Source organism: Lolium rigidum, chromosome 6, assembly GCF_022539505.1.
Source record: "Lolium rigidum isolate FL_2022 chromosome 6, APGP_CSIRO_Lrig_0.1, whole genome shotgun sequence".
NCBI classification, from domain to species: Eukaryota; Viridiplantae; Streptophyta; class Magnoliopsida; order Poales; family Poaceae; genus Lolium; species Lolium rigidum.
Window position 1 is genome coordinate 201,488,534 of NC_061513.1, and position 72,089 is coordinate 201,560,622.

The 72,089-nt window shown below is 44.2% G+C and overlaps 1 protein-coding gene and 1 long non-coding RNA gene across 2 annotated transcripts; one reads left to right on the forward strand and one right to left on the reverse strand.

The window, feature by feature from the left end:
- Positions 1-15,856: 15,856 nt before the first annotated feature.
- Positions 15,857-18,338, forward strand: LOC124668472. Its single transcript, XR_006991708.1, has 3 exons — positions 15,857-16,294; positions 17,060-17,188; positions 18,010-18,338. It is a non-coding gene; the product is annotated as an uncharacterized LOC124668472 (long non-coding RNA).
- A 2,325-nt stretch (positions 18,339-20,663) lies between these two features.
- On the reverse strand, positions 20,664-43,079 carry LOC124658987 (2-oxoglutarate and iron-dependent oxygenase domain-containing protein CP2). Its single transcript, XM_047196962.1, has 9 exons — positions 42,627-43,079; positions 40,616-40,663; positions 33,104-33,280; positions 32,870-33,020; positions 32,675-32,761; positions 30,918-31,042; positions 30,483-30,601; positions 20,996-21,107; positions 20,664-20,895 (listed from the first exon to the last, which is right to left on the reverse strand). Exons 1-9 carry the CDS (start codon positions 42,951-42,953, stop codon positions 20,860-20,862), a joined length of 1,182 nt encoding a protein of 393 aa, XP_047052918.1. The 5' UTR covers positions 42,954-43,079; the 3' UTR covers positions 20,664-20,859.
- Between the last annotated feature and the right edge of the window lie 29,010 nt (positions 43,080-72,089).

The window sequence follows — 72,089 nt, forward strand, 5'->3', positions numbered from 1 at the left end:
ATATAAGAAGGGCAAGGACAATGTAGTTGCGGATGCTCTTTCCCGCAAGCTAACCCTTTTACTCAGTCGTTTGGACTTCCATGTTTTGGGTCTTGCTGAAATCAAAGACCTATAGGCCTCCGATACCTTCTTTGGCCCAATTTTTGCAAAGTGTTCTAATGAAAAGGGCATCGATGATTTATATTTGCACCAAGGATTCTTGTTCAAGGGCAACAAACTTTGTATTCCCATGTCTTCACTTCGCCTTTTGCTCGTACAAGAATCGCATGGTGGTGGTCTTATGGGACACTTTGGACGAGAGAAGACGTATGCAATGCTTTCAACTCACTACTATTGGCCAAGAATGTACCGTGACGTGGAACGCCTTTGCCGACGGTGCACAACATGCTTACAAGCTAAGTCCACTTCCAACCCCTATGGCCTTTATACACCGTTGCCTATTCCTTATGCTCCTTGGTCCGATATAAGCATGGACTTTGTACTAGGATTGCCTCGAACTAAATATGGTCATGATTCAATTTTTGTGGTGGTTGGTAGGTTCTCCAAAATGGCTCATTTTATACCTTGCTCCCGTACGGATGATGCTTCACATATTGCCTCCTTGTTTTTTACGGAAATTGTAAGACTCCACGGTGTACCAATGACATAGGCATCCCCAAATGAGCCTGCCGAAGATGGTGCCCGGGGTTTACTGAAGGCCCACGCCTGATGAATATGAAGATTCGGAAGCCCAAGTTAGTACTAAGGAAAGCTAGAGTTGTATTAAGAAATACATACTTGTAATCTTACGGGATGAGTTAGAAACCCTCCCGGACTGTGTAACTTGTGTATTACGAATCCCTCGGCTCCGCCTCCTATATAAGGGGGAGTCGAGGGACAAAGAGAGGATCGATTCATTGTCTCACGCAACCCTAGTTTTTACATCGTCGAGTACTTTTCGGCCGAAACCTTCGAGATCTACTTGCCCTCTACTTCCGACTAAAACCCTAGTCTACAATACGTAGGCATTGATAAGCTAATCCCTTGTCAATTGGTGCCGTATGTGGGAATTAGAGGTGTCAAGGATCTGATCTCGATGGCACGTTCAAGATCGTCGACTTCGTCAACTGCAAGCAATGCGATGGACAAAGGTAAACAGATCGAAACTGGTCTAGTTGATTTTGTTCCTCACCCGCCCTCCCGTTTGGATGCATATGCGTATTTGGAGGAGCCCATGGAGATGACGTTCGGAAAATTCCACTTCCACGTCGAGAAAGAAGGAGCGTATCGTCTCGAAATTCCGATCTCGTCGGGATTATCAGCGGTCGATCCCGATTTTTCGAGTTCAGCATCGTCAATCGAGTCAGGCGACGAGGAGACTTCGTCGCCACGCTTCATCAGCACCAGGGCAAGTGAAAAACTCGCCAAGATCTTCAGCGACATGTCCTTCGAGTCATCTGCGGACTCCGATATAAGCGATGACTCGAGCAACATCGACAGCTTCAACTTCATCGACAGATCCACTACTGTTGGAAAGGTCTTCACCAATCTCAATGATGGTGTCACCAGACCCGACAAAGTTCAGAATCCAAAATATCATCAGATCTATGTAATTGGAGAACCAAGTCGCCCAGGGGAGGAGACGTCAGAAAACTTCGACGATGCGGGAAATCCGTATGTCGATCCTGCAGATCTCACGCGAGGTTTGGGAACAAAATATATCGGACCAAGAACACGAGAGATGGTGCGATTTCCGCAGGCAGTATGGGATCGAGTCGCAAGAGCTATTGATGGTACAGAGCCAATGACCATTACGGCGACACCTGAGGAGCTACAAGCGTATCAATATAGACTTGCACGTACCAGGAGGGAGCTCGAGAAGCAGAAAATCGAGTTGGACAGGAGGCAGGAAGCAGCTTCTGCATAAAGCAGGCGAAGAGCTAACTTGAGTCAACAGTCTGGCACTTCGGGAGATAGCCACAGGGCAGCACGAAATAGAGCAAGATCTCGGCTGTAAAATATACCTGAAGCAGATAGGGAGAATCTGGTTCAAAACCTCGACATGTCCTTTATGTCGATAGACACGAGGGGGAACATTATCCCTAAGACACCAGAAGCTGGCTACATGGCGACGCAAGCTTTCATCCTTGCATCCAAGCCACCTCCCGGAGATCCAAGAGAAGCATTGTACAATATGGCCATGGCAGGAGTTGGAGCCATGGGGACGGCGTTTATAAATTCGCCTCCCGAAAGATCAGTAAGGCAAAATAGTCCACGACCCATTGCAGCAGCAACAGGTCACGAAAGAACAAGTGGAGCAAGAGACACAGCAACACAAGCACGGGTAGACAGAGCACGACAAAATAGAAGGGAACATCGGTATTTCCCAGAGATAGATGACGAGGATATGTGTGGGCTACCGTGCTTTACAAGGAGGGTCCGGAAAACTCGAGTTCCTTCAGGGTTTAAGTTACCCGATAATTTCAAAAAATTCGATGGCCTACAAGATCCAGTGGATTGGCTAGTCGATTACCTCGAGACGGTGAAACTGATAGGTGGAACCAGAGCAACAGCCATGCAGAGCATTCAAGTACACTTGAGTGGAGCCGCAAGATCTTGGATAAAGAAGCTTCCTCCAGGTTCCATCGACAGCTGGGATAGTTTTGAGGATGTATTTGTCAAGAATTTCCGATCTACCTGCAAAAAACCTGCATCACTAGAAGAGTTGAGATCATGTCGACAAAAGCATGATGAATCAATGAGAAAATACATCCAAATATGGAACATCATTTAAAACTCGGCAGAGAATATATCTGACGAGAGAGCAATAGATGCGTTTGTGGCAAGAATTCGACGAGGAGATTTTGTCGAAGACTTGGGGAGAACCAACCCAAGGACAGTGTCAGCATTGATGGAGATAGCAAACAGATGGGCAGATGGAGAAGATGTTGTTCACAATAAGCGACACAGGTCACCGGAGGAGGACCGTAGTCAAAATTTTCAAAATAGACGACGATTTCCTCGGCAATTCTCAAGTTACGATGCTCCTGGCCAAATATCGGCTGGGTTTCGGGGAAGCACTTCCGGAAACAATAGAGATGAATATCAAAGGAGTAACGAGCAGCGAGGCGACAATAGAGATGACTCTCGGAATAACAGACAAAATAGTGGACCAAGGTTTCAGAGACCTTTTGTATCTCCCGAGGATATGATGAACGGGCCATGTCAGATGCATTTCTATCTCGACAATAACGGGAAGAGGCAGTCAGGACATCTGCAGAAGGACTATCAAAATTTTCAAGCAATGTTGAGGTTTGCAGGGCAAGCTAATGCTCAAGCAACTCACAGAAACCCCCAAGGGCGAAGGAGTGAGATCCACCTTCCACCTCCTCCCGCAATTACGGACGAAAATCGGCACCAGCTTAGAATAGCGGCAGCACCACACCCACCTCCATATGTCGATCCTAACTCCAATGGCACGGTCTCGATGATTCAGAAAGCTAGGCCGTCTAATAGGGCTCAGAAAGTAATCTCGCGACAAGTGTTCATGGAAGAGAAGATGCCTCCACCAACGATTGAGTATCTAAATTGGTCGGGACAGGACATTGGCTTCACAATAGCAGATCACCCGTAGCAAGTTCCTCGACCAGGGCAGTCAGCACTTATTTTGCCAGCAGTGATCGCAGGATTCGACGTATCTCGAGTATTCATAGACGGAGGGAGCAGCCTAAACCTTATGTATGCAGATACGCTAAGGAAGATGAACATATCTTTGGCAAACCTAAAACCAACTGACACGCGTTTCCATGGTATCACGCCAGAGAAGCCGAGTTATCCGTTGGGGAAGATCAATCTCGACGTTCAGTTTGGGACCCGAGAAAACTACAGGATAGAAAGGCTGGAGTTTGAAGTTGTGGATTTCCCGTCGCAATATCACGCCTTGTTGGGACGACCAGCATATGCCAGGTTTATGGCGGTACCACACTACACGTACCTGTTGTGGAGGTTACCTGAACCTAAGGGACCAATTACAGTCAAAGGCAGTTTCGCGTTAGCTGATAAATGCGACAAGGATTTTCATCGACCGTCGAAACTTTCGGGATGCAAGCGGAATATATGGCGTCAAGGCTCACAACTGATTATGATGTGTTGCCAGATGTAGGAAGGCCTCTCAGGGAGCCAACCTTTAACACTACAAAAGATTCCAAGGAGGTGCAGATTCACCCGACAGATCCAAAGAAAACGACGTCCATTGCAACAGACATGGACCTCGCATAGGAAAGCGCGCTCGTCGAGTTCCTCCGTGAGCACAGGAAAATCTTCGCATGGTGTCCAGCTGACATGCCGGGAGTACCCGGGGAACTTGCCGAGCACCACCTAAACTTAGATCCAATAGCGAGACCAATCAAACAACCTTTGCGGCGTTTTTCGGAACCAAACCGCAAAGCCATGCCGTCGAGAGATTGATCGACTCGGAGAGGCTGGTTTTATCAAAGAGCTACATACGGAGGCTACGTGGGTAGCTAACCCGATGCTTGGTCCCGAAGAAAAACACGAAAGTCCTTTGCATGTGTGTCGACTTTACGTGTCTCAATAAACACTGTCCAAAGGATCACTTTCCCCTCCCAAGGATCGATCAAATCATCGACTCCATGGCAGGATGTGAACGTCTTTCCTTCCTGGACGCATATTCTGGTTATAACCAGATCAGATTAAAAGAAGATGATGAAGTCAAGACAGCGTTCATAACACCTTATGGCATGTTTTGCTACAGAACAATGCCTTTTTGTCTAAAAAACGCGGGAGCAACATATCAGCGGATGATGCAGAAGTGCTTGGCAACACAGATTGGGAAAAACGTACAAGTATACATTGACGATGTCGTCATAACATCAAAAAAGGGGACAACATTGATCGAGAATTTAAAGGAAACTTTCGACAGCCTTGACAAGTTTTGCCTCAAACTGAACCCAACGAAGTGTTCTTTCGGCATCCCTGCAGGAGAACTTCTCGGGTTCCTAGTCTCAGCAAGGGGAATCGAGGCCAATCCAGAAAAAATTCAAGCTATTGTAACAATGAGGAAGCCAACAAAGTTAAAAGAAATACATCAATTAACTGGGCGAGTCGCAGTTTTAAGCAGATTCGTCGCCATGCTGGGAGAAAAGGCGTTACCATTTTATGGTTTGATTAAGCAAGGAGAGAAGTTTCAGTGGAACGAAGAGGCGGACAAAGCTTTCGAGGATCTCAAACGTACAATCTCGACACCACCAATCTTGGTGGCGCCTAAGGAGAAGGAACCCCTCTTGCTATACATTGCAGCCACACCTCAGGTGGTCAACACAGCACTCGTAGTCGAAAGGGAGGAAGAAAGAAAACTCCATGGAGTACAGAGGCCAGTATATTTCATCAGTGAAGTATTATCGCCTTCAAAAAAACTGTACCCGCAGTACCAGAAGCTAGCATATGGAGTGTTTACAACCGCAAGAAAATTGCAGCACTATTTTTCGGCGCATCCGATAATAGTGGTCAATGAGGCGCCTTTATCCAATATAGTAAATATAGTAAACAATCCAGAAGCTACGGGTCGTGTCTCCCTGTGGGGAATAGAGCTTTCCCCTCGGGACATCACGTATGAAAAAAGAAAAGCAATAAAGTCGCAAATTCTACAAGACTTCATCGTAGAATGGATGGAGTTACAAAATACGGGACCCCCAGATTTATCGAGAACCTGGACTATGAACTTCGACGGGTCCAAGAGATTAGAGGGAGCTGGAGCAGGCGTGATACTAATATCACCTGAAGGCGACAAATTAAAGTATGTCTTACGGATGACGTTTCCAAACGCATCTAATAACGAGGCAGAATACGAAGCTCTCATACACGGAATGAAGATGGCAAATGCTTGTGGTGCAACTCGATTAAAAATCTTCGGCGACTCACAGTTGGTGGCTCAGCAAGTCATGAATCAGTGCGATGTAGTCAATGATAGTATGATAGCATACAAGGAAGTGTATAATGAGCTAGAGAAGTTGTTTGATGGATGCGAGGTAAATCACATCAGCAGGTTGAGCAATGATGAAGCCGATGTTCTTGCAAATATCGGGTCACAATGTCTCGCGATTCCACCAGGCGTGTTTTGGGAGGAAATAGCCGAGAGATCTACAAAGCCGAAGAAACCAAAGAAGAAGGAGAAGGATGAGAAACCCTCGGGGGCTACAAAAGCAGCACTGGAAGAAGAAGAGGAACAGGACCTAGTAATGATGGTGCAAATTCCATGGATGCAGGCGTACATATCATACATCCTAAGGAAAGAAATACCCGACGATCCAGTTGAAGCAAGGCGAGTTATTAGACGTTCTAAAGCCTTTACTGTGGTCAAAGGGGAGTTATACAAGTGAAGTATTTCGGGAGTGTTACAAAGGTGCGTCACACCCAAAGAAGGAAGGATAATTTTGAAGGATGTACACGAAGGAATATGTGGTCATCATGCAAGCAGCCGAGCTATAGCAGCCAAGGTTTTCAGAGCAGGATTTTATTGGTTGACAGCAATCGAAGATGCGAAAGAAATAGTTCGTACTTGCGACGCGTGCCAGAGATTTACCGCAAAACCGCACTCTCCGGCAGCAGAATTGATGTCAATACCGTTGTCTTGGCCCTTTGCTCAGTGGGGTCTCGATATGGTGGGAAAATTACACAAGGCCTCGCCAGGAGGATACGAGTATATGCTCGTCGCTGTCGACAAATTCACCAAGTGGATAGAAGCAAAGCCGATAAATTCACCAGATGGAGCGTCTGCGGTCAAGTTCGTGAAAAGTATCGTCTTCCGGTTTGGAGTACCTCATAGCATAGTCACGGACAATGGCAGTAATTTCACATCCAAGGAATTCAAGGCATATTGTGCAGAGGTAGGCATCAAACTACACTTTGCATCAGTTGCGCACCCGCAGACTAATGGTCAAGTCGAGAAAGCCAACGGTATCATCTGCAATGGTATCAAAAAACGCTTGCTAGCACCATTGGAAAAAGCGCGACATACTTGGCCAGAGGAGCTGCCAAGTGTATTATGGAGTATTCGAACAACACCAAATACGACGACGCGGGAGACTCCTTTTTCCTGGTCCATGGAGCCGAGGCGATCTGTCGCTGATAGAAATAGAGCATGATTCTCCAAGAGTCACGGAATATGACGAAGAAGCTTCCAGAAAAGCATTGGAGGACGATGTCGATGCACTCGACGAAGCTCGAGATGAAGTATTATCACGAGTCACTAAGTACCAGCAAGACCTAAAAAACTACCACAGTCGACGTTTGCAACCAAGATCCTTTCAGGTGGGCGACTTAAATCTTCGGCTTACACAAAAAATCCATGAAAAACTCGAGTCGCCGTGGCTTGGCCCTTACATCATCACAGAAGTACTCGAAGGAGGAGCATACAGGATAAAGGACAAGAAGACAGGGGTTGCCGAGCAAGACCCCTGGAACGTGGCGCAGCTAAGGCGTTTTTACGCTTGAAGTCGAAATATAGTCCTCCTTGTAAACATACAATGTACTGAAACGCCCGCGAGTTTTCAGACGCACTCTTTTCCTTTCAGGGCACCGAGTGGGGCTGAAAGGTTTTTAATGAGGCGGGCTCGCGGTGCTGCAATATAGTAAAAAATATTGGTGATATACATCTTTTTTCATCGACAGGCTCGGGGGGTCGTAACCCGTGGCAACAAAATATATATACACTCTCGCAAAATAGCAAAATTCATCGTGGCATAAAAATAGCTCGAGCACCGGCCAAAAGGCTCGGGGGCTTTGTAATATAGATTATACAATACACACAACCTTATCTTCCAGAAAAATTCGACAAGGAAAAATATACAGGAACTCCCGCAATATAGTAAAATTCAGTTGCTACCTAGTATATCATCTATGTTTATCCTGTCGTTGTTTGCAGCACCAGTTCTATGTTCAGCATAGCTACCCTTCACGAAGAATTCAGCATCCATCCAAAGAAGTTCGTCCATCATCTCTTCTGCTATAGGAGTTACAGTGCCGTTGATTTTATCAATGTTCCTTTTCCGCTTCGCCTGCTTGGCCAGACACTTGGCGACAATGCGAGTCAGATCTAACTTCGGGTAGGAGATCTGTATCATAATCATGGCGAATCTTGCCCCAGCAGATAGTTGAGCCCGCACAAATTCATGAATACGAGGGGCATCTCGAAATTTTTCCATCAAAGCAGGAAGGGTTTCTGGAATTTTGTTGCGTGGAAACATGGTACTATAGACTAAAGACATGGTTCTTGTGCAGAAGTCGAGAAAGTAGCGGACCCGAATCGCGCGATCTTGAAATCTGACGATTTGGCGAGTACGCTCAGGAGTAACCCAGAAATTGGAACCATGCTGAAGGGCAAGCTTGAGAAGCACATTGGTTCGGGCTTCAACACGCTGATCTTCGGCAGCAGTATCCAGAAAAGAACCTGTTTCAGCGGAAGCATCAGCAAGGAATAGAAGATAATAAGAATAAAATACAGTATGACCAAGTTTGCAAAAGCATACCCGTCATATCCAAGCTGGAATCATTCATCAGTTGAAGCATAAAATTTTCTCGAGAAGTAGCTTCAGCAGCTTCAGCAACCGCAGTTTCCTTCAACGCTATGGCTTCCTGAGGTTGTTGAACAGCCAGCTTTTCATTTTCAGATGATCTTCGAGACTGTTCCATTATCACGAGAGCTTGTTTTTTCATCGACTGCAGTTGTTGACGGAGTTCGTCCAAATCTTCATTCTGTGCAGCACTCGATGAACCTCCAATAAACTCGTCAGCGGAGGACTTTTTCGAGCTAGACACAGCAGGCAGAGCAGTCGAGGAAGGAGGCACCACGGTATAATTGTCAAAAATCAACTGGAAAGAAATATTTCGATATCAATAACTTGGAAACATAGCTTTTCATTAATAAGGTCAGATGTTTACATTGCTGTTACAAAAGGAGGGTTCCTAATGACCTAACAGGGCAGTTGTCGCCAAAGCTACTATGGCGACATCATCAATAGAGAAATAAAACAAAAGAGAAGAACTAGGGGCGGGAGTTGGCTTGCATCCAAGGTAGGCGAGGATTTTCTTTGAATTTGGCTTGGCAGCCTTAATTAAAGACTGCCACTTCTTCGTCTCCATCTCCTTCACGTCGCCAACTCTCGCCCAGTCGATATCTTGTTGGCTCTCAGCAACCAAGGCGATAGTGCCTTCAACACCAACTTTCAAACCTTCTTGGCGAAGTTTGATCCCAAGATCTTCTTGAGAATTGAAGCACTCGGCAAGAGCAGTAAAAGTCGTGGGTTCTTCCTTCTTCGTGAAGAAGTAGGGAAAAATCCGCGACAGACCTGTTCTGGCGTCGGCAAGGCCTTCGCGTGCCTCATCTCCATGGATCTCAAGGAGGGAAAGCGCGTCGAGAAGGCGATCACCTTCCGGGTTTTCCAGGTCATAATCTTGCTACGTTTTCCCTAAGTGAGTAAAAAGAAGCTTGTCCAGGAAAAGCGAGCCGAGAAGAATTTGATGACCCGAAGAAATAGCAGCGATATGAGTACTTACTCACAAAACGTCGACTCTACGACTCCAACTGAGTGAGGATTTCTTTTTCACTAACAGACTGCTGGGCTATGTTTTCGCTTAAAGAAGTTTCCGCGTCGTGAAGTCTTTTTCGAAGATCTTCGACAGCGGCAGCATCTGCTTCAGCTTTCTTGCGAGCTGTTTCGCTTTGCTCTAACTTGATAGCAAGAGCATCAGCTCGTTTGTTAGTTTCCGCAAGAGTGTCTGGCAAAACAAATGGCAGTAAAATGTCATGACAAAATAATGAAGGAGTCTATTCAGCAGAAGAGGCGGGAAAAATAGTACCTTCAAGCTTCTTGGCATGATCACGGTACCCGATGAATTGGGTGTCGAGACGGATAAACTCCTTCATCAAAGGCTGCAAAGAAAAATAGATAAAGAAAAATCAATATAGGAAGCGAAAAAGTTCGACAACACCAAGCAAAGGAGAAGCAAAAAACAAGGGAGAGTCGAAAGCATTGAAATATTCGGGACATAAAAGAAGTGAACAACTTACATCATCCATTGAAGGAGTCGTGGAACTACCAATTAGCAATGTAGGCTCCTTGGCCGGCTCAACCCTAGCCCACTTGGGCGAAGCGGCACGGGGGCTTGCAACTGGAGTTAGATGCTCGATGTCTCGCTGAGGAGGCGAGGTTTCATCCCCATCAGGCTGAGCTTCAGAGACAACTAAAGTACGCGACGTACTCGTTCGAGCAGTCGCATCAATAGGTGGATTTTCATCCTCGTCACCACTACAATAAAAAGGCGACAATATAAGAAACAACATAGACAAAATATCGAGAGCAAACAAAAAAGAGCAGCAAGAACTTACGAGCTGACAAGGGCATCTTCGTAAGGATTGAAAGTTGTCCTCTCTTCAGTAGGAACAACTTCTTCGGCAGGAGATGCGCCGGTTTTGGAGGTGCCAGAATCGGCAACTTCGTCCCTCTTTCTCTTGTTCCTTGGAGAAACAGCGGAGGGGAGGGAGTGTGTCGATGCGGTAGCCTCGGATTCAATTTCCTTTTCAGAGGAAGCTGCGGGTTTGTGAGAAATCGCGACTTCGCTCTCAGGATGAGGAGGAACCTGGGTGTCTTCGGTAATGATTGTGCGATCTTCAACTTCTCCATCTTCGGGGAGAGGAGGAAGAGGCGACGCAGTTTTGTGGTTCTGGACAAGATAGAAAAAGTATCGACAGGAAGTTGTATCAATAACAGCAGTCGAAGAAATAGCAGTACAAAACGAGAAAAGAAGAGAGTGAACGAACAAGCAGACGATAAAAATATATTACCTGTGGGAGCGCGTTGGTGGCGCTATATGGTGTCACACGGCAAGATGATGGGACGGTGTCTTTCTTGCTAAGCGACGAGATTTTCCGGACAAGTTTTTCTAAGTCCTTGACCGGTAAATCTATCGACGAGCGATCCACATCCTTGTCGCCGACATACATCCAAAGGGGGTTTTTGCGAGCTTGCAAAGGCTGCACCCTAATCCTAAGGAAATATGCCGTGATTTGGATACCCGACAATTCTTGTCCACGGGTATTTTGAAGCTCGTGGATGCGTGTCATCAGCGCCACTGTCGCCGTTTTTTCTTCGTCGCTAGCCTCTGCATCCCAGGACCGGCGGCGACAGATTTTTTCGTTGCCATCGAAAGGGGGAATGTTGTGTTCCGCCGAGTCGAGGCTTTCCTCGTGGATATACAATCATTTTTTGCGCCACCCTTGAACTGAGTCAGGGAATTTGACGTCAAAATACTCGACGTCAGGGCGGACGCAGATAACAACGCCGCCTATGTTATAGGCAACGTTGGGAGAGCCATTACGGCGAAGGAGGAACATGCGCTTCCATAAAGCCCAGTTAGGCTGGACTCCAAGGAAAGATTCACAAAGAGTGATGAAGATCGAGATGTGGAGGATGGAGTTGGGAGTAAGATGGTGAAGTTGAAATCCGAACACAAAAAGCAACCCACGCAGAAAATCCTGAATGGGGGAAGAAAGGCCGCGGATGAGGTGGTCAATGAAACTGACCCGATACTCGATAGGAGGGGATGGATAGCTCTCCTCGCTGGGGAAGCGCAGCGATTCTTTCTTCTTGCTGATCCCAAGCTTCTTCAGCAAGTTGATATCTTGGGCGGAGATTTTGGATCTCTCCCATTCAGTGCTCCCCAGATCCGTTGTCGCCATCTTCGACTCTGGGTGCTGTGCCTAGTGAGTCGTGCGCGCGGTGGCATTAACAATGGCGTAGGCGAAAAGTGTGAGTGTGGTTGAGCTCAAGAAGTGTTGGGCGCAATGGGGGATTTTTGCAGAGGAGAGCAGAGGTGCGGCGCGAGCGAAAGGGCGAACGGAGGAAGAAGATGACCTTAAATAGAGAATCGGCGAATCGACGCACCGTTGGATGGAAAAATTGTGAGATGGATGCTGTACACGTGGATAAGGGGTAAAAGCGTATTTTCACTGAGAAGGAAAGGAACAGGCGCTACAGTACGTGCGCCAGGAAAAGTGGAGGACGTGTGTCCCCCACTTGCACGACGTGTCAACTTGATAAGGATTTTGGGTCCGCAAGACAGAGAGAGAGCAGTATTCGCATCTTCCCCGATATAGTGATCGTGGCTATCGTCAGTGATGATGTCACCTTGCCAAGAGAAAATCTCGGCTGAGAAGATTAATAAAAATGGCGGCAGCAGAAGATTAATGATTATTTCGAGAATCCTTTGACCAAATACAAGTTTTTGGTCAAATGCTCGGGGGCTACTTTGGAAAAAAGAAAAATTCGAGTATGAAAAAATAGAAATGGCGAGAGCCTCTGACCAAATACAAGCATTTGTTCATAGCCTCGGGGGCTACTCCCATCGGGAGCGCTGGTCGCGCACCCGATAGATATGAAAAGTTCGAGAAAGAATGACAATATAGCGACATAAGGCGTTAAAGTGTTGAGCCTACAACCAAGCACTAGTCCTTGGCTGTAGCCTCGGGGGCTACTCCCATCGGGAACGCTGTTCGCGTGCCCGATGAAATTATAGAAAAAAAAGGAGAAGTGAGCATATTTCGAGTTATACAAATAACTCTGCATATACTCCCATCGGGAAGGCAAGATAAGTCATTCGTTGACTCAATAAAATGTGCTATTCCAACAGCCGAAAAAGCACTCGACAATATATTCTCAGAGCGCCAAAGTTGCGAATAAATCTCTGAATGCCGCAAAATTCTGCGAAGGTAAGACCCCAGATCCGTTCTGAGCGGCGTGGCACCGTCTCGGACGTCGGTTTGCTACTTTTTTCCGTATCAACAGATACAAAGAAAAATCATAACGGACGCGTTAGGTACCCGATAAAATATGACTGGGACTCGACAGATGGTAAGACCTTAAGCGGCACCTGTCGAAGTTAACACCAGTATCCCGAGATCATGTCCAGGGACGTGATCTTGAAGTAGGTTTTTGCGGATTGCCACTAGAGCAGTTAACTAGTACCTGATCCATCAGATGAACTAGCCCCAACTACCATTATCCCTGTACAATATAGAATTGCATATCCAAAGATATGTGATAAATTCGATAAAGTTATTGAACGACTATAAAGTTGGAGATTTTCCCTGATTCTTCGATTCAAGCAAAATCTCGGGGGCTACTGACATAGGCATCCCCAAATGAGCCTGCCGAAGATGGTACCCGGGGTTTACTGAAGGCCCACGACTCGATGAATATGAAGATTCGGAAGCCCAAGTTAGTACTAAGGAAAGCTAGAGTTGTATTAAGAAATACATACTTGTAATCTTACGGGATGAGTTAGAAACCCTCCCGGACTCTGTAACTTGTGTATTACGAATCCATCGGCTCCGCCTCCTATATAAGGGGGAGTCGAGGGACAAAGAGAGGATCGATTCATTGTCTCACGCAACCCTAGTTTTTACATCGTCGAGTACTTTTCGGCTGAAACCTTCGAGATCTATTTACCCTCTACTTCCTACTAAAACCCTAGTCTACAATACGTAGGCATTGATAAGTTAATCCCTTGTCAACCAAGAAGCATTGTCTCGGACCGAGATGTCAAATTCATGAGCTACCTTTGGAAGACACTAATGAAAAAGTTCAACATCAAGCTTTTGTTCTCATCATCCTCGCACCCACAAACCGATGGGTAAACCGAAGTGGTGAACCGAAGCCTCTCCACACTACTACGAGTCCTTGTCAAGAAGAATTTGAAATCATGGGAAGATTGCATCCCACATGCGGAGTTTGCCTACAACTGCGCCAAGCACTCAACAACAATGAGAAGCCCCATCATGGTCGTATATGGGTTCGAACCACCGACGGCAATCGACCTACTTCCTCTTCCACTACATGAGCAAGTAAACATGAACATCGACAAGCGAGCCCAATACATGAAGAAGCTACATGAAGATACAAGGGCAACAATGGAACAACAAAGTACTTCGTCAAGCCACTAGACTCAACATGAAGAACAAGGCAAGGATCTTCAATGCAGGAGATCTAGTGTGGATACACCTTCGCAAAGACCGCTTCCCTCAAGAACGAAACTCCAAGCTCAAGCCCCGAGGTGATGGTCCCTTCAAGGTCCTCAAGCGCATCAACAACAACGCCTAAGTCATCGATATACCAACATCCAAGTACTTGGTTAGCAACACATTCAATGTGTCCAACCCCTCACCCTATCATGGCGATGAGGAGAACATAGAGTCGAGAACGACTCTTTCACAAGGGGGGAGATGATACGAGGTGGCTTTTGGACACCTCCTCCTCAAGACCGACAAGCCCTCCTCATGGACCAATGACAGCTCGGGCCAAAGCCATACACCAAGAGGTGAACTCGCTCCTTTCCACGTATGCATTTGATACCACATTGGATGGCATGCTACTTCATGCAAATACCCTGTGTTCAATCAGGTACATCGATCAAGACGCAACCCATGGAGAGCAAGCCAATGGAGCGGGAGATGAAGATGGAGAAGATGGAGACCCAGTGCTCCAGCCGGAACTTCCGCCCCCAGGACCGGAACTTCCAACCAGATGCCTACCAGATGTCGTCCAGCGCCAAGGAAAGAGGATCCAGCTGGAACTTCCGCCACCAAGGACCGGAACTTCCGCCCGCCGAAACTTCCGCTAAAGTTCCGCTCCAGTTCCGGAAACGCGCCAAAATGCCCCGGGATGTTACTGCAAGAAAATCGGTCGTTTTCGGAACTAGGCCGGAAGTTGGCCGGAAGTACCGCCCCGACCGGAACTTCCGTCTGCGAAGACCGGAACTTCCGCCCCCTGAGGCCGGAACTTCCGCCTGCACGACTTTCAGCTCAAAACTGCACGTTTCAGCATGTAACTTGTCCCTTCGCCCCACCAACTACAAATAGCCTTGTTGGTTCAGATCTGAGATTTAGACTTGCTGTGAGAATATACTTGAGCTTTGCTCTTGCCCCATGTGGGAACCCCTATCATAGATCCTAGATCTTGTACCATGCGATCTCCTTGTTGAATCCTTGTGATCTCTTTGGTGACTTATATCAATCGTTGGTCTTTTGCTTGCACTTCTACCTTTTGGTCTTTTGCTTGTACTTCTATCAACCTTGATCTTTTCACTCTTCTAGATCTCTCGGGTTCGATTCGTCGATCTTTTTGTGGGACTTTTACCGAAAGGTTTTTTCCTGCAACTTCCATCGAGTTGGTGGTTGAGGCCAACGAGGACAAACCGATTTGTTTGTGTGTGTGAGTTTGTATCTCCGATCCCCTTCGTGTTCTTCGTGTTCTACCACCTCCCCACGAATGTAACCCAAATCCGTGAAGATCGGGCCTCCCCTAGGGCTTAGCCCTTATCACACCACCTGTGATTTGAGCTCCCATATTATACACTATATAAAAGACAATCAATTTACCATATCTCATATTTTTTTGGGCACTGTTGATGGGCTATTTATCCTCTTCTTACTTCATTCATAGTGCGACACGTAGATCGGTTTTTCCCTTCTATTTGATTTAGTGGACTAGGTTTCCTTTGTTTCTTTTTTTTATGATGGAAAAAGATTACCGGTTACCGAGGTTTTAGGCTTTCGTCCACGATCTCTTCCGGTCATTTACTATGATGTTGTCGTTTGCAGTTTGGTGGACGGTCAAAGCGGCGCGGACATATCCAGAAACTCCACATCTTTCACTCGAGAAACAACCAAAAAAGAAAAGATCATCTCCCCAGCGCCTCCATCCTCCTCCGTCCTCCCTGACCTCCCGCAACAGACCCACGCGTCCATCTGCGTCTACCTCCACCCGTCAGGTCCGCGCTCCAGACCAGCCGGAGGATCTCCTGGTCCTTGACGCGGACGAAACGCGGAGGGGAGGCTGGAGACCAGTGGGGCAAGGAAGCATGGGAGGCGTTGGCGAGGCTCCTAATCCTCCCATCCTCTCCTCCTCATGTCTAGAAGATTCGATGGTGGATGAGCCGTCCGGCAACGGGAGAAGGGGCGGAGGGGATGGAGACCGCGTCGCCCACCTACAAGGATGGAGGCGGCCATCGGTGGGGCGGAGGCCGCGGCGTCCACCGGCGGAAGGGAGGTGGACGGAGGTGGCGGAGACTGTCGGGGATTGAGGCGGATCGATTGACATAGACAACAAGATGGGTGCAGAGTCTGCCCACCTCGACTGCAAGCAGCAGTAAGCCGCTGAATACCATGAGAAACTGAGAATCAAGTGCTCGCTCTTCTTTTTTCAAGATCAGAGATGCTATCACCCAAAGGCAGGTACACAATGTACGTCTACTCTTTCTATTATTGTTTTTCCGTTCTTGCTGTGTTGGTAGTCCAGAAAAGTTGTGGTGTATCTGTCTACTTCTTTATTGCAATCGAATACATTACTATTAGGAGTATCAGTTGTAAAATTATTATGAGCAATATAAGGTTCAATCGGTAGCTGCCCCTAGCTAAGTACACAATATAACTGTCAATATCATTGGTCGCTTGATGATGTCTACACCCTTTTTTTCTATTTCGTTGATTTAATTTTATTTTTCTACATTTTTTAGGACCTTACTCATCTGGGTTCAATTTTAAATAATATTTGTAGGCTAGCAGTTATCATCTTTATTCTAGCTCTATGAAAATTTAGTTGCCGAAAACTGGAGGTGCACTGGATTTTACCATGTTTCTGGTAAGGCATCCTCTTTTAGCCCACAGGTGTATAATTAAAAGCTACATATTGACATCAAGAATTACGATATGCAACATCGTTTCCGAATTTATACATCCATCTATAAGATGAACATCAGAGGCCGTTCACTAGATACTAAGGCCATAATCATCAAAGTTAGTTTGTGTATGTATTATCTTATGATGCGCTGTGGGTAGAAGGTAAATGAGTGGCAAATGATGTTTTATTCACTTTTTAGTGTTTGCAAAGAGTAAAGACAGGTACTTCTTACTGAAACTACTCACACAAGAGGTATTACTTCTGTAAACTTAGGGTTGGTGCATGTGCTTGCTTGCCAGGTTACTTACTTCTTTCTCTGCCATATGCAGGTTGTCATGTACATCCTTTGTCTGCTATGGGTTCTTCTACCTCTATTTTTGCTCCGCACTCTTATATTCATTGTCAACCTGTTATTATGGTTGCCTCTGTTGGTTCTAGATTATGCCGCACACCTGATGGTATGTTTGTGCTGATGCTCCTCTTTTTTTATGTTTGGTACACTGTGTACTATGTACTGATATGCTCAAATAGAGTTGCTCTGATTAAAAACCAGTATGCATATATAGAATTGTATTCAGTGTTCAAGGTTATATGTTATATCTCTGCCTTGGTTTTTGACATGGTGATGAGAGCGAACTCAAGCTGGTGATCGTATATGTGTCAACGAGGTGATGGACCACCTCTTGGTTTAGTGAAAATGTATTTTCTCCTTTTTCCTGACTATAACTTGACTCGAAAATGCATTCATGATGCTATTGTTAACTTGAGGGAGCCCATGAAATTTCTCCAGAGGATAAAACTATTTCTAAGGTTCTTAAGTATGGCTTACTTTTATGCTGTAAAAGCAATAACAATTATGTTGATCTCACTTTCCTTCACTGGATTATATCGAGACCAGCTTCAGTATAACGAATGAAAGCTGCCGTTTGATTTGTTCTGAATGCCTACACCGCTGAACGTTTTTATTTTTCCCTTCAAAAAAAGTTTCTATTTGGGAAAGTTTGTTGTTCCATTCTGTATCTCGGATTTCTCAACGGTGGTCATTGTATTTTCTGTTATAACAAGGTCTGCTATAGACCAAAAAGAATCTTAGCCAAACATTCATGATGAGCATATACAAAATTTTAAGAAATCTTTTTTCCAGCTATTACCTTTGTTGATTTGCAAGAACACAGTTCGAGATAGCTGAATCTGATTTGTGCACCGAATTAGGAGTAACTTTTCTCAAGTACTTTGATTTTTCTTGCATCATATTTACATGAGTACTTTGTTTGAACAGTTTGAATGAATTGGTTCCTGGTGCACACCTCCCCTCTCCGAGGAACTAGACGTTGACATTCATAGATGGATGATGCCTGGGACCTCGTGCACGTCGCAGGCTCCAAGGGAGGCTGAAGGTGTGGATCAGCCTAGCCGATGAGCTGTAGGTTGATGTGAATGGCGTTGGTGAGAAAGTTTCATTGTTTTCTTATCAGTGGTCGTTTTTGAGATTTGTTCCTTGCATGTGCTATACAAGTTATGTTCCTGGCTGGTGGTATACCGAAGTAATGGCTGAAGTGCTATTATAGCCCAGTTTGACCCAGAAACAATGGTATCAAGTGGTGATGATCTGAATGGTTGGAAAATGCAATCTTTGCAATTATTTAATGCCAATGGTATTGCATGAATGCAATCTTTGCAATTCTTTCTTAATGCCAACGGTACTGCATGAATGATTTTTGTAAGTATTGGGCATACCCTCCTTCTAATAACAAAGCTGGTACATGTTGAATTGAACCTGTAGGTTGGCTTGATTATGCTTTGAATGTTTTGTGCCTGTATACCCATTTAGGAAAAAAAACTTTGAATAATTTCTCTTTAATTATTGGTTTCTACTTTTCTTGCCCATATGTGGCTTACGGCTTACCTTAAAGAACCTGAGGCCACAGATATATCTACTTTCAGACCATTTGGCAGATACATGTACCAAAGAATGAGACCATTGAGCATTTTAAGAGCATAAACAATTATTCAGGTCGAAGCTTTCTTTCTGTGTCGTGTCCCTAGAGAAGCATAAGCATACCTCATGTTTTGAAGCAGCATTTACTTGGAAGATTGAATCATAGCGTGAAGTGATTAGGACAGAATTGCAGCACTGTACTCTTTGTGCTCGAATTTCAGTCTTGCAACACACAATTTCTTTAGACTGTTTATTGTCAGCTCTCCCTATATATACTCAATTTCCAATTATACTCTTGCAACACATAATTTCTTTAGACAGTTTTCTCCATTTTATGAAATTTAGTATAATAATTCTATCATGAGTTCTATAATTGGAAACTGAGTCTGCCTTGGTGCATGAAAATGTCCACACTTGATACAGTTAGGCCAGCGTACGCCCATCTGCGCTTCTTTGTGGCGCTTCATTCCATATAATAGGTCTACATTTATATTCTATGCCACTGCCTAACAATTGCACACCACATTTTCTTCCATGCATCAGTATCGTTTCACGGGCGCGGCGTGCCGCTGCGCCATGGCCTCCTAGTTTTAATGGATTATCTCTCAACATGGCTTATGTGTACCTCACTTCACTATGTTTCAAAAAAGAATCTCACCACTTAGATTACCTAATTTAAGAATTTTTTAAAAAATATTAATGGATTTTATTCTTCAGTTCTTCAAGATGTTAGAATTACAGTTATTTTCGAATGCATCGGCTGTGCTCTAAACGGTGCTAATGAGAAATCAACAGGGATTTCTAGCTATAGTACTCAAAAGAATCGGCATAATACAACCGAATAATTGAAAAAATGACGATTATTATTGCAAACATACAATCACGAAATAGAAAAGTAGCAACATCACATGTTAGAATTTTTATGAAGAACAAAAAGAGTAAGAACTTCATATTCAATAAATGAAAACTATAGTAAAAAATAAAAATCAATTCATTGGATTTTACTTTAAGAAAAAAAATTGACCATTAATTTAGCTAGCAAATACACTCACGCCCATACATATGTACAAAATTTTGCATGAATATCTTAACAATCTAAGTGCATTCAATGCAGTTTTGTAAAAATCCAATATTCTTTATGATTAATATAAGAGACAAAACAAGCTAACGCGCACTTTTGGCTCTCAGGTCCGCCTGCACCCTATATCGAAAACACGTCAGAAATTTAATAAAAAAATGTGTCGTAAATTAAATGTGTAGAGAATGTATGCAGACATGCGTACGTTAAATCGGAAACTAAAATATTAAGTTATGTAGTATACACAAAAATATGTACTATTCACACTATAGTAGACACGTACTATTCACAATTTAGTGCAAATCGATCTTCTCTTTTTTGTGTAGGTCACATAAATTCAAATTTTTTCCTTGAATATTGACACGAGTAAGTAGCATGGTGACATGTACATTCATGAATTATTTCAAAAAAATTGACACATTTAAATAGGTTATTCAAATGTTTTGAATATCAGGGTGTGGAGGTGCGCCACCCTATATTCGCAAAACAAGTCTCATAAAAAGTCTTATTTTTAGCATCAAATTGTGTTATTTTTACACATGCCAAACAATAAATCAATTTTTCGTGGAAAGGCTGCTCAGGTAGCATGTGAAGACAAGTGAATTTTCCATTTAGAATTTTTTGACTTCCAAGCCAAAATATCACTCCGGCCTAATGAGCCAGTACAAATGGACTGGTAATATTTTGGATTAGTAGCAAAGAATGCGACATAAAAATCCATAGTCATCAACTAACCGAAGATTTTGTGCCACCAAATCATCATTCAAGCCTTGCATAATGTAAAATGATCGTCCAACCAAATTAACACCTAGCTAAGCACATAGTACATTATTGCAAACAGCTAGGCCAGTTAAAAAAAAATTGAAACATATCATAGCTAATGAATCTTCTCATGAGTGAAATGGGACGTCAGGTATAATGTTTGTGAGACTGAAGTCTTTCAATATATAAGGCGCGAGGCAAATCACGCAGCCTGCAGCAGTTAGTCTAGATTTACATGAAACATTAATAAAGATACGGGCAGAAAGCTGAACGACTACTACATGTATTCCAAATGATCAAACGATGTCAATATAATACAAGACTATAAAAATACATGCAGTAGATATGGCTTAAATCATTCCCCCTCCACCACCCCTAAGAAATGCCTGCTCGGAAGGGAGTAATGCAGAAAAGTGTAAGTGAAATAACAATGATGGTTGCTGCCAAATGGAAGCTACATGAGGAATTATTAAAGATAGTGATTACCAGCTTGGTCGCTTTGACACACTGAATCTGTCTCTCTCTCTTTTCGCGCTGGCATTCGCCGCACCAACCAGAAAAATCTTTCTGGTATTTCTTCATCTCTCTGAACACAGAGCTGAACACATGAAGCTCCAATTTAGTTGTGCACTCGGCAGGCCCATGTTAATACCAACAAACTGGAACTAAAACTAATGGCGATGTTAGAGATGCTTTATGCATGAATTATATACTATACAACCACCTGGGCACGTGGTACACATGGAACAGTTATATACTATACCCTAAAAAACAGTTATATGGATATCAACATTGGAGTGCCTCATGTTCAAAGGAATAAATATTGTGATATCTATTTAATAACATAAGAGCATCTGCATGCCATCTAAATTATTTGCTACTTCACATGATATTGTGATATCTATTTAATAACCTAAGAGCATCTGCATGCCGTCTAAATCATGTGCTACTTCACATACATCTTCTTTATCCATCCATAGGAGCTGTGCTACAATTTGACATCTATTCGTGTTGATTGTGGGGAGACCATTTAGGTAGAGCATGGTGGCGCTTTCATTCTATGCATAACATAGCAAAGCGTCGTGGCCGGCGCAAGAATCTGAAGGAGAGGAATGCTGCGGCAGCGGCCGCCCAGTAGGCGCAGTCCGCTACCCAAATGGCGCGGCAGATGTAGGTGAAAGCCGGCGCCCACGTAGGCCTCCATCTGAGCCTAGCGGAGGCCATGCTCTTCGTCAAGCAAGAGAGGATTGTGGCATCGCTCCCCCGGTCTCATCGGTGAGCTCGGTAAGATTCCAGCTGCGTCCTGGAACGCCTGCACCCTCGCAGGTCCACGTGGCGTCGCGGTTCGCCTTCAGCGCCGATCCAGTTCAACGGGGCCCAGGTTCCCGACCTGAACCAAACGCCGAGGAGCGGTGTCTCATGCCCGAACGCGACACAAAGACGCGACATGTCCCGAAGAAGAGCATGCCGGTGCTCCGCACCCTGTTTGAGGAAATGACACCATCTGCCCCGACGATTGACGACTCGGTAAGTTTGCTCTCTCAGTGTGTCGCTCTGCCATGTGTCATTTCTGACGTCCGGTGATTCGTAGGCCTATTGGACGAGACGCAATGAGGGCGATATGCAGGCCATCATCTTCGGCGGCGGCTTCGTCGGTGAAGCACACGTAAAGACAGGGACGTAGGACCCTGGCCCAGAGATGCAGGATCAGTGGGAACACACGTTGGATGGGGCGCACATCGATGGCGAACGGTTGTTCTCCACCCAGCCCACGCAGCCAACAACCGGGCCTATCCTAACCAGGGATGATTCTGGCAAGAAGGGGAGAGCCACAGGACCAACGCTTCAACAACAACGAGGACAAATGTTTGTGCTATGCGTGGCTCATGACTAGCAATGACTGCATAAATGGTGCCCAGCAAAAGGGCAAAGTCTGTTGGGCCAAGGTGGTCCAACAATACGAAGACAGAAAGCACCACAAGCCCTACAAGATGCCCAGCGAACCCATGGAAGAGTCCATCCGAAAAAGATGGACCTACATCAAACAAGAGACCTCCAAGTTTTGCGCCGCCGTCGATCATGTTGTTTCCCACCCCAAGAGCCGCACAGGAGTGTTGGCATTCCATCTATGTACTTAGCATTAGCAAACAGTGAAGGATGCGCTGAAGTGGAGGATTAGCTATGCGGCCTACAATGAAGCTGTCAAGAATGGGACAGCCATGTTGGTCGTGACCGGCGAAGACTATGAACCTGGGCAGGAAGCCCTTCCACCTTGTCCCTGGGGCCATAAGTCTACCAAGGCCGATCTTGCCAGGGAGGCATCAGCCCTTGCGTTGAGCCAAACCTTGGAGAAGATCATGGCCAAGTCTCAAGCCACCCTAGCCAAAAGGGAGGAGAACAGGCGCCTGGAAAAGGAGACCCTCTAATGTTATCTACCTCAACCTCACCAAGGTCCAAAGATTAGACGTCGAAGCCAAAAAGGCAAACGCCGAGGCCAAAATGCATGACGCCGAGGCTAGAAGGATGTACACCGAGGCAAAGATCCAAGCAGAGGACACAAGGATCATGCTGGCCGACTTGGGCAGCATGGACGACGACACCAGGGTCTGATTCCTGAAGAAATGCGCCGAAATCCACGCGTGAGACGCCTGATCTGCGTCGCCATTGCATGGCCTCTTTTTTGACAACATTTGTTGTTCTGGCCATGTTTGTGCCCCTTTTGGACTACATTTTGTGCCGTACGATGTGCACAATGATTTAAGACCTCAATTTGAGCCAATATGATGGCCATGTTCATGCAATTTGCTCCAGTTTTCCAATATTTCAGAAAAGAAAATGGTCCACGGCCAAAATGCATCGGCCCGCTAGGGACACCCCTCGACGCAAGCGGACGCATGACCATTTTCGCGTTAGCAAGGCGTCGCAAACGGACAAGTGCGGACAATTTGGGCGTCCGAAATGCGTCGCCCCGTTGGAGATGATGGGCAACGCAAATGGACGCTGAGCGACCGTTTGTGTCCACGCGGTCGAAAAATGCATCAGGGAGCAGGCCCGACGCATAGTGACCGGGCTGTCCGAGGCGACGCAAACGGACACGCGCGGACAATTTGGGCGTCCAAAATGTGTCGCCCCGTTGGAGATGCCCTAAAGGCATTTTATTAATATGATTATACAGTATTAAACAAGTTGTCCAGTGCTGACCAATGGACAAATATTTTTAAACTGTTATACGGACAAGGAATAAAAAGTATATAACCACTGTTTGGCCGGGCTTTTGTTTTTACAGCCTTACAAGCAGATATGAACAGGAATGATAGGTTAACATTGGAAGAGGCTTGTGAGACTTATAAGCTGCAGCAGGCTTATTACACAGGTTTGACATTAGCACACATATCCTGATAAGGATAAAGAAATTGCTTGAACTAAGTATTCGCTTAGAGTCGGCTATGAACTTTTGCCAACAACTTCAGATGTAAACTAAGCAACAGAAGGAAGGTGAAAAGTTGAAGTGTTAAAGAGTACCTCAGCTAGCAACAGAAAGAGAAGTACTCCCTCCATTCCATGAAATTTAGTCTGTCTAGATACATCCCAATTTTGACAAATCACCGACTCATAGGTTGGAGGGAGTGCCATCAGTAAGAACAGGAACAAGGGAATCTCGAGGTCTAATAAAGGATATAGTGAATCTCGAGGATATAGTGAAAGAATCAAGAATCATGGTCTCTCAACACAGAAGAGATAGTACCAACCTAAGTAACTTGTTGATGGAGAGCTAGAAGCTGCAAGCAGGTGCAATATACTGCTCAGTAAGGAACAAAACTAGAGAGGTCGACGTACAAGCACCAGTGCTCGAGAAAAGCCGCGTGCAAGGTGCCGCTTCCGCCTGAATCAGGTAGACTCAACACGATCATATCCTCGTTGCAAGGTGCAAGGACAGCCACCACCCAAACAAGGGTGCAAGGTGCAGGCAGTGAACGGTGTAGTGAGGAAAGAGCTAGTAGACCAGCATCACAAAAGACTAGTGTCTATACGTATCACTATAAGAGCATCTCCACCAGTGACCCCATAGCGTGCCCAATACGGCCATTGGGGTCCAAACCAAAAAAAAAAAATTGCTTCCACCTGTGCCCTCAATAGAAGATCCACGTCATCAGATTGGTATCGCTAAAAGACCCACACCTCCTGCAGCTCTGTTTTTCTCTATTTTTCCTATTGGGAGCTGGTTTGGGGGATTACCGGTGTGGAAACCAATATAATTTTAGCCAACCCTAATACGTAGCCGACATGTGTGCTGCCAGCTACTATATGGGGGTAACTGGTGGAGATGCTCTAAGCACCTCCAGAACACCTCCAGAAGAGAGACAAGGAAATCGTGTTAAAAAACTGGACTCGTCATCACTCAAGGAATCGTTAACACGCTGGAACTTTAAGTCAGCAAGAACAGCAAGGCAGCATGGGTGGGAGCAACAACCAGCAATTCGGAAAAGAATCGTGATAGCATGTGCGTTATTGGGAGTCAGTCTGCTCATGTGGATGCACATGTGCAAAACAAAGTCAGTCTAATTAACGCCGTCACAAATCAAAACCATTGCAACGTTTCATTTTTACTCTGTTTTCATGTTTATGTAAAATGAAGCAGATCATGTACATGCTCTACTGAGGCAAAACAGATTACCGGCATGTATGACATGGAAGGAGCCTGCAAATTGTGAGTGTGTTACGTTGGGTATTCTCCACAAGTGTAGGTCTCAATTAGAGCCAAGTTGTATCTGTGCAGGATTGTGTCATTGTGGATGCATCTAGTAGTTGTGTCCATTCCGGTCTTTGCTTTCCTTGTAATAGTATGTGTGTACTAGGAACTGAAGCAATCAATCAATGAATATGGAGTTGCTAATCCCTGATACCCGTCTCTACCGGTGCCAGCCACGACCCCTTGGCCATGGAATTGCACCAACAAGCAAAGAATCTACCAAATTGGCATCAGATGCCACGGAGGATCCTCTTGGATTACACGCTGCAAGCAAAGGGCTCAACCGGTGAAGAGTCAGGTTCGGTGCATCGTTCCTCACCTACCTGCCAATGCTCATCTTTTGCACTCCCTCAGTTTGGATTTATAAGTCCTCGATTTTCCAGCCAAGCTTTGACCGCGATTTAGACTAACAAAATATGAGTTATATGCCAAAAACATTATACCACTAAAAAATCTTTCCAATACAAATCCAATGGTGTGTTTTCTGTGTCATATAACTTCTATTTTCTTAGTTAAATTTAGGGTAGTTTGGCTCGAAATTCAAGGGGGTTTAGCCCGAACAGAGGGAGTACCACAAGAATGCAAAGTCAAAAGGGCCCAACCTGGAAGCTTTTCAAGACAATCTGCCAAAACAAGTGTGGACAGCCAAAGCATACCAATCGGCTTGGAGCTGCTGCCCATTTCTTCGTTTAACGGCAATGTGACTGACTATCATGAGAGCCTATTCTCAGTGGAGGTTGAAACTTCTTTGACTATGACAAGCCTGACCACACGACACATCTGAACAATTTTTCAGACTAGGAACCATGTTTTCCCTGCAAGTCATTACCATACTTTGGAGCATCAGTGCACGTGACACTACACAATTGGATATTTGTATTGGAACTGACTCAGCCACTTTTAGGGCGCTGCGATACCAGCTCGACACATAACTTCATCAATAGTAATGCACTTGCTTGTGTCAAGCTAACACATAATGCACATCCAGTCCTTCGCATGAGAGGGTTGCAAATGGAGACCCTGTGGCTAGCGAAGGCTTATGCACGAAAGTTCAACTCCACATTGGAGACCTCAATTTCTTGGATGATGGCTTGCCATAACTCTTGGTGGTTTTGATATTGTCCTTAGTGACTCTAGGCCCAATTCTTGTGGGACTTCAGCATGTGTGTGTCTCCTTTCACCTGGTAAGGCGGTCATGCTCCAGCACTTTGGGCGGTTTGGGCGGTGACACGTCATTAGCCTGTTGTCCTTGTGGATGAACTTCTAATGGCGTTCAATAGCATATTCACCATTCCATCTACCTTACCGCGTTCTCATTCCCTCGCCTCTGTCCTGAATTTTCCTAGGTCGAAGTTCGATGGCAATGTATCAATATGCTCCCTCAAGGGATTACTCAAGCAAGTGACTAGGCATCCTAGTCACCGGCCATCCTAGTCAAGAAGCAAGACACTTGGCGCCAAGGTTTTTGAGTCACCTAGCCAAAACGAGTCGCCAACCCTGTGGCTCAGCGGAAGTCGTTGTATAGTTGCCAAAGTTGATGTACAGTTGCGAGTAGCCCTAATTTTGGAAAGACGAATAGTTGAAGACTATACAGCGACTAATCAGTGACTCAAAAACCAACTTCGCACTTTGGGTGGACTGTTGAGTGCTCAACGCGCCGATGGTCAAGAACATGTTTTTGTGTGGTGCATAGTTTTTCACCAAACTCGGCCTGCGCTTGGGATACCATCATGTGCGCATGCACCAACAGGACATCACATAGAAAACTATTCATTTTCAATGTTAGTATCTCTAGCCTCACTTTCATAAAGAAGAGGATGACACTAGGAGAGTTGGGGCAATTTTCGTTGGTTTATTTCTCACACATCTCACGCAATGCCATGCCAAACTGCGGGCACAGGGGTACAGATTTATAGCTGCTAGCCAACCAGAATATGCTAGTCTAAGATGCTAGTCTAAAAGCTGCTAACTACTAGTCCTTGATGCCTCTAAAAGAGGTCAAACATCAGAGATGCTATCCTATCCTAACAGTCAGTCCTTCACAAAGGACCATCTTTGTGCTGCAGTCCTTCACAAGAACCATGTGCAGCAGCTCCACAAAGACCAGAATACAATGACTTATTCATCATTCTCCCCCATTCTCCCCCTAAGTCTTGTACGCCGTCTTGTGCGAGCGCTGAGCCATCCCGATCCGGGAGCAGAGCCCGAGGAACTTGATCCTCCCAAGAGGCTTGGTGAGCAAATCCGCAAGCTGATCCGAGGTGTTGATGTAGCTTGCCTTGATGCTCCCATCCTCCAAGCAGCCTCGGATGAAGTGATGTCTCAACTGAATGTGCTTGCTCCGTTCATGGAAAAACGGGGTTCTTCGCTAGGGCCAGAGCGGACTTGTTGTCCACCATGAGCTGCACAGCTCTAGTGTCTCGGCCAAGGAGATCATCAAGCAGCTGAGCGAGCCAGAGCGCCTGAGTGCAGGCGGTGGAGGCCGCGATGTACTCGGCCTCGCAGCTGGACAAGGCCACCACCTCACAAGGCACTTGCCGAGGAAGAATAGAATCCCGCTCGTGCTTTTGCTGGTGTCGATGTTGCCGACATGGTCACCGCCCCAAGACACCTAGGGTAGTGGAGGCCATGGTCGATGTTGCCGTCGTCGGTCGCTCCATGAACCGACTAACGTAGCCGACGGAGAAGGCCAAGTCCGGCCGTGTGTTGGCAAGGTAGCGAAGGCTCCCCACAAGACGCTGGTTTTGTGTGGCGTCCACTTCCTCCGTCGTGCTTGTCGTGGCTCAATTTCAGCCTCTCCTCCATCAGAGTGGTCCAGCTAGCTCAACGACGCGCTTGGCATAGGCGGTCTGCCGAAGCGTGATCCCGGAGTGGTCCTGGTGCAGCTCAATCCCCAGATAAAAGGAGAGGAGCCCCAGATCACTCATCTGGAAGGCGGCCTTCATCTCTTCCTTGAACGACGCCACCTCTGCATCCTTGATGCCGGTGATCACCAAGTCGTCGACATAGATGCCCACCAACAGGGTGTTTCCTCCACTCCTCCGTCGGTAGACGGCCGCCTCGTGCGGGCTTTGCTCGAAGCCCATTGCCTTCAGAGTGGAATCCAGCTTGGCATTCCACGCCCGTGGTGCCTGCCGCAGGCCATAGAGAGCCTTGCGCAGGCGGAGTACCTCACCCTCCTGGGCGGGAATCGCAAATCCCGGCGGCTGCTGCACGTAGACCTCCTCCTTCAAGTCGCTCTTGAGGAAGGCAGACTTGACATCCATGTGATGGACGCGCCAGCCCTCCTGGGCAGCTAGCGCAAGGAGGAGTCGCACGGCCTTGTGCTTGACGATGGCGCCAGCTTCATCCCTCTTCAGCTTGAACACCCATTTGAGGGTGATCGCGCTGGATACTGAGGTTCAGCTGGTTACAATAGCAAGTTCATCAAGGATTATGGTATTATTGCAAGAGCTCTCACTGAGGATATCGTTGGCAGCTTGGATCATGTGCTACAAATGCCAGATTTCTCCTTCCAATTTATCGTCGAGCGATGCTTCCGGATCTGGTTTAGACATGTGCTTCATCAAGGTGATGGACAACTTTCACCTCATGGTTGCCTGCCATGCTAAACTTGCAGCATACCAAGGGGAATCGATTGTCCATGTCAACAGAGTGCCGTGAATTCACCATTCGCACCAACCATTGTAGCTTGAATTTCATCTTGGATCAACGCCTTTCCATTATCTGACAACATCAATAGGTGAGCAAAACTTTTCAGCTATGACTTTACTGGGCGTCTCAACATTGTATCTGACACGTTGCCTCGGCTGTCTCGGCATGAACCGGACGAGTTACTCATGGAGTCTGTGCTCTCTCAAACCTGCATTTTCCCTCTATGATGACCTGCGCTCCGAAATTGTTGAAATTGCAGCCTAAGCGGAGCTCTCGGACCTGTGTAGCGCCTTCTCAAGCAAATCTGAAGCACCTAAATCATGAATGACCTGATGTTGTATGCTCGTGAGGTTCATGTGTCCTTATCTTTTTTTTTTTCGAGAAAACGCAAAGGAATCTTTGCGTTTCATTTCAATGAAAAGATAGGATTTGTGTGCTCGTGATTTTGTATGCTCGTGAGGTTCATGTGTCCTTATCATCACCAGCTCTTACCTTCACTTCTAGAACAAGCACATGCAGCCAATGGGGGAGGGACACAGAAGACTTTGCATAGCTTATGGCATCCTTCCACATTCTGGGTGATCATAAATTGGTTGAATGTCTGTGCTAGTTCAGTGTCAGCGCAATAAAACAGAAGCACTGAATCATGCGGGTTTGCTACAACCATTAAAGGTTCCAATTTGGTGTGACATCTCTATACATTTTATCAAGGCTCTTTCTAGTGTGCATGGAAAAACAATGACACTTTCAGTTGTTGACTGTTTTTGAAATATGCCCACTTTATTACCCCGGCTCATATGTACACCGCCTCATGGTTACTCATGCCTTCTTTGATAATATTGTTGTCTTCATGGTCCACCTCAATCCATAGTCAGCGACCGTGAATCAAACTTAACAAGTAACTTTTGGAAGGGGAGTATTTTTCAACTATTTGGAATGCATCTGCACATGCAATCCATCCGCAATTCGATGAACACGATGAAGTACGAATAAGGTGATCGCCGTGTACCACAGATGCATGACAGGAGATCGTCCACAACAACGGTTGGATTGTTGTGCTTAGTCTTTGCTTTCCTTGTAGCAGCTAGATTATTGCCATTAGTTTTTGGTTTCCTTGTAAGATTTGTGGGTTGTCTCCCATATAAAGAGTAGTAGCATGTACTAGGAATTCGAGCAATCAATCAACAATTCTAGTCCTTGACCCCCTTCTCCTCCCAAATCCCGATACCCCTCTACCAGCGCCAGCCACGGCACTCAAAGTAGTGGACTGCAGCCACAACAAGCCCGACAGTCGGTCGAACATGGGGTGAGTTGGTAGCATGCAGATTTTTTATAAAAAAAAAAACTGATCATATGTTGATACCATGTTATGAGGGAAGCAAAAGTCTGTAAAGCGTATATATAAAGAAGTATAGGAGATAAACTATAAATCCGAAAATACATAAAGGAAATACAAGAAACTTAGTACAATATGTATATCTGCCTAGCAATCTAAGTGCTTACAACATCCAAAAGAAGTCATGGAGAGATCTTGGACAATATTGAAATTGCAAGGAAAGATCTGAATACCTTCTACACCACAAAAGCAGGTTCATTCTGAGCCCTGATGTTGTTGGTCTAGCACCATGTCTATGACGACCACGATGAAGCACAGCTCGTCCAGGAATATGAGAGTAATCATACATTTCCTGCAATAAAATCAGGAACGGGAACACTTAATTGTTTACTCGTATACTAACACTGAATTCTTTGAACAAAAAGTAACGTATAACCTATATATTGATTTTTATGTAATGTATAACTGACATGAACAGTGTAAGAATACTCCCTAGCTTGTTAGCTGATGCCAAATTCCATCAAAAAAAATAGGAGTAACGCATTTAGATTAACCAGTATCAGCAATGATATAATAAATCCAGGTTGCATGTGAACAAAGAGAGCCCAAAATCATTCAGTAAGAAATATAGAAATTGCAGAAGCTCACAATATTCACAAAAACACTACCTCATGTTGTGTTTCTGAGTTCACGTGATTCTCACAGCGGATGCCACGAAAGTATAATTCACCACCAGAGAATTGTTTGCCAAGGCAAACATTTAATGTTACCTCAGAATCATCGACATGGAAACCTGCAAGAGTATTAACAGTTAGAACATGAAAGAAGATGGTATCTCTAGGCAGAGGTGGCAAAACAGATGGATTAGTCTTACAGGAAGTGTCACTACAAGAAGCACAAACATCTTTAGGCACTATAATAGAAAGAGGAAAAGGAATATTCTAAAGTGCACAAAAAAAAAGAATGGAAGTTCCAAATTAGTATTTTTATCAAAATAATGTATACTGTACAGCTCGTCACATGCAAATGTTTCATCTGTGCTAAGCTAACAATTAACAAGAACTCCCACTAGTGGGGCCCCAACGGTAAACGACAAATGTTGAACTATCCAAAAGTTGACGATCAATGAAAAAGTTGAACTTGCAGCTTCGCCGGAGTAGCCGCCCTTCAAAGTACGGCACCGTCTCGCTGGTACTCACGGTTGCAGTCTGCCTTTGCTATCATGGGTGCGGGCAGCACAGTTGTGCATTGCTGCATGGGACACTCGCTGCTGTCACCGGAAGGAAGCACTACATCTCTCGGGTCATCGTCGCATGTGTTTTTGCTGATGTCGAAATCGATCCGTCTCCCTGTCAGCATGGAGGACATGGACTAGTCACGCCTGCCAATACCAACAGTGCAACACATGGCCCCTCCGGGAGAGCTTGGGTCAGAGCCCCATAAGTGGAGCGCCTGGGCAGCATTGCGCAAAGCATGCCCGGTCACTCGGTCGAGGATGCCTCGCTTCAGGCGCAGCCCCGAACTCGGGATAGGGCCGGGTAACAGGGCAAGGGCCCAGTAGGCAATATGAAATAAAGCAAGAATGGCGATATAGATGGAACAACATACTTATACAGCTATTTTTGTGAACCATAAGTATACCCTAGATTTTCAAACAAAGTACTAATAAATTACAGAGCATACATACAGCTTGATCTCGGAATTATCAAAAAAGGTTACGTTGCCAAAACATTGGATCTTACAGAGCGTAGTGCATAATTTGTTCTACGTATTTTAATCTACATTGATAATGGTAAAGATAGAGATAAGAAAGACACATGGACATGACATGAAAATGAGCATATATGCTGAGACAAATGAGGCCATCAGGCCCACTACATAACAATCACTAAGAATCATTAGCTGACAAGTGACAAGAAAATGCAAGTCACTGATACAATTAGGCAGGAAACAACAAAATCATAAAACAGCTCTTACAGTTCTTGCAGAGCATGATCATCGGGATTATATAACTATTATAAATTGGTAAAAATACACTAAGACAGTGCACATTATCCAGATAAGGATTTGACCATAACATTTGATTGTGAGGGCCATTATAAGTTTTCTGGTACAAAATGGTTAAATTGATCGTTTATTTACTTCATTTGAACAGACACGGTGAGTTGAAAGGCCCAAGAAGTTAAAGCTGATATACAAGATTTCAAATGCGCTATCCTAAAAATAAAGAGGAGGGGATCCAAACCACAGATAGTATCCCCATTTTTTTAACCTCCAAAATATAACCTTGAACCTTGGCACACAAAAAAAATATGAAAGAAATGGCAAGAATACATCCAGATAGATATGCAGAGTTAAAGAACAGAGAACTTCAAAAGATTTTGTCAGCATCCTTAGATATGATAAACTGATGATCGAAACGTACCAAGTTCAACATCTCGGTCTTTCCCGTACTCAACAACAAAAGCATGATGAGAGTCCAATGTCCCCCCACCAACCTCAGAGTAAAAAACTGATGGTTGACACAAAGAACATCATATTAATTGGACGGATATGTTGAAACAATGAAACCAATACTCTCTCTTCCCATCTACAACAACACAGCAGGAAATCAAATAACCTTTAGAAATTGGAGCTATGAACTCCTCCATGAACTGGTTCAGCACAGCTTCCAGGCCAAAATCATCAAGTACCGCACCATACTTATTCATTGTATTTGGCCTCATTATCTTAAATTTCATTGCATGAACCCACTTTTCAAAGTTCTCTACCTACAAAGGTTTTAAATAATTGCTTTTACAATCTAGCAAACCTGCCATTTGAGCTAAAGAGGTTATTGGTTACTTGACCATACCTCCTCCAACAGCATGTCACAAAAGTTGGGCTGTAACATAGCAAATGAAAAAACACCAGGAGTTGGCTCAGTCATTATACTTGCAATACTTTCTTCTGTATTAGTTCTTACTGCTTCAAGGAATGTTGGTAAGAAGAAAGCTGAAGGATGCATTGTGTATAATTCTCCATGAAGTGGCTGCAAAGTAGCAAAAAAGAATGAATTACAAGCAAGCAAACAGGGAAGAAACAATGCTCTAAAAAATAGAACCCGTTGCCTATTACTAAGCTTTTAAAAGATTTTAAGAGATCCAGCAAAAAGGTGATTTTGAGCTCTGTGGCACATAGTAACCAGTACAGCCATCAACTCTACAATAATTGCAATGGTCAGTAAGCACTAATCTCTACTCAAATGTCCCTTGTGAACACAAGGGTCGTAATTTTAGGGTTGTTTGGCACTAGAAGAATGACATCAAATTCAAGGAAAAAAACATATCATCTTAGTTAATCAAATAAAAAAATTACTGATTTATTATAAAACTGGCAAAACAAGACTTTTGAAATTGTGTTACAGTCTCAAGCAGGCTTGAGCCCCAGTTCTATTGCATTGCAGCGCTACAGCACTGCCATGACTTCGAGGTGTTATTGAGAAAGAAGCCCAAATGTGTTGGCAGGCATCACCTGCCAGCCAATGTAGTTGGGTGCTTGGTTCATTCACTAGCATAATAACCTGCCTCAATGGGCCATAGTTTCTGGAGTTGATACGGACTGGAGGGACTAGTAGATGGCAGCTTGTCCATTTGGTAGCGACAGCGTTGTGATTTGTGTGGCAACAACAAAGGTGGCGAGCAGAGCTGGGTCACGGCATGCCTTCTAACTACGCGAGTCCTGTGTGCTAGTCTCTAGTTGCTGTTCCTTGGTGTGTTGCACGAAGTTGTGCTGCGTGCCAGGATAAGCATGGCGGCGACGGTGGCTTGCGCAGGGTGGCTCAGCAGGTATCTCTCCAGTGGCTGCATTGTAAGGTCAGTGCAAATAGGCCTGTGCATATTGAAACCGAACCAAAAAAACAACATCTGAAATAAACCGAACCAAAACCAAAAGATGTTTTTTTGGCTTTTGGTACAGTATGAATTTTGGTAACCATTCTACCATTGGTTAGTTTGATAGAAACCAAAAAATATATATGTACTTCCAAATAACCCAAGCCTTGATTCCTAAGTCGTCCTCATGGGCTTGCTTAGCTGCACACTGGGCTGGAATATCATCTTGTGAATTAACCAAACAGAATAAACCGGGTGGACAGGCCTAGGTGCAAGGCTTGAAACTGTTCACCTGCAAATTTCATCGGCAAAATTGGAGCCGTCTTGTCCTCAATGCGTCGATCCAATGTGTTGGTTAACCGTTTGGTGGGAAAGAGAGTGAAATTGGGGGGTTAGGGTTACGGATTCCTCCAATCGGCCAATCCTCCCTCAAGGCCTCGACCCAAAAAAGTCAAAGGCGGAGCCATTGAAGCTAACCCACGCTGCCCACCAGCTCTCCCTCCAGGCTGCTGGAACAGGGGGCCCTTCCTCCAGAAGCTCGTTTCCCTCGCCCCCTCCGTCCAGATCGAGCTCGGCCTACTCTGCAACTCGCCGCTGGCCACCACGCATCAGGTATTCCCTCCTCCACAGCTTGTGCAGTACATGCTGTGTGTGTTTGGCGGAAGTCATATTTGAACTAGTGGACAAAGCAATTCAGGAATTAGGGGCTGAACAGGTGATGCAAGTTTGTACGGACAATGCTTCCAATAACATGGAAGCGAAGAAGTTGTTGCTTGAGAAGAGACCAAAAATATTTTGGAGCTCTTGTGCAACTCACACCATCAACTTGATGCTCCAAGGAATTGGCAACACCAAAAGGTTCAAGTCCATAGTTGATCAAGCAAAGAATGCGACCATCTTCATCTATGCGCATCCAAGACATTGGCACATATGAGGAAATGCACAAAGAGGAGAGATATCGTAAGGGCGGGGGTGACTATATTTGCTTCCAATTTGGGTTGTCATGTGGGTTTTATATTTGCAAAGCTAAATAATATTGTTTCATTGCTTGTTTGATAATTGAATAGTACTGCTTGAATAATATTTGGTTGCTCATATTTTGATCTATGTGCATGCAGCTCTTGGGAGAAAGGACTTGGAGAACAAGAAAAGGGAGACAACTCGAAGCAAGCCAAGGTATTAATCCACATTTCTCTGAATCATATCATTACATGTTTAGGATATCAAAATACACATATTTTTGGCTTCTATATGCCCAGTTTGCCTTCCCTGTTGCCTGTCCACACGGTGTCCATACAGAACCTCACCACTCGTTTACCGCTTTCCGCTTTTTTTAACCATGCATTGATTTCCTATGGGCTCTGTGATGATTGGTATGCTGATGGTTGTCTGAAGAGAAGTTGCAGTCACCAGATCAGGGGTGATAGGTGATGTTGATGAATCTACTGGACAGCCCGATGGTTGCTTTCTCAGTTTTTTTTTTTTTTACTGAGGTTGCTTTCTCAGTATTGTGTGTCAGCTCTGCTTTGGTGGCCAGATTGACCCTGGGGGTACCATGTCTTTGGGCGTTTGTAATGTCAATTTTTAGCCATTTTTTCTCAAATTAACTAGGCAATTGTCTTCCTAGTTAATAGATTGAGATCTTTGTGCTCCGGTTAGAAAAAATGATTGAACCCATTTATATATAGCGGGATCTTAATATTTAATATTTAATGCCTTGTGGAGACATTGTACTCTGGTCAATAACATTGGCAACCCCACTGTTGCATGTGATCCACTATCTCAACTTTACCAATGCATATTCATGTGTCTCTAACTGAAGTGGTCTCCACATATAAGGAATTGCTGGATAGGAAAACTTTTAATAACTATGAAACTAACATGGCATGATGGATTTTCAACTCTTCATCTATGCAGCTTCAAACACCCTAAGTGTTAGCCTTGCTAGTTCACAGGTAGTGTAGTGTGTGGGAAGTAGTCTATGTGTGATGCTGCCAAAAGCTTCATGCAGCTTGTACTGCATAGTCCTATTTATAGGATACAAGCTAGGTACAACAACTAGATTTCTAAAGCCTTCTAGAGCTTTCTACTGTAAACCTAACCTTCTACAACTTTCTAGTGCTAACCAGAGTTAGCTACTGCCTAGGGCTTACATGTGAATTGTACTACTAGAACATACCAGCACCTACGGTACTACTAGAAGGTACTGGCTTATTCTTATTCCTGAGCAAGGATTACTCTAACAATTCTCCCCCTAATCCTTGCTCTTGATCTAGACCATTCCAATTCTAGCATGCAACTCCTGAAATTTCACTCGCCCAAGTGATTTTGTCAAAATGTCAGCGAGCTGATCTGAAGTATTGATGAAGCTAGCGTTGATGCTTCGATCTTCCAAGCAGCCTCTAATAAAGTGATACTGAATATCGATATGTTTGCTGCGTTCATGTAAGAGTGAATTTTTGGCTACTGCCAGGGCAGACTTGCTGTCCACCATTAGCTCAACTGTCTCAGCTATTCTTCCTTGAAGTTCTCGAAGAAGTCGAGCCAGCTAAATTCCTTGAGTTGCCTAATAAAGTGATACCGAATATCGATATGTTTGCTGCGTTCATGGAAGATTGAATGTTTGGCTAATGCCAGGGCAGACTTGCTGTCCACCATTAGCTCAACTGTCTCAGCTATTCTTCCTTGAAGTTCTCCAAGAAGTCGAGCCAGCCAAATTCTTTGAGTTGCTGCAGTTGTGGCTGCTACATATTCTGCCTCACAAGAAGACTAAGCAACCACCCTCTGCTTGAGAGATTGCCAACTCACCAAGCAGTTGCCGAGGAAAAATAGACTGCCACTCGTGCTCTTCCCGGTGTCAATGTCGCACTGTCACCGTAACCAATCAGATGTGCCTCCTTTGTCTTCCATCGGTAGTGAAGACCATAGTGGGTCGTGCCAGCGAAAGAATTCTCTTCACCGCCATCATGTGCTCCTCCGTGGGTTGTCCCATGAATCAACTGACAACCCAACATCAAATGCCAGGTCTGGCCTAGTGTGGACGAGGTTGCGCAGGTTGCCAACAATCCGCCGATACTTCGTAGCGTCCACCTCGTTTGCTGTACTTTCACGGCTCAGCTTGAGCCGCTCCTCCATTGGACATGGGCTGATGCCATCGTCATGCTGCTAGACTTCAATTCCGAGATAGAATGACAACAATCCGAGGTCACTCATCTCGAATTTTTTCTTCATCTCGTCCTTGAAGCTCTCAATCGCTCCCTTGGATGAACCTGTGATGATTAGATCATCCACATATACTTCAGTGAGCAAGATTGTGTCGCCCGTGATGCGCCGGTAGATTACGTGCTCGGGCTCGCTATGCTTGAAGCCCATTTCTTTGAGCATGCAGTCAAGCTTTGCATTAAGAGCTTGCCGCAAGCCATAGAGGGCCTTGCGTAGCCGTAGGGCCTTTTCTTCTTCGATGCTTCACATAGACCTCCTTCAGTTCTCCATTGTGGAAGGCTGTTTTTTACGTCCATGTGGTGGATGGGCCACCCCTCCTGGGCAGCCAAAGCAAGCAGCAACCGGATTGATTCCATGCAAGCGACGGGAGCAAAGACTTCATCAAAGTCTATGCCAGCTTGTTGGACAAAGCCGCGAGCGACCAACCGTGCTTTGTGTTTGATTACTTCGCCGACTTCATTTTTCTTCAACTTATAGACCTTGAGGCCTATTGGTCGATGGTCGTGTGGTAGATCAACAAGCTCCCATGTGTTGTTTCCATCCACTGCTTCAATTTCCTCACACATGGCTGCCATCCATGCCTTGTCGCGCTTAGGTTCTGCGAATGAGCACGGCTCCCCGTGCTGGCCAAGTGTAGCTCGGAGGCGAGGTTGCGCAGTGCATTGGTTCGTCTCCAATCAGGTTTTCGACCTTCCGATAGAGTCGATCATCATCATCTGCTGGTTGCGTGACGAAAACTTTGTAGCACTTGTTGCTGGAGCTGATGGAGGCGTTGGTGGTGCGTTGGTTGAGGCACCTTCAGCCCCACGCCTCGAGGACACCTGGCTAGGCACCCTGTGGCATGATGACTACACCTGGCTAGGCACCCTTGTGGCATGATGACTGATATACTCCACATCAAAGTTGTTGCTAGGGTTTTCACCGCCATCTGCTACCCAATCCCAACCTCGTTCTTCGTCAAAGATAACATCACGAGCGATGCGAACACACCTTGTGGTTGGGTCCAGCCAATATGTCTTTACTCCATCCTCAAGCTCGTCGGCATTGCTTGTCTTGAGGTAAGCCTTTGCGTTCGGCTCATCGATGTGAAGAGGGGCATGCTCTAGAGCTGTAGTGGTGCTATGTTGCACCAAAATGGCCAGGGTTGGAGCGACGTTCTGTTGTACCCACCATGGCAGCAGCTGAAACGGCCTGCGCGATGAGAAGTGCAAGCTCCTCATCATCGTCCTCTACTTGGACCAAGTATGCCCTGTTTCTCCGGGGCTGCCTGCAGTCCTTGGCCCAATGGCCATGACGACCACAACTACGGCATGTGTCATTGCGTGGGCTGACCCTAGCCCCTGCACGGATCGTCGCCACCTTCTCCACCCTTCTTATGTGGTGGCCGTCGTCGTTGTCCGCTGCCGCGTGCAGGCTTGGAGGAGCTACCTCCTTGGTGCCCCTTCATTCACTCTAGCCATTGCTCCTCGGTAAGTAGGAGCTTGCCCTGCTCACGCGCCGGCTCAGGCAACTCAAGGCGATCCTCAGCTGACTTCAACCGGGCCAGTGACTTCCTCCAATGAAGTATCAGAAGTGTCAAGGAGGGTCTCAAGCGCAAGGGCTACGTGCGACAGCCTAGGCGGCACAACCCGCAAATACTTCTCAACGACTTGGGTTTCGTCGATAGGTGCTCCGAACGTGGCAAGGCTTGTGACAAGGTTGCTAAGGCGCAACGCGAAATTATCAACGGACTCCCCGTCGCGGAACGAGATCATCTCAAATTCCTTCTTCAGCTGCTGCACCTTGCCCTTCCGCACGCGGTCTGAACCTGCACGCATGGCTCGAATCGCCTCCCACACCTCCTTCGTTGTCCGGTTGACGGCTAGTCCAGCCATCATTTCTGGTGGCACCGCTTGCAAGATAGCCTCCAGCACCATTCGATCTTCCTAGTAGTCGTCGGCACCGAGCTCAATTGCATCCCAGATGCCCCGAGCCTACAGCTTCAACTTCATGAGGAGGCTCCATTCGGTGTAGTTCGTCCGCGTAGGCATCGGGTAACTACCACCGTTGACGTCCTTCACGACTCGCTCGACCACAACCTCGCGCCTTACTGCATCACGGTGACGCGGTCGTCTCGGTGGCGGTGAAGGGGAACAGCGCTGTGGTTGGCGAGCCGGACTACCAGCAACACCTCCAACTGGAGCTGACATCTCTCATGATCCTATCTTCATCAACGCTCTGATACCAATTGTTAGCCTTGTTGGTAGTGTAGTGTGTGGGAAGTAGTCTATGTGTGATGCTGCCAAAAGCTTCATGGAGCTTGTATTGCATAGTTCTATTTATACGATACAAGCTAGGCACAACAACTAGATTTCTAAAGCCTTCTAGACCTTTCTATTGTAAACCTAACCCTCTACAACTTTCTAGTGCTAACCAGAGTTAGCTACTGCCTAGGGCTTACATGTGAACTAGAAGGATACCCCGCACGTTGCAGCGGGAATTTCTCCGATAACTCTATTTTGTAAAAAACAAAAGGATATAAGTTGATTGGAATAAGATGTTATTTGTAGGAACATGCATGATTCAATTGGTGTAAATAGTCAAGAGGCTAACTTTAAAAAATTGACTTGAAATGGTTATGTAGTTGGCGGCTAAAAGTTGATGATGTGGATAATTGGATGGCTTAAAAAACAGATGATGTGGATAATTGGATGGCTTAAAAAATAGATGATGTGGATAATTGGATGGCTTAAAAAATAGATAATGTGGCTTGCATGTAGAGTATTAATGAATATTAGTGGGGGATGACATGGACAATTGGATGGCTAATAGAATGGATGATGTGGATAGCTTGCATGTTGAGATAGACAACTTAAATGACCCTCTAGTGGGGTTTTGCTTTATAAGAGATATAGATTGTACTACTAGAACATACCAGCACCTACAGTAGGTACTGGCTTATTCCTGAGCAAGGATTACTCTAACACTAAGAACACAAGGGGCCACCATCCAACCCAGCGCAATTTAAATAAGAAACTTTGCAAAAAATCGTAAACTGTACACTCTGGGCCATATGGCCATCACATATGGCAAGGTTGTACAGGACAAACACGATTGCACCATATGCATCTTCTTTCACACCACTCAAAAAAAAAATACTTGCAAAACAAATGATAATATACTAATTAGGTGTTGCATATTTCTACTTGTAAGTGCATCTATGAACAAGTATAGAAAGTACAGTTATCCATCTCTATTTTAGAGAAACTCTAAACCTATGCTAGAGTGCAAACCTTATAGAGGTGGAGTATCTTCTGCCTGTATTCTTTGTGCCTTTGAACCTGCAGCAAAATTAATACATGAAATGAGGAAGCTAACTTAAGTAAAATGATATATAACAAATGTCATTTCTAATTCTACCTAAATAAGGAGATGCTAAAAGCAAACCAAAGCTATATTCAACTGTTTGTTCCCATACAGTGTCACCATAGCTTATACAGTAACAGCTCCTACTGAACTGCCTAAATCTGTACTCACAAATCCTACTGCTGTTAAATAATAAATATAACACCAGATTTTACGGTTATGTTGGCTATAATTGGGAAATAAAACAATCGCTGCATTGGTTAGCTGTGCTGTCAGTCCATGCCGATCTAGCATATACAAGCAATATCAATACAACTAAAAGGACATCATTTTTACATGCAACTTCTACAGAGCACCAATTTTCAAATACCAAACAATATCATCAGTCCTTACTCCTACCCAATTTTCAAATACAGAACACAATTATATGCACTTCATTCCCAAATTTATTTTCTTTCCAAGCACCCAAATATAATCAAATCGGTAAATCTAAGGCAACCTAATAAAATTGTAATGTTGCAAATTACAAGGGATGGGAAATAGTACATCCCTGATAGATAAAAATGGAGGTTGTAATAAGGACTTGAATTACATGATATACATGTCAATTGCTAGACAAGCAAATATCAAAGGTATCATAATATACATGTCAAAAAAAGGGATGTCCACAAACCCCGATAAATCTGAAAAGATGCTGCTTTTAAAAGGAGCTTATATGTATAATCTGCTGTCTCAAAACCAAAGCTTGTTGGTATAATCAAGATAATTCCTCAGAGGGCTTCCTCAATCAGTTATGAATCACCACAGCTAGATTCTGTAGCGTAAGAATACTGAATATGGCAGATGCATTCTTAAAGAAAAATGTTCTGCCTTCACACGCAAACTTGACTCAAAAAGGTATAAATGGGCAGGGTAAAAACTGAAAAGTGGTCATGCCAGATCCAGGTACTCGTGGGTGTAACTATACCATACTTTATCGGTTTGAGTATGTTCCTACACTATGTCTAAGATACTTCAAACCAAGTTTGGTGAAAAAAATGCAAGTGAACCCATAGTTTGCACTATATATTCAAAATACATGTATATTTATACGTAAAACAGGAGTATGCGTAAGCAAAATACATACTATTCGATAATAATCCATCCGTGGAAAAGGATGCCGCAGATTTGTCTAGATACGCATGTAACTCTGGACGGAGGGAGTAATAAATATTATGGTTGTTATTTTCCATCTGATTGATAATGTTTCCACAATTCATATTTGAATATCCGAACTTGCATAAAATTATGAGTAGGAATATAGTACACAAATATGTTATTCTAATGTTCTTATTCCAGATTGTTATTATTCAAACTATACATATCCAAATTGCATAAGTTATAGTGCAGTCCAAATTGCCAAATACGACCAAATTCAGTAGGTATGTATTCAAGTTGTACTTGTTATATCATCATATTCAAATTCATGTGTGCCACTTGAAAATATGAGTATCATCAGTTGACATCCCTACCAACCGCAAATCATTTTCCCTGACCAAATACCACTGGCCCCATCACCCAAAATGCCAGTAGCAGGAGGGCTATCTTACACCGGATAAGCTTGCTCTCTGCTCTGCAAGCTGTGGCAGTAGTCGCCCATCACCTGCAATGATCAGTGGTGACAATATAAGACCTGGCTTCCTTCCTCTCATAGCCAGCTTCCCCTGCCCCAGGCCCTACTGCCGAAGGATACCATCCACCACAGGTGCTCCAAATTCAGGGTTTGGAAGACTACACGGATTGGTCACATAGCTTAATAGCAAACCTAGTATTTTGCAAAACAAAAGGAGTATCTTGTTCCAAGCAGAAAGCGAAATTCAACCAATTACAGTACTACATAAATCCACGCAACGCTCATGCATATCACTCAAGAAGCTAAAGAGGGATCGAGAGCGCGACCTTGTTGCGCTCGCCATGGGGCCAGTAGCGAGCGAGTATGTCACGCATGAACTGTAGCTTGACGTCACGGTCGGCCTCAAGGAGGCTAGGCGGGAGGTGCCGCTCCAGGGCGCTGTAGACGGCCGGCGCGTACTCACCGCGCACGTCGGTGTAGTCCAGCGACTTATGTTCCGTGTTCGGGTTGAACCGCAGCCGCCTGTCAGAGTGCGCAGTGGTGCCCGATGGCCGGCCGGCCATCCGCGACGGCGGCGGAGCCACGCAGTTCCCGTTCGCCACCCCTGCCTGCTGGCCTTCGTCCCGTCGCTCCGCGGGCCCCTCTAGAGCCATGGCAAGCGCGGCGGAATCACAACATCAAGCGGAATAGGGTTAGGGTTTGGTGGCGAATCGAGGCTGGATAGGGTTTCGATGAGTTCTTTCAGGTCCCACGGGCCGATGAGAAAAGGACACACGCTCCAGCCGCCCGATGGTTCGGTTCGCGAGATCAAAAATCAGGTTGAGAACGGTGGATGGCTAGGAGGGTATTGGAACTTTCATACACACCAAGAGTTCAAATTTTAGATTTGGTATTTTGATATCTATCTTTACTACTCCCTCCATCTATAAATAGATGCTAAAAATTTATTTAAATTTGGATGTATCTATACACTAAATCATGTCTAGATACATTCAAATTTAGACAAACTTTTAGCATCTATTTATGGACAGAGATAGTATTATATTTGAGTCCGTACATCATTAAAAATGTTTGATCTCAAAAATCAGGATAATCAAGGCCGTACAACTGCACCCTGCTCAAGGATTGACCATGTTGGACCGTTCGATGCGTTTTTAAGTACTTTCCCTCACCCGGTTGTTAGCATTAAGTTTAAATCTAATCAAATCATTATATCCTTCCTATTCATTTGCACACAATGAAAAATCATTATTCCTTTCCTATTCATTTGCACGCAATCAAATCAGCACTTCCCTCATTTCCTTCTTTTATTTATCACACGCAAGTCACGCGCACCAAGGAGATTGATTGCTTTCCCCCGATGGATGCCCTTACCCTTCAGCATGGTGTGAAGGCTGGAGCTAGGTATAGCTCGCTCCACCGGGTCGTAAGAGGGGCACATCGGTAGACGGCCGTGTCAAGTGGAGCGTCCCCGAGTTCACAGTTTGTGGTTGATCTGATGTGAGCTTATTCTGGTGGAAGTTGCATGCGAGTTTGCGAACCATATACGGAATCACAAACTCAGGGTCATCGAGGGAGCAAATCGTTGTCGTAAAGAAATTTCAAGCGTTGTAGTGGATTTCATTAAGTCCAACAATGTATCTGCAAATTGCATGTCCTCCATGGTAATGTTTGCGCAATATGTTCACCAGTGCATTTTTTTTTTTTTGCAGGCAGCGGATACCTCAAGCAAAAGATGAATGAGTTGTGATAAATTGATGCTGCTGGCTTTACAATTTTTATGCTTCACTGACGCTCCCTTGTCCGCTCTCTGAAGTAGGTGGTTCATCTACTCTTGTTTTTCCGTTTGTTTTATTCTTTTTAACTAAGTAATGTTCATTTCACTCAACTCACTATTATGTACACGGATTACGTAGGACATGTACACGGATTGTGGTTGGTCTGATTTAGCGTGAGTTTCTTCTTGTGGGAAGCTTCGACTTTTGATCATTTGTCTCAACTGAATCATGTGCAACACTTCCTTCATGAAGAATGTCATATTTTGAGCGGAACATGTAGAATGATGTTGTGCGGTGCCACAAAGTGCAAGCTTTTCAAATTATCGAGCACATAAACTTCTTATTCAGGATGATCACTTCTCAATGGGGCACGATAACTGACTAATAGCTCCAGAGTTTTGGTGGCATATATTGTAGATGCAAAGGATTGCTCATATTTGTGGATTCTTACTAACCTCTGGCAAATGATGCATTTAGTATTCCTGATTATCATGTCTGTTTGATAAGCATGTACATTTGTCGACAAAAATTGTACACATCAGAGGGCTACTCATATTTTTTCCAACAACTATTAAACCTTATATAGTTATCATACACAGTATTTTATAATTGTATTTTCCACGTTATCTATCTATTGCATACAACATTTATTATATAGGATGAAATTATGTTACAATATCTATTTGGCATCAGTTCCATCACATATTAAACACCATTTTTCTTGTTTTGTGGAATCCGAGGCTGCAGGGTTAGTGACAAGGGATTAACTTGTCAATGCCTACAGATTGTAGACTATGGTTTAGTTGGAAGTAGAGGGAAAGTAGATCTCGAGGGTTTCAGCCGGAAAAGTGCTCGACTACTAGAAAACTAGGGTTGTGTTGACAATGAAATCGATCCTCTCTTCGTCCCTCGACTCCCCCTTATATAGGAGGCGGAGCCGAGGGTTTCGTGATACACAAGTTACATAGTTCGGAGACAATCTGAGTCTGTCCCGTAGTAGTTACAAGTCAATATTCCTAATACAATTGTATCTTTCCAAACTCTAATTGGGCTTCCGAGCTTTATAATATTCGGGTCGTGGGCCTTCAATAAAACCCCGGTTACCATCTTCGGTTGGCCCATTGGGGATGCCTATGTCAGTAGCCCCCGAGATTTTGCTTGAATCGAAGAATCAGGGAAAATCTCCAACTTTATAATTACAATACAACTTCTTCGAGTTAACATACATTTTTAATAAATGAATCATATATTGTGCAGGGATAACGGTAATTGGGGCTAGTTCATCTGACGGATCAGGTACTAGTTAACTGCTCTTGTGGCAATCCACCAAAACCTACTTCAAGATCACGTCCCTGGACATGATCTCGGGATACTGGTGTAATTCGACATGCGCCGCTTAAGGTCTTACCAAATGTCGAATTTCAGCTATATTTTATTGGGTACCTAACGCGTCCGTTAGGATTTTTCTTCGCATCTGCTGACACGGAAAAAAGTAGCGAAACGCCGTCAGAGGCGGTGCCACGCCGCACAGGACGGATCCCGGGGACTTACCTTCGCAAAGTATTGCGGCATTCAGAGGTTAATTTGCGACTGAGGCTCTCTGAGAATATATTGTCGAGTACTTTTTCGGCTGCTGGAATAGCACATTTATTCGAGTCATCGGATGACTTATATATTTGTATCTTGTCCTCCCGATGGGAGTATATGAAGAGTTACTTGTATAACTCGAAATATGCTCATCACACTCTTTATAGTTTCATCGGGCACGCGAACAGCGTTCCCGATGGGAGTAGCCCCCGAGGCTACAGCCAAGTGTTTGTACTTGGTTGTAGGCTCACCATTTTAACATCCTTTGTCGCTATATTGTCATCTTTTCGAATTCTTCTATCTTTTTCGGGTGCGCGACCAGCGCTCCCGATGGGAGTAGCCCCCGAGCATATGGACAAATGCTTGCATTTGATCATAGGCTCTCGCCTTTTCTTTCTTGCCATACCCGAGGTTTCCTTCTTTCCAAAGTAGCCCCCGATCGAGCATTTGATCAAAAACTTGTATTTGATCAAAAGCTCTCGAAATTATCATCACTTCTTGTTTGTCACCAATCTTCATAACACCGCAGTAGAGATTTTCCTTTGTTAAAGTGACATCAGTGCTGACGATAGCCACAACCCCTGTACCGGGAAAACGCATGTCACTGGCTTGTGGACCCAAAATCTGCGGCATTTTGACATGTTGCGCAAGTGGGGGACACACGTCCTCTGCTTTTTCTGGCACGCGCGCTGTAGCGCCTGTCCAGTTCCTTCACAGTGAAAATACGTTTTTACCCCTTGAACCACGTGTAAAGCATCAAGCCTATTACTGCTGCATCCAACGGTGCGTCGATTCGCAAGCTTCCTATAAAGGACCTTCTTCTTCCTCCGTTCCCCCCTTCGCTGCGCCGCACCTTTGCTATGTCTCTCTCCAAAATCCCCCATTGCCACAAAACGTTCATGCGCCCGTGCTTGCTTCCTTATTGCAGTCAATCCCACTGAATGCCGATGCGGTCAAGACTCACCAAGCACACCTCCCCCATGGCGACGGAAGACCCGCAGTTCTCCGAGTGGGAGAGATCTAGGATCTCCAACCAGGACGTGAACCTGCTCAAGAAGCTCGGGTTCATGAAACAGGAGAAGACGCTGATCTTCCCCGGCGAGGAGAGCTACCCCACGCCGCGCATTGGATACCGGGTAACCTTTGTTGACCACCTCATCCACGGTTTAGCTACTCTGATCCATGAATTTCTTCGTGGATTACTCTTTGTTTACGGTCTGTAGCTTCATCATCTCACCCCCAATTACATCCTTCACATCTCTATCTTCATTACTGAAAGGACACGGATGTCGCCTAGAGGGGGGTGAATAGGCGATTTAAAACTTTTACGAGATGGGCTTAACAAATGCGGAATAAAACTAGCGTTTACTTTGTCAAGCCCAAAGCCTATATACTATGGTTCACCTATGTGCACCAACAACTTATTCTAAGAAATGCAAGCAAGTATGTGATAGCAAGATATATATAACTTCAAGCACGATGGCTATCACAAGGTAAAGTGCATAAGTAAAGAGCTCGGGTATAGAGATAACCGAGGCACGCGGGAGACGATGATTTATCCCGGAGTTCACACTCTTGCGAGTGCTAATCTCCGGTGGAGAGGTGCGGTGGCTTAGTGCTCCCGAACGCCACAGAGGCTCACCTTGAGGTTTGGTTGCTCGATGCACACCAACGCCACAAAGGCCTCACCCCAAGATGTGGTACTCACACCACACACCGAACGCCACGAAGGCGCCTCACCTAAATCTCCGGTGACCCTCGCCACAAAGGCCTAGGTCACGGTTCCACTAAGGGATTTCCTTCGAGGCGGAAACCGGGCCTTACACAAAGCTTGGGGCACGCATCCACAACTTAATTGGAGGCTCCCAAGAAATCGCCACAAAGGCCTCAAATCCGTCTAGGGTTCCAAGAACCCAAGAGTAACAACTTTCTTGCTTTCACTTCCACGAATCACCGTGGAGAACTCAAACCGATGCACCAAATGCAATGGCAAGAACACCACAAAGATGCTCAAGTACTTCTCTCTCAAATTCCAACAAAGCTACAAAAGCTATTGGGGGAATAAGAGAGGAAGAACAAATAGGAGGAGGAACACCAAATTTCTCCAAGATCTAGATCTAGTGGATTCCCCTCACAAAGAGATGGATTTAATTTGTGAAGATGTAGATCTAGATCTCCTCTATCTATCTCTCAAATAGATGCAAGATTCATGGGAGGGAGAGGGAGATAGCAAGCTCAAAGAAGGTCAACAATGGAGGCAAAAAAGAGCTCAAACGGTTGGGAAACTTTGGGGAAGAAGACCCCCTTAAATAGGGCAAGAGAATCTGCCCGTTATGCACAAAACTCGTCAAAACCGGAACTTCCGGTCATTTGGGGCGGAACTTCCGCCCCCCGGAAGTTCCGGCCAACTTCCGGGTGAAGTAGGGCGCCCCCGGAATGCTCCCGGTATGTTTTCTGCGTGCAGAATCGTCATTTCCGGAAGTTCACCGGAAGTAGGGCGGAAGTTCCGGCCACCGGAACTTCCGGCCAACTTCCGGCCAAAAAACGGCTTCACGGAAAGTTGAATAACTTTTGCATCCGGACTCGATTTTGATGATCTTGGGCTCGTTTCAAAGCTAGTAACAAGCTCTACAAGATCATGCAGGGAACCATCATAGTCCAGTAAGGTAGGATATAAATAAATGATGAAAGATTTGACCTATCTAAAAAAGACATGCCGGTAAAACCTCCAACCTCGAAAATGCAACAACTTGAGTTAGGAAACTCGGATTTAGGTGAAACCAATTTTGTTGTAAAGAAGATGACAAGAGCTACCCCACAAAGAGTGAAAAGCTGAAGAACAAGTGGGGTAGGTTTTTCTATGTATTTTAGAGTGAAACCTCTCAATACGAGAAACCGAGAAAAACTCCAATATCGAAAACGCAACAAGTGATTCATGCGGAATTCGTTTTCGATGAACTAGAGCTTGTCATGAGAATAAGCACAAGCTCTAAAACACCATATGGATAAGATACAAATAACAACCAAGAAATATGATGCAAGGATGCAAAGGTTTGAGCTCTTCGAAGGATACGATCGAGTTACTCACTCGAGAGCCCTCTTGATAGTACGGCAACTAAACTATAAACCGGTCTCCAACTACACTATGAGACCGGTGAGAAAGAAACCCTATCAAGAGCAAACCTTATACTTTCGCATTCCACTTGAGCTCGATGATGATGATCTTGACCGCAACAAGATGGAACGCCTTTGCTTGTGCTTGCTTGACGAAGTCTTGTAGATTGCTCCCCCATAAACCACCATGGGAGAGCTTCTTCTTCGGCGCAACTTCACATATCCATGATCACCATATGGATGGCAAGAGTCAATCAAAGGATCTCTTCAAGATGGCTCATCTTGAACTAGCACTTCATTTCTCCATGGCAAGCTTCAAGCTTATGATCTCTTCGACTTGGCTCATCTTGAACTTGCACTTCATTTCTTCATTATTCATCATGTTGATGTCTTGAAGTAACTTGAGGGCTCACTTCATCTTCATCTTCAAGACATACATGACACTTGATATCCTTCATCAATTTCTTCTTATTGCAACCTAATACAAACATGTTGATGTCTTGAAGTAACTTGATGGCTCACTTCATCTTCATCTTCAAGACATACTTGACACTTGATATCCTTCATCAAATTCTTCTTATTGCAACCTTGAAGCCAATATATGGTTCAAGAATTGCCTATGGACAACTCCTACAAATATAACTCAATGCAAACATTAGTCCATAGGGATTGTCATTAATTACCAAAACCACACATGGGGGCTCCATGCACTTTCAATCTCCCCCATTTTGGTAATTGATGACAATCTCGTTGAGAGGGTTTATATAAGGAATTGAAGTAACAAACAAGTTGAATATATAGAGCAAACTACCCCATAATATATGCGCGTGTGAATGATCTTGACTTTCATTGCATATATTGGCATTCAAAGCCTAGTGGAGTTTCCTCTAACTATTCAACTATGCAAAGCAACAAGATGCAATGCAATGAAGGCACATGCTTAAGCACAAAGCAAAGACATAACCAAATTCCCTTAAACCCTCCAAACTTCTCCCCCATTGGCACCAATTGCCGAAATGGGTGAAAAATTTATTAGAAGGTCAATATAGTGAGAGTTCCTCCATAGCGTGTGCATTTCTCATAATTTGAGTGGAATCAAATGCACGTATCCAATGATGAATATTCGGAAGGAATCACACTATAGATAGAATCAAAGATTGCAAAAAGATAACAAAGTCTAGAAGCTTCAACAAATGAAGCAAGCAACCAAATGAACCACAAAGAAGATACCACTAGTGGAAAACAGGGCTTCCGTCGGAGCCTTTTGTCGCGGGCGCGCCAGCACCCGCGACAAATGGCCTGGCCACGTCGCCCCGAAACCATGTGGAGCCGTCAGGGCCTTTTGTCGCGGCCTTTTGTCGCGGGCCGTATTACGACCCGCGACAAAAGGGGTCTGAGGGCTGGCGCCTCCTGACGGCACCCCTTTTGTCGCGGGTCGTAATACGGCCCGCGACAATAGGGCCATGCCTATATATAGAAGCAGCCACCCCCCCACCTCATATTTTCCTTGGTGGTGAAGGTGGAGGTGTATGCTAGCTCATTTTTTCTACATGTGCACAAGAGGTGTTTGATGGAATGCTTGTGAGAGGGATGCCACTTGGTTTTATTTGATAAGATTTCTCCTCTTTTTGATCCTAAAAGGTTAGCAACTATTTTCTCGACTATATATATATGCATAGTCCGTACAATACTAATTTTAGCAAGGTGATTGCATCCGATACATATATAATTGTACTTATGATGCGGATGAGTCATCCATGGATGTACGGTAACCGATGTGCTCCCGCTTTCGGAGAGGGCGTGAATTCTTTCCTGCTTGTGGCCGAGGCCAACAAGTCGAAGCAAGGTTTTATGTGTCTGTCCATGTCTAAAATGTAAGAACGAGAAGGATTACTCTTGCTCAAGAGACATTAAGAGCCACCCGCTTCGGTTTGGATTCATGTCCAGCTATAATGTTTGGACCAAGCACGGAGAAGAAGGGGTTATGATGGAAGACGGCGATGAGGAAGAAGATAATGATGACCAGTACCGATCTATGTTCTCTCGAATGCTTTGATACCGCAATGGACGACAATGAAGAAGAAGGAGGTGAAGAACAGGCATCGGATGATCCCGTTGACGATGATCTTCGTCGGGCCATTTCGATGCAAGAAGAGACCGTGGCACGGATAAGGAGAGGTTGCGGTTCGACAAGATGTTAGAGGACCACCACAAATTGTTGTACCCAGAGTTGTGAAGATGGGCATAGAAAGTCTGGGTAGCATATTGGAATTGCTGAAATGGAAGGCGAGAGGTCGGTGTGACTGACTCGGGATTTGAGAAATTGATGATAATATTAAAGAAGTTGTTTCCAAGAAATAATGAGTTGCCCGTCGATACATATGAAGCAAAGAAGCTTATCTCGCCCTCTAGGATTAGATGTGCGGAAGATACATGCATGCATTAATGATCGTATCCTCTACCGCGGTGAGAAGTACGAGAATTTGAATAAATATCCGATATGTGGTGCATTGCGGTATAAGATCGGAAAAGATGACCCTGGTGATGTTGAGGGCGAGCCACCCGGGAAGAGGGTTCTGCGAAGGTGATGTGGTATGCTCCAATAATACCACGGTTGAAACGTTTGTTCGAAACAAAGAGCATGCCCAATTGTTGCGATGGCACATGGAAGAACGTAAGAAAGACGCGATGTTGAGGCACCCCGCCGATGGTCGGCAGTGGAGAAACATCGGGAGAGAGTTCCCGGATTTTGCGACTGAGGCAAGGAACTTATACTTTGGTCTAAGTACGGATGGCATGAATCCTTTTGGGGAGCAGAGCTGCAGCCACAGACACCGGCCCGTGACTCTATGTATCTACAACCTTCCTCCTTGGTTGTGCATGAAGCGGAAGTTCATTATGATGCCGGTGCTTATCCAAGGCCCAAAGCAACCGGGCAACGACATTGATGTGTACCTAAGGCCATTAGTCGATGAACTTTTGGAGTTGTGGGCCAAACCAGGTGTACGTGTGTGGGATGAGCACACCGAGCAAGAATTTGACCTACGAGGGTTGCTATTCGTAACCATCAATGATTGGCCTGCTCTCGGTAACATTTCGGGACGGACGAACAAAGGATACAATGCATGCACACACCTGTTTAGATGAGACCGAAAGTAAATATTTGGGAAAAAGCAGAAAAGTTGTGTACCCGTTCAATCGTCGTTACCTTCCGCGCAAGCATCCCTTAAGGAAAAAAGGAAAGCATTTCGATGGCGAGGCAGACCGCCGTCCGAAGCCTATCCCCCGTAGTGGTGCCGACACCCTCTCTCCACCGACACCGACATCCTCTCTCGCAAACCGACACCCTCTCTCGCAAACTAGCATCGCCGACACCCTCTCTCTCTCGCAAACACGCGTCCACCGACACCCTCTCTCTCTCGCAAACACGCGTCGCCGACACCCTCTCTCTCTCGCAAACACGCGTCGCCGACACCCTCTCTCTCTCTCTCGCAAACACGCGTCGCCGACACACTCTCCCTCTCGCAAACACGCGTCGCCGACACCATCTCCCTCTCGCAAACACGCGTTGCCGACACACTCTCCCTCTCGCAAACACGCATCGCCAACACCCTCTCCCTCTCGCAAACACGCGTCGCCGACACCCTCTCCCTCTCGCAAACACGTGTCGCCGATTAGGGTTAGGGTTTGGTTTGTGTTTGATTAGGGTTAGGGTTTGGTTTGTGTTTGATTAGGGTTAGGGTTAGAACATGTACTTATCGATTTAATTCTTTTGCGAAACAATGGATCCATTCGAACGGGACTTGGAACAGGAAGACATGTTCGCGGACATAATCCGCGATGGTACAGAAGCCGACCGAGAAGACCGCGGCTCCGGTCATGGAGAAGCCGACGGCTCCGGTGATGGAGAAGCCGACGGAGCCGGTGACGGAGAAGCCGACGGCTCCGGTGACGGAGAAGCCAACGGCTCCGGTCATGACGAGGTATTAATGGAATTCTATATGTACATATGTATTGAGGCATTAGTATAGAGGCATTAATGCAATTCTATATGTATTCTCTTAGGCCTCCAAAGATAAGATAGAGAAACGAGGCCCGGCAAAGAAGTTGAGCAAAAAAGACCACTTCACAATTGAAGCTATATCACCGGAAGGCCAACCGGTGGTACCCGCGAGTGTCGGAGTGACATTCAAAAATCGGTGCGGAGTTGTGGTTAGAGATCGTATCCCGATCACCGTCGAGAGAATGGAACAAGACCAAGAATGTGACCGAAAATCAGGTTGCCGATAGGTACAAAGACACACTTTTCAGCGACCTCATGGCACATTTCACTTTGCCGGATTTGGGATCGGAGTCCGAGAATGCTAAGCGGCGGGCGCTAGTGAAGAAATGGGCTCTTAAGAAGATGGGGGAACTTTTCCGGGCGTATAAGAACGAGGTTATGGCAAAATTATAAGAAAGACAAGAAGCCTCCATTATTCGAGAACTACCTAGCGAAGCGGAGCATAACCGGGAAGAATTTGTGAGGTACAAAGAATCGAGAGGAGGTCTGTGAACCTGTCAACGAAAAACAAGAAGAATGCAAGCGAAAAGAAATATCACCATCATACGGGGCGAGGGGGCTACGGAGGGGCCATGCCTAAGTGGGATGCACAAGAGGCCGAGATGGAGTCGAAGGGGATCACTCCGGAACCCACGCGAGAAGGATGGGACACTAGGGCTCGAAATTGGTTCCTCGCGCATGGCCGTGAGTATGACATGAAGACAGGGAACATTGTTGAAAGTGACACCGGGGTTAGGGTACCCGGGCAAAAATGGATTGAAGTGATGGCAGATATAAAGGCGGGAAAACTTAAGTTTGCTCCCGATAGAGAGAAAGATTTGTCGACGCTTGTCCTCGGTAATCCCGAGAAGGGAGGACGAACAAGAGGCTTCGGCCCTAGTGTTCCATGGTCGCTTGGGTTTCCGGCCGACGCGGAGACTTATAGAAGCCGAGCGAGAGCTAAACAACGCCGGCTGGAGGTGCGAGAATGACCGGATGGCCGAGTTCCAACGCCGACTTGACCAGCAGCAGCGGGAGCTTCAGCAGCGGCAGCGGGAGATAAATGAACTAAAAGGACAGCGCCCGCTAGATAATACCGCCGACATATCTCGGCGACGAGACGACGAGCGTGGCCGACTCGGAGGCCCCTTCTACACGGATGATGATAGATGCCGGTCCCGGCGACCCCTTGGATGGAATCAAGGAGCAAACACCTTGTGATCTCCATGAGGTGTTCGGGAAGGTTTCGTTAAGGTGGCGGTCGGCTATGTCTTACCGGCATTTGGACTCGAAGGTGAGCCGGCAACATGGCATGGCAATCCGATTCCAGCTGGCTATGCTCGTGTCGGGGTGGATTCGGTTGTCCCGTCGTGGGGGACATTGGAGCTCGATATCCCCGGAGGTGATGGGGGGCTTACACTCGGAGAGGTGCTTGGGAGAAGTCATTCTCCGGGAAAAGAAGAACATCAAGCTGCCAGGCTGGGTAGCCCCTAGTACCGGTCGTCCGAGCAGGTCACCATCACCTCCTCCGGATGATCGCAGGCCACCATCACCTCCTCCTACTGATCACATGTCGCCACCATCACCCCATGGGTACGACGTCGACCACGACATCGGTAGTCCATCTCCATCTCCAGCGCCGCCGCCTCCGCCCAAGAAGACTCAGAATGCACCCAGCCGGAAGCGTTTCAAGAGTCCTGTCCGCAAGAGGTCGCCCCTCCCAAAAGTACCAAAGGTTCCTCCCCCCGTCCTTACGATCGTACCCCGGAGGAAAATGATGCCATTGTTAAGAAAATCAATTATGATTTTTTTCATAAGCCAAAACCTCCTGCGCCGAGCCATACACGGAGAAGCAAATAGCATATGCTACTAGTTTTCCGAACACACCATCGCGAGTATGACTTACACGAGAAGAAGGATGACTATACACGCACTCTTGCGAAGGTAATTGACAAAAAGAAGGCTGAAAAGGCTAAGGAGAAGGACATTGCTGGCACGAGCAAATCATCGGCTAGAAGTGCAACCGAGAATAAGTCAACTTCAACAAGTGCACCCCTCAAGGCCAAGCAAACGACAAAAGGCAAAAAGAGAAAGGAAGTTCCCCTCCTCGGTGCTCGGCCCAAACAATCGATCCCGGCACTCAAAGTGCTTAATGTTCCCAAGTCTGTACCAGGAACATGGTGGTTTCGATATGGAAGAAGCTGCAAAGCTAGCGGCTGCTCGTGACGTTACCGTGGAGGAATTGCTGTCTGCAGCGGATGCTTGCACTACCCACCGCTCGATATAGCTCCTAAATTTGTCTACGGGGCCGACTTGGTCAGCACAGAGCAGCTGCTTAAACTGCCAACACATATGCGGAATTTGCATCGGTGGTACCTTGATGCATGCAAGGAGAACATAAGGTTCATCGTGGCGAGTATACCATGGGAATATTACTACCGAAAGGAGGAGATCCATATTGAGATGAATGAACTCGGCGAGTTATTCAATCTAGATGCCCTCGACAAATCTCTCATGAGTTGCTATTGCTTGTAAGTTGTTAACTACATATAAGTTCATTTTCATTCAGTTCATGTTCGTTTTCATTGCATATATATACTCATTATATCTTATGTGTTCTCTTATGCGGATCGAAGATCGGTGAATGCAAAAGTAATAATATTATCAATATTGGGTTTGTTGACCCGGATAAAGTACATGTTCAAACGGTAAAGTTTAATGCCCAAGAAACGGGGGAAACCTACTAAGGTTTTTGGGGGAGCAATATTTACGTGATTCAATATTGTTTCCTTACAACTACGAGTGAGAGTCTTAATGATCTTTATGCACATTCAATTTTTCTTACTCGATGTTAAGTGTAATTCCCGACGTATATGCATAACATGTGCAGCTTCCACTTGGATTCTACTAGACATTCAACCCGATAAGGAAATAGTTGAAGTAAAAGACCCACCGAGTAGAGGCGTGGACGGGTTCCAAGGACTTGCGAAGTTGCTCCAAGTGTAATTTCCTTCATCGCCGCGCTTTATCATTCGTGAGATATCAATTAATTATCCACTCATTCAATCATTCTTTTGCACTGGCAGGGCTTGGACCGCTTTCAAGAGACATCGTAAGGACGGTACACAGGCGGAGAAGCTAACATTTACTCCTGTACCGTGCCCCCAGCAGCCACAAGGGACGAATCTATGTGGATACTACGTTTGCGAGTCCATTCGCATGTTAACCATCGAGAAGCAGAACAATAATAAATTCAACGTAAGCAATAACATTCACAACTTTATTTATTATCATCAATATTTCGTTATCAAGACCGATATAGTCATACTCATCTCATTTTCGTATATAGGTCGACTTCATGCGGGACGGACTCCAACCAAAGGAACACGCACTAGGAATCGCGGAGGAACCGGCGGGACTTTTGATTAAAGATGTACTAAACAACAAAGGCTTGTTTAGTCCAAATAGATGCTCTACCTCCAAATAGACGGTCGTTAGTACCGCTTGTCGATCGTGAGCTAAATGTATATATGTAGGGAATCTACGAATATGTGTAAGGGGAATCGACTTTTGCTTGCAATATTTGTTTGATCGATCTATATATATATATTGAATGAACGTGTACAACTTCTAGTAGCGTACAAATATATGCAACTTCTATTTTAGAACGAAAAAAAATGAAATAACGAGGCGGTCGGTGGCGGGGAGGGGTGCTGCACCCCTCAAACCCTAAAGCGAGCAGCGTTGTGCGCGCGCCACGTAGAGGGCCTTTTGTCGCGGGTGGTAATACCGCCCGCGACAAAGGGCTTGTGCCGTGCGCGCCCGCGGCTGCCACGTGGTGGACCTTATGTCGCGGGTCGTAAGTGACCCGCGACAAAAGGTTAACCCTTTTGTCGCGCCACCTTTGTCGCGGCTGGCCGCCCGCGACAAAAGGGCCTTACCACCCGGAACAAAAGGCCTGTTATCTACTAGTGTACCAAAAGAAAGATAGATATTATGATAAGATCAAGAAGATTACTCTAAATAATATGAGGAAGCTCCCCAAGGTTTGTGCACAAAACTAGACAATTTGCATTGGAGTAGAAAGTGCACAAACATGGAATCATCACTCCCATAATATCATTCCAAAAAAAGATACCAAGTGAATCAAACTCTAATGATCACCAAAAGATAGTTCTCTAAATCAAATTAGGAAGCTCCCCAAGGTACATGCATAAATTAAAATGTTGTATTTGAATACAATATGCATAACATGGAATCCTCACTCCCTCATTACCATTTAAAACACAAACATTTGCAATAGATCATAGATAGAAAAATAAGCTTAACACTTGCAACAAACAAATAGTTGAGCAACAAGTAAGAGGCACCATAATAAAAAGGCTCAACAAAGAGGATATGTGAAAGGCATGATAAAGCATATTATAAGATTATTACAAGGATGAGCAAAAAGCATCATCATAGTATTCAATGAATTATATGCTTAGCATGACCAATCAACATGCAATAAATAAATAAGATATCAAAAGGAGATGTATCATCTCTTATGTGTATAAGTTTCTCTAAGTGGGCAATATCACAAAGATATTTATCCACAAAGAAACATGCACACATAAAATAGATACGCAAAAAATATAGTATGATATCCAAGACGAAGTCATGCAATATACCAATAAGAGTTTTTGCTTAATAGCATGGCCAAAGGCTCAATTTTATCTTATTGTACATTCATGAACTTCAACCACAAACAACTAAAATACATCACAAATATCAACAAGGGATAGAAGATAGTTGGGATGCATTTGAGAAAGGCAACAAGTATCACAAACGAGGATACCAAAAGAAGTAACTAAATTTGCACTTTCATCTATATTGCACATGTAAGAGCCTTGAGGAATTGATATGCAATAAAATTGCTAGATAGGCATAGTTGGGATGGATGAATCATGAGCATGATTTAAAATACTTCCCAACAAATGCACTCATCTCAAATTACTCACATTCACAATAAAGAGGTTTCATAAAAACTTTTGCAAGAAGCACAACATTTGCAAATCAAGAGATTCATGCCAAGATGCAACCACATGGTTGGATGCTAGAAAAATATGCATGAGAAGATACTTGTTACCGAGATAACATTGGTGTGGATGTATGATACGTCTCCGACGTATCGATAATTTCTTATGTTCCATGCCACATTATTGATGATATCTACATGTTTTATACACATTATATGTCGTATTTATGCATTTTCTGGCACTAACCTATTAACGAGATGCCAAAGAGCCGATTCTTTGTTTTTCGCTGTTTTTGGTTTCGGAAATCCTACAAAGGAAATATTCTCGGAATTGGACGAAATCAACGCCCGGGGTCCTATTTTGCCACGAAGCTTCCAGAAGACCGAAGGAGAGTCGAAGTGGGGCCACGAGGTGGCGACACACCAGGGCGGCGCGGCCCAGGCCCTGGCCGCGCCGGCCTGTGGTGTGGGCCCCTCGCGACGCCCCTTTACCTGCCCTTCCGCCTACAAATAGCCTTCGTCGCGAAACCCCCAGTACCGAGAGCCACGATACGGAAAACCTTACTGTTACGCCGCCGCCAATCCCATCTCGGGGGATTCTGGAGATCACCTCCGGCACCCTGCCGGAGAGAGGAATCATCTCCCGGAGGACTCTTCACCGCCATGGTCGCCTCCGGAGTGATGAGTGAGTAGTTCACCCCTGGACTATGGGTCCATAGCAGTAGCTAGATGGTTGTCTTCTCCTCATGTGCTTCATTGTCGGATCTTGTGAGCTGCCTAACATGATCAAGATCATCTATCCGTAATTCTATATGTTGTGTTTGTCGGGATCCGATGGATAGAGAATACTATGTTATGTTGATTATCAATCTATTACCTATGTGTTGTTTATGATCTTGCATGCTCTTCGTTATTAGTAGAGGCTCGGCCAAGTTTTTGCTCTTAACTCCAAGAGGGAGTATTTATGCTCGATAGTGGGTTCATGTCTCCGTGAATGCGGGGAGTGACAGAAATCTCTAAGGTTATGGATGTACTTGTTGCCACTAGGGATAAAACATTGATGCTATGTCCGAGGATGTAGTTATTGATTACATTACGCACCATACTTAATGCAATTGTCCGTTGTTTTGCAACTTAATACTTGGAAGGGGTTCGGATGATAACCTCGAAGGTGGACTTTTTAGGCATAGATGCATGCTGGATAGCGGTCTATGTACTTTGTCGTAATGCCCAATTAAATCTCACAATACTCATCATGTCATGTATGTGCATTGTTATGCCCTCTCTATTTGTCAATTGCCCGACTGTAATTTGTTCACCCAACATGCTATCTTATGGGAGAGACACCTCTAGTGAACTGTGGACCCCGGTCCATTCTTTACATCTGAAATACAAATCTGCTGCAATACTTGTTCTTTACTGTTTTCTGCAAACAATCATCATCCACACTATACATCTAATCCTTTGTTACAGCAAGCCGGTGAGATTGACAACCTCACTGTTTCGTTGGGGCAAAGTACTTTGGTTGTGTTGTGCAGGTTCCACGTTGGCGCCGGAATCCCTGGTGTTGCGCCGCACTACATCCCGCCGCCATCAACCTTCAACGTGCTTCTTGACTCCTACTTGGTTCGATTAAACCTTGGTTTCTTGCGAGGGAAAACTTGCTGCTGTGCGCATCATACCTTCCTCTTGGGGTTCCCAACAGACGTGTTAACTACGCGCAATCAAGCTCTTTTTCTGGCGCCGTTGCCGGGGAGATCAAGACACGCTGCAAGGGGAGTCTCCACAATCCAATCTCTTTACTTTGTTTTGTCTTGCTTTATTTTATTTACTTACTTGTTTGCTGCATTATATCAAAACACAAAAAAATTAGTTGCTAGCTTTACTTTATTTACTGTCTTGCACTCTATATCAAAAACACAAGAAAATTAGTTACTTGCATTTACTTTATCTAGTTTGCTTTATTTACTACTGCTAAAATGGCTACCCCTGAAAATACTAAGTTGTGTGACTTCACAACCACAAAAAATAATGATTTCTTATGCACACCTATTGCTCCACCTGCTACTACAACATAATTCTTTGAAATTAAACCTGCTTTACTGAATCTTGTTATGAGAGAGCAATTTTCTGCTGTTAGTTCTGATGATGCTGCTGCCCATCTCAATAACTTTGTTGAATTGTGTGAAATGCAAAAGTATAAAGATGTAGATGGTGACATTATAAAATTAAAATTGTTTCCTTTCTCATTAAGAGGAAGAGCTAAAGATTGGTTGCTATCTCTGCCTAAGAATAGTATTGATTCATGGACTAAATGCAATGATGCTTTTATTGGTAGATATTATCCCCCTGCTAAAATTATATCTTTGAGAAGTAGCATAATGAATTTTAAGCAATTAGATAATGAACATGTTGCTCAAGCTTGGGAAAGAATGAAATCTTTGGTTAAAAATTGCCCAACCCATGGACAGACTACTTGGATGATCATCCAAACCTTTTATGCGAGATCGAACTTTTCTTCGCGGAACCTATTGGATTCAGCTACTTGGAGGTACCTTTATGTCCATCACTCTTGGTGAAGCAACAAAGCTCCTTGATAATATGATGATTAATTACTCTGAATGGCACACGGAAAGAGCTCCACAAGGTAAGAAGGTAAATTCGTCGAAGAAACCTCTTCCTTGAGTGATAAGATTGATGCTATTATGTCTATGCTTGTGAATGATAGGACTAATGTTGATCCTAATAATGTTCCGTTAGCTTCATTGGTTGCCCAAGAAGAACATGTTGATGTAAACTTCATTAAAAATAATAATTTCAACAACAATGCTTATCGGAACAATTCTAGTAATAACTATAGGCCATATCCTTATAATAATGGTAACGGTTATGCTAATCCTTATGGGAATTCTTACAACAATAATAGGGATACACCCCCTGGACTTGAAGCTATGCTTAAAGAATTTATTAGTACACAAACTGCTTTTAACAAATCTGTTGAGGAAAAGCTCAATAAAATTAATATTCTCGCTTCGAAGGTTGATAGTCTTGCCTCTGATGTTGATCTTTTGAAATTGAAAGTTATGCCTAATAGGGATATTGAAAATAAAATTGTTACTACAACAAATGCCATCCAAGTTAGAATTAATGAGAATATAAGATTGATGGTTGAATTGCATGCTAGGTGGGAAAGAGAAGAAAATGAAAAACTAGCTAAAGAGAATAATGTAGCTAAAGTTTGGACTATTACCACTACTAGTAATGTTAATGATTCACATGTTGCTGCACCTCCTACTAATAATGGTGAAATAATTGGTGTTGGCAATGTTACTACTCCTAGTGCAAAGCGTGCAAAATTGCTCGAAACTGCTAAAGCTGCTGAAACCGCTCGTGATAAAACTGCTGAAATTTTTTCCAACATTGGGGATGATGATCCCATTGCTTTAGATTATAATGGTTTGGATTTTGATGATTGCCACATCTCTGAAGTTATAAAGTTCTTACAAAAACTTGCTAAGAGTCCCAATGCTAGTGCTATAAACTTGGCTTTCACGAAACATATTACAAATGCTCTCATAAAAGCTAGAGAAGAGAAACTAAAACTTGAAACTTCTATTCCTAGAAAGCTAGAGGATGGTTGGGAGCCCATCATTAAGATGAAGGTCAATGACTTTGATTGTAATGCTTTATGTGATCTTGGTGCAAGTATTTCCGTTATGCCTAAGAAAACTTATAATATGCTTGACTTGCCACCATTGAAAAATTGTTATTTGGATGTTAATCTTGTTGATAATGCTATAATGAAACCTTTGGGGAGAGTTGATAATGTTCGCATTACCGTTAACAATAACCTTGTCCCCGTTGATTTTGTTGTCTTGGATATTGAATGCAATGCATCTTGTCCCATTATATTGAGAAGACCTTTTCTTCGAACTGTTGGAGCCATCATTGATATGAAGGAAGGTAATATTAAATATCAATTTCCTCTCAAGAAAGGTATGGAACACTTCCCTAGAAAGAGAATGAAGTTACATTTTGATTCTATTATTAGAACAAGTTATGATGTTGATACTTCGTCTCTTGATAATACTTGATATACACTTTTCGCGCCTAGGCGAAAGGCGTTAAAGAAAAGCGCTTATGGGAGACAACCCATGTTTTTACTACAGTATTTTTGTTTTATATTTGAGTCTTGGAAGTTGTTTACTACTGTAGCAACCTCTCCTTATCTTAGTTTTGTGCATTGTTGTACCAAGTAAAGTCTTTGATAGTAAGGTTCATGCTAGATTTGGATTACTGCGCGATATGCATTTCTTTCTTGTCACGAATTTCGACCTGCCCCTCCGTAGGTAGCTCAGAAAAATATGCCAATTTACGTGCGTGATCCTCAGATATGTACGCAACTTTCATTCAATTTGGGCATTTTCATTTGAGCAAGTCTGGTGCCTCAATAAAATCCATCTTTACGGACTGTTCTGTTTTGACAGATTCTGCCTTTTTATTTCGCATTGCCTCTTTTGCTATGATGGATGAATTTCTTTGTTCCATTAATGTCCAGTAGCTTTATGCAATGTCCAGAAGTGTTAAGAATGATTGTGTCACCTCTGAACATGTTAATTTTTATTGTGCACTAACCCTCTAATGAGTTGTTTCGAGTTTGGTGTGGAGGAAGTTTTCAAGGATCAAGAGAGGAGGATGATACGATATGATCAAGGAGAGTGAAAGCTCTAAGCTTGGGGATGCCCCGGTGGTTCACCCCTGCATATTTTAAGAAGACTCAAGCGTCTAAGCTTGGGGATGCCCAAGGCATCCCCTTCTTCATCGACAACATTATCGGGTTCCTCCCCTGAAACTATATTTTTATTCCATCACATCTTATGTACTTTGCTTGGAGCGTCGGTTTGTTTTTGTTTTTGTTTTGTTTAAATAAAATGGATCCTAGCATTCATTGTGTGGGAGAGAGACACGCTCCGCTGTTGCATATGGACAATTATGTCCTTAGGCTTTACTCATAGTATTCATGGCGAAGGTTGAATCTTCTTCGTTAAATTGTTATATGGTTGGAATCGGGAAATGCTACATGTGGTAATTGATAAAATGTCTTGAATAATTTGATACTTGGCAATTGTTGTGCTCATGTTTAAGCTCTTGCATCATATACTTTGCACACATTAATGAAGAAACACCTAGAGCTTGCTAAATTTGGTTTGCATATTTGGTCTCTCTAAAGTCTAGATAATTTCTAGTATTGAGTTTTGAACAACAAGGAAGACGGTGTAGAGTCTTATAATGTTTACAATATGTCTTTTATGTGAGTTTTGCTGCACCGGTTCATCCTTGTGTTTGTTTCAAATAACTTTGCTAGCCTAAACCTTGTATCGAGAGGGAATACTTCTCATGCATTCAAAATCCTTGAGCCAACCACTATGCCATTTGTGTCCACCATACCTACCTACTACATGGTATTTCTCCGCCATTCCAAAGTAAATTGCTTGAGTGCTACCTTTAAAATTTCCATTCTTTACCTTTGCAATATATAGCTCATGGGACATATAGCTTAAAAACTATTGTGGTATTGAATATGTACTTATGCACTTTATCTCTTATTAAGTTGCTTGTTGTGCGATAACCATGTTTCTGGGACGCCATCAACTACTCTTTGTTGAATATCATGTGAGTTGCTATGCATGTCCGTCTTGTCTGAAGTAAGGGAGATCTACCACCTTAATGGTTAGAGCATGCATATTGTTAGAGAAGAACATTGGGCCGCTAACTAAAGCCATGAATCATGGTGGAAGTTTTAGTTTTGGACATATATCCTCAATCTCATATGAGAACACTAATTGTTGCCACATGCTTATGCATTAAAGAGGAGTCCATTATCTGTTGTCCATGTTGTCCCGGTATGGATGTCTAAGTTGAGAATAATCAAAAGCGAGAAATCCAAAATGCGAGCTTTCTCCTTAGACCTTTGTACGAGCGGCATGGAGGTACCCCTTTGTGACACTTGGTTAAAACATGTGTATTGCGATGATCCCGGTAGTCCAAGCTAATTAGGACAAGGTGCGGGCACTATTAGTATACTATGCATGAGGCTTGCAACTTGTAAGATATAATTTACATAATACATGTGCTTTATTACTACCGTTGACAAAATTGTTTCTTGTTTTCAAAATAAAAGCTCTAGCACAAATATAGCAATCGATGCTTTCCTCTGCGAAGGACCTTTCTTTTACTTTTATGTTGAGTCAGTTCACCTATTTCTCTCCACCTCAAGAAGCAAACACTTGTGTGAACTGTGCATTGATTCCTACATACTTGCATATTGCACTTGTTATATTTCTCTATGTTGACAATATCCATGAGATACACATGTTATAAGTTGAAAGCAACCGCTAAAACTTAATCTTCCTTTGTGTTGCTTCAATACCTTTACTTTGAATCATTGCTTTATGAGTTAACTCTTATGCAAGACTTATTGATGCTTGTCTTGAAGTGCTATTCATGAAAAGTATTTGCTTTATGATTCATTTGTTTACTCATGTCATTACCATTGTTTTGATCGCTGCATTCATTACATATGTTTACAATAGTATGATCAAGGTTATGATGGCATGTCACTCCGAAATTATCTTTGTTATCGTTTACCCGCTCGGGACGAGCAGGAACTAAGCTTGGGGATGCTGATACGTCTCCGACGTATCGATAATTTCTTATGTTCCATGCCACATTATTGATGATATCTACATGTTTTATACACATTATATGTCGTATTTATGCATTTTCCAGGCACTAACCTATTAACGAGATGCCAAAGAGTCGATTCTTTGTTTTCTGCTGTTTTTGGTTTCAGAAATCCTACAAAGGAAATATTCTCGGAATTGGACGAAATCAACGCCCAGGGTCCTATTTTGCCACGAAGCTTCCAGAAGACCGAAGGAGAGTCGAAGTGGGGCTACGAGGTGGCGACACACCAGGGCGGCGTGGCCCAGGCCCTGGCCGCGCCGGCCTGTGGTGTGGGCCCCTCGCGACGCCCCTTTACCTGCCCTTCCGCCTACAAATAGCCTTCGTCGCGAAACCCCCAGTACCGAGAGCCACGATACGGAAAACCTTACTGTGACACCGCCGCCAATCCCATCTCGGGGGATTCTGGAGATCACCTCCGGCACCCTGCCGGAGAGAGGAATCATCTCCCGGAGGACTCTTCACCGCCATGGTCGCCTCCGGAGTGATGAGTGAGTAGTTCACCCCTGGACTATGGGTCCATATCAGTAGCTAGATGGTTGTCTTCTCCTCATGTGCTTCATTGTCGGATCTTGTGAGCTGCCTAACATGATCAAGATCATCTATACTGTAATTCTATATGTTGTGTTTGTCGGGATCCGATGGATAGAGAATACTATGTTATGTTGATTATCAATCTATTACCTATGTGTTGTTTATGATCTTGCATGCTCTCCGTTATTAGTAGAGGCTCGGCCAAGTTTTTGCTCTTAACTCCAAGAGGGAGTATTTATGCTCGATAGTGGGTTCATGTCTCCGTGAATGCGGGGAGTGACAGAAACCTCTAAGGTTATGGATGTACTTGTTGCCACTAGGGATAAAACATTGATGCTATGTCCGAGGATGTAGTTATTGATTACATTACGCACCATACTTAATGCAATTGTCCGTTGTTTTGCAACTTAATACTTGGAAGGGGTTCGGATGATAACTCTGAAGGTGGACTTTTTAGGCATAGATGCATGCTTGGATAGCGGTCTATGTACTTTGTCGTAATGCCCAATTAAATTTCACAATACTCATCATGTCATGTATGTGCATTGTTATGCCCTCTCTATTTGTCAATTGCCCGACTGTAATTTGTTCACCCAACATGCTATCTTATGGGAGAGACACCTCTAGTGAAATGTGGACCCCGGTCCATTCTTTACATCTGAAATACAAATCTGCTGCAATACTTGTTCTTTACTTGTTTTCACGCAAACAATCATCATCCACACTATACATCTAATCCTTTGTTACGGCAAGCCGGTGAGATTGACAACCTCACTTGTTTCGTTGGGGCAAAGTACTTTGGTTGTGTTGTGCGGGTTCCACGTTGGCGCCGGAATCCACGGTGTTGCGCCGCACTACATCCCGCCGCCATCAACCTTCAACGTGCTTCTTGACTCCTACTGGTTCGATTAAACCTTGGTTTCTTACTGAGGGAAAACTTGCTGCTGTGCGCATCATACCTTCCTCTTGGGGTTCCCAACGGACGTGTTAACTACGCGCAATCAATGTAGTAGATATGTGTTCGTTGACCAACCTAGCTTGCCTCAAGTTACCATTGAGTCACCACTTATTCCCAAGAGTGAGACAAGCATCCAATGTATATCCATTGTACCTAACACACAGGTAAGTACAAAAAGGTCCCCAAACTAATTGGGTCCGAAGTAGTTAGACACACTACAACATATAGGACAAACTCCACAATTCTATGTGCACATAGATATGAAATTGAATTTCATGCACATATTAGCCAAATTAGGATTTGATGGAGTTTACCCTATATATTGGATCAAAGAAAGTGACACATGTCATAAGATATACATATATTAAATATGCATGCACAATACTTTCAAGAGCCAAATGGAGATACAATTTGGACAAAACACCAAATAAATCAAGAGACAATGGTTGCCCAAATTGTATCAAAGAATCAAATCAACACAAGATTGACTCCAAAGACTTATCTCATTATAAGAAGCTAATTAAGCCTAAACACAAAGGAATGAGATAACCAACTCCCAAGAGAGAAAGGTTCCAACAAATAAACCAAACCCTCGACACTTTTTATGATGGCACAAAGTACCCCAAAAAAATATGTCTCCCAAAACCCAGTTTTTGATAGAGATCAAGAGATGTTAAGCATTCTAACAAATATAGAAGAGCTCCCCTAAGATTAGTGCATTATCTAGGATTTTGCATATGAATACAAAATGCACAAAACTAGGATCATCACGCTACCTCTATCTACTTAAAATGCTAAGAAAGTTTGAATAGACAAATTAGATCCATAAGATGCAAGGAAGACACATGGGAGTAAAGCAAAACAAATTCATGGAAATAAATAAGGCAATTAGAACACAAGAGCCAATGTAAATATGATCAATAAAAATCTACCTCATAAAGATTACCAATTGTCCTAGGACAAGAGGTATTAGGAAATATTTCCCGGTGGTAGTTTGTAAGTATTCATAAGATCATATTTACAACGAATAAAGCATATGGTAAAAGATAAGAGTTAACCATTATGCAAAGATAGTTTCTTGATAGCTTCATTTAGTCATACCAACATGCAAGGCAATTAATAGTATTCATACCAACATGCAAAGCAATTAATAGTATTCATACCAACATGCAAAGCAATTAATAGTATGACTTGAAGCACATGGTTTTCCAAAAAAGTATTGAGGGACACGTTGTGAAAAAAACCATGCCAAGAAAAACTTTCACAAATGAGATCCACAAAGATATTAGCAATGAAGCTATTTAAGCAAATTGGAGTTTGTTTGAGCAAACATGCCACATAGGAGAGAGATAATTTACAATATCAATTGTATGTGACACAACCTCAAATATTCACATTTTCTAGGCTTGTAATATGCACAAAGCTTATTACTCCCCCATAATGTGATAAGGAATTTATTTTCACAAGAGGCAAATAAGATCCAACTAGAGATATTAATGGACATTAGAATTTGAATTTCTCATGAATATGACATACCACATAGAGACTAGATAATCTTGCAATATCAATTCTAAGTGATATTCCTCATGTACACACATTGTTAGGATCATGAAATTCCCAAAGGAATATCACTCCCCAAAATGGGATAGTCCATTAATCGCTCAAAAGAGCCATATAAGATACAACAAGATGCAAAGTGGCTCCAACACAAACACAAATACATGGTGTGCAACCCAACATGCATAGACTTGATTTCTCAAGAAAAGCAAGTAGGAAGTACAACATACACAAACACATGTTAGAAACAAAAACTAACACATGCAAAGGGGCGAGTAACTTTCAATATAAATGAGTTGAGCACATGTTACCGCAAGGAGGAACATTGATCATATGATAGAAGCAAGATAACCAAGACTTGGCTTGATAATATAAATGATGAAGATCCCTTAATTCTTCATGATGTAGCCAAGTCTCCAATGCCCTCCAACAAGCACCTATTGATCAAGTTTTCGATTGTTGGTCCCCAACTAAGTTGGGTCCTAAGAGGTTAGTCACAATAGGCTTGGCAACCCAAATGGTTCTTTTCTTGACACCACTTTGAGCACCAACATATTTGGCAAACACATTGCCACCCTCATCCTTACGAAGAGAATAAACATCATCAATGGATATAGAGTTGGATGAGGTACCAATAGTGCAAAAAGAGGAGATGTGGCCCTTCTCACGGCATATGTAGCAAGTTCTTTTCTTCTCCTTCTTCTCACTAGATTTCTCCACAATGGGATCATTGGCTTGATTCTTCTTGGGAAGTGTAATTTCTTCAACTTGAGGTTGCATATGAGTTTGAGCTTGAGGCCGCTTCCCTTTTTGCTTCTTCTTCGAAGGGCAAGATCTAACATGGTGCCCTTCAATTTTGCACTTGAAGCAAACAATCTTGGCCGAGTCTTTGACTTGTACTTGGCCCTTCTTGTTCTTGTTGTTCTTGGACTTGTTCTTGTTGTTGGATTTGAATCCAAGTCCACTCTTGTCATTGGGGGATTGTTGCACACTTAACATCTTGTCAAGTTTGCATTTCCCTTCATGACCCTTTACCAAGTCGTTCTTCAAAGAAGAGACTTGGGCCTTGAGCTCTTTGATTTCCTCTCATGGTTAGTAACAACACAAGTACTAGAGGAAGTAGAGCCTTCATTGTTAGAGCAACAAGGCAAGAAAGATAATTCATCACAAGATTTAGCAATATTATGAGTGGATGAATTACTAGGACTAGCACATGGCAATATAACATTTTGAGTAGTAGTGCTAGTACCCACATGAGGCTCACAAGGTGTTGCCTTAGATATTATAGCCTCATGAGCTAACTTTAGCCTATCATGAGAGGCTAGAAGATCCTCATAGGAGCTGGAAAGCTTTCCATGATTTTCTTCCAATTTCCCATAATTGCTAGTTAGTAATTTAAGTTGAGCCCTTAGCTCAACATTCTCCTTCAAGATAGATGCTTCACAAGAAGTAGAGTTAGTAGCACAAGCATCATCACAAGACAAATTAAGAAGAGAGGGTAACATAGCATGCTCTTTTAAATAGGAAGCTTGAAGTTGCTCATGGGACTTGGTGAGGATAGAGTGTTCGCTCTCCAAGACCTTGTGGGCCTTGTCTAGATCATCTAGATCCTTAACAAGTTTATCATGACCAACACCAACTTTGGGATTTTCCTTTTTAAGCATTTTTACTTGAGCTTTAGCATGGTCTCTTTCATTAGTGAGTTTAGAAACTATTTCATTTTGAGACACTTCAAGGGTTTCAAGTTGCTCTTCAAGAGAGGCTATGGTCTCTTGTTCTTCTTCAAGATCATTCTTTAGGGATGCTACATCATTGGCATACTCTCGTTCAAGAGCACCCTTTTTATCAATGGTGTTCTCATGCATCCAAATAAGTTTTTGGCTCTCAATAGCGGTAGTCAAGATTTCAAAGAAGTGAGTGCTAGCAATTTTATCTTTGCAAATAACCTTGAATATGCTCTTACCCTTATCGCGTAGAGAGACAACCCAATCCTCTTCTTCATAAACATCCTCATCCTTATCACCACGAGAAGTATGAGGTTCCATGGTAGGAGATACTGTGGAACCCTTGGCCATAAGGCACATATGAGAACCGTGAGATAAAGATGAGGAGTTACTTGAGGCTCCTTTCAAGATCTTGTCTTGACCAATAGAATCTTTGGTTTCCTCTACAATGTTAGTCACACAACAACTAGAGGAAATAGAAACATTTTTATCGTGGCCACAAGACAAAGCAAGCATATCATCATTAGATTTATTCAAGCAACTTAGACATGATATGCAAGGACTATCAACACAAGCATGTAAATCATTTCTAGTGCTAGATGTGTTTAAGTCCAAAGATGAACCATTGCAATGAGATATAGATGAAGGATCATCAATAGTAAGCTCAATACCGACATTGCAATTTCCATTACCATTCACCATATCATTACTTTGTGTCTTGCCACACATTGGTGAAGTGGATGAAGATGAGAACTCATCACGGCCGGAAGTGGAACCAATACAATCATCCTTAATAATATTGGACACATCATATTTGTCTTGAATCTTTGTCCATAACTCATGAGCGCTCCCAAAAGGCATGATTGACGAAATAACTACATTGCTCACAACAATGGAAAACACATGAGAAGCAAGAGCATCGAGGCAAGAGTTTTTCTCCTCCTCAAGAGATAAATTTTGAGGATCCTTAGGAGAAGAAAAACCCATGCCAAGAAATCGCTCCATGTCCGGGGACATACCCCGTAAGATTATAAGCACATAAATTTTCCATAGATCATAATTTGTGCCATCAAATAGAAACAAGTTATTGTGCGCTAATCCCCTAACCGACATCTTTACTCTCAAGGCGGTGAGGCCTAAGAATGAGAGACCTTGCTCTGATACCAATTGAAAGGACACGGATGTCGCCTAGAGGGGGGTGAATAGGCGATTTAAAACTTTTACGAGATGGGCTTAACAAATGCGGAATAAAACTAGCGTTTACTTTGTCAAGACCAAAGCCTATATACTATGGTTCACCTATGTGCACCAACAACTTATTCTAAGCAATGCAAGCAAGTATGTGATAGCAAGATATATATAACTTCAAGCACGATGGCTATCACAAGGTAAAGTGCATAAGTAAAGAGCTCGGGTATAGAGATAACCGAGATACGCGGGAGACGATGATTTATCCCGGAGTTCACACTCTTGCGAGTGCTAATCTCCGGTGGAGAGGTGCGGTGGCTTAGTGCTCCCGAACGCCACAAGAGGCTCACCTTGAGGTGTGGTTGCTCGATGCACACCAACGCCACAAAGGCCTCACCCCAAGATGCGGTACTCACACCACACACCGAACGCCACGAAGGCGCCTCACCTAAATCTCCGGTGACCCTCGCCACAAAGGCCTAGGTCACGGTTCCACTAAGGGATTTCCTTCGAGGCGGAAACCGGGCCTTACACAAAGCTTGGGGCACGCATCCACAACTTAATTGGAGGCTCCCAAGAAATCGCCACAAAGGCCTCAAATCCGTCTAGGGTTCCAAGAACCCAAGAGTAACAACTTTCTTGCTTTCACTTCCACGAATCACCGTGGATAACTCAAACCGATGCACCAAATGCAATGGCAAGAACACCACAAAGATGCTCAAGTACTTCTCTCTAAAATTCCAACAAAGCTACAAAAGCTATTGGGGGAATAAGAGAGGAAGAACAAATAGGAGGAGGAACACCAAATTTCTCCAAGATCTAGATCTAGTGGATTCCCCTCACAAAGAGATGGATTTGATTGGTGAAGATGTAGATCTAGATCTCCTCTATCTATCTCTCAAATAGATGCAAGATTCATGGGAGGGAGAGGGAGATAGCAAGCTCAAAGAAGGTCAACAATGGAGGCAAAAACGAGCTCAAACGGTTGGGAAACTTTGGGGAAGAAGACCCCCTTAAATAGGGCAAGAGAAATCTGCCCGTTATGCACAAAACTCGTCAAAACCGGAACTTCCGGTCATTTGGGGCAGAACTTCCGCCCTCCGGAAGTTCCGGCCAACTTCCGGGTGAAGTAGGGCGCCCCCGGAATGCTCCCGGTATGTTTTCTGCGTGCAGAATCGTCATTTCCGGAAGTTCACCGGAAGTAGGGCGGAAGTTCCAGCCACCGGAACTTCCGGCCAACTTCTGGCCAAAAAACGGCTTCACGGAAAGTTGAATAACTTTTGCATCCGGACTCCGATTTTGATGATCTTGGGCTCGTTTCAAAGCTAGTAACAAACTCTACAAGATCATGCAGGGAACCATCATAGTCCAGTAAGGTAGGATATAAATAAATGATGAAAGGTTTGACCTATCTAAAAAAGACATGCCGGTAAAACCTCCAACCTCGAAAATGCAACAACTTGAGTTAGGAAACTTGGATTTAGGTGAAACCAAATTTGTTGTAAAGAAGATGACAAGAGCTACCCCACAAAGATTGAAAAGCTTA

Bases quoted from the DNA above. Each gene is read 5' to 3' on its own strand.
- LOC124658987 (XM_047196962.1), bottom strand. From the start codon at position 42,953: ATGGCTCTAGAGGGGCCCGCGGAGCGACGGGACGAAGGCCAGCAGGCA. The intron at 21,108-30,482 runs GTATTCAGATCT...TCATGTGTTCAG, and splicing joins CTGCTTTTGTGGTGTAGAAG to CTCTGTGTTCAGAGAGATGA. The intron at 20,896-20,995 runs GTAATCACTATC...CCTTCCGAGCAG, and splicing joins GTGTCAAAGCGACCAAGCTG to GCATTTCTTAGGGGTGGTGG.